General features: G+C 45.5%; 1 protein-coding gene across 1 annotated transcript; it reads right to left on the bottom strand.

Annotated features, from left to right (window-relative positions):
• Positions 1–43,287: 43,287 nt before the first annotated feature.
• On the bottom strand, positions 43,288–65,372 carry LBHD2 (LBH domain containing 2). Its single transcript, XM_074908706.1, has 5 exons — positions 65,200–65,372; positions 56,049–56,151; positions 51,727–51,817; positions 47,687–47,900; positions 43,288–46,549 (listed from the first exon to the last, which is right to left on the bottom strand). The coding sequence occupies exons 3-5, from the start codon at positions 51,814–51,816 to the stop codon at positions 46,473–46,475; spliced, it is 381 nt and encodes a 126-aa protein (XP_074764807.1). The 5' UTR covers position 51,817; positions 56,049–56,151; positions 65,200–65,372; the 3' UTR covers positions 43,288–46,472.
• Between the last annotated feature and the right edge of the window lie 6,326 nt (positions 65,373–71,698).

Here is a 71,698-nt window from a genome sequence, read left to right as displayed (position 1 = left end):
CTTCCATTTGTTTAAATGATGTGGAAAATATGGTCAATGCAAGAATAGGACAAAACCCAAGTTGCATTGGAAGCCTGTTCTTGACAGTGTTGTGGGCTCTGCTTAGTGCTGTTATGCAAAAAGAATTGCCTTGGAACAGGCAGCAGCATGTTTCCATCCTGATTGTTACAGTAGTTTAAATCTGTTGAGGAAATTTTGAACATCTTTTTTTCCCATCCTTAGGGGTAGATTCCTTTCCCAGGCTCCGCTGAGTAGATGTAGCTTTGTTTTGAAGCTTTCTTCACAGAATTTCTGGAAGAAAACGGCAGGAATTTTATCCTGGTGTGTTGCTCTGTGAGTTTTTACTTTGTTGGCAATTGGTTTGAAATCCTTTAAGGTGATATTTGCTTGTGATTAATATAAAATTCTACCTTTATGCTGATAAAGGTGAATTTTGCTTCAAGTAATATCTGTTCAACATACTGAATAAAAATGTCTACTTAATGTTTTCTTTGTCCTTCATAGCTAGAGAGAATATTTCCATGTCGGTCACTCTAGTTGCAACTGGTTTACTTGTAGGTCTCTGAGGTTTGGAAGGGATCTCACATACCCTTTTGTGCTTGCCACCTCATGCTCCTGGGCAAACCTGTCAATAAGGTTTAGCTCTTTCCTCTAGCTGGTCTTTTGCAGGATTAGCCTGGAACATATATTTTTTCTGCTATCTATTAATAGTGAGGACATTCAGTGCAGCCTGTTTATTTTCATGAGGACTTCTCCTATGGTATTTTGATATGATTTTTACCTTTTACCTCCTATTCTCAAGAAATCACAAAACTGCAATATTCACATGTGTGCGACTGGCATACATTATTGAGAACTGGTTCCCATGTGGATAAGTTGTTTGAGGGCTGAAGTTCAAGTTCTCTTGTATGTCTTAGAAAATTTATTTGTTTGCTTTTTATAAAATTAGTTGGGGGCGGGAGAAGCATTTGGGTTCCTGGCAATATTGTCTAGAGCTGCCTTGTATGCTTATACAAGCTCTTAACAATTATGAGAAAATTTACCTGGTAACACATGTTTCACTTTTAATTTTTTGGGGAGAGAAAAGTTAGTGGTTTGCCAGTGGTTTGTTGGCAAAGTTCCTGTCTTTATTTCTACTGTATGAAACAGTTCCCTGTGGCCCACTGATGTTGCTTGTTTCATCTTTATCTATCCTTACAGCCACCTTTTCTCTGAAAGGTTTGGTACTATAACCTTGCTGTAACAAAGTCTTTAATGACATGTTAGCACTTGTCTCTATCTTCTTCACTGCACCCTTCTTGTTTAGGGGCAGTGTTGGGTGATTTTCAACAGCATAACCCATGTCAGGAGTCTTGCACCTACTCCTGGTCTTTTTTTGCAGTGTCACTCAGAGGCAGGGCAGTGTCCTCTCTTCCTCCAGTCAGGGTGTCTCAGAGGTTCATCACTTTCTTATTCTTCAGTTTGATGCTACCTACCCCTGTCTGCACTCACTCAAGCTGAGCAGATCACTGCTCGCTCCATCTTGCCTATGATTTGAGCTGATTTTCCATTTGGTGTCTCTAGGTACAGATAGGTAGGAAACCTATCTGTAATAAGTCTATTGCTCCAGGCTTGCTCTTCAAGGTCCTGACTTCTGGCCAAGACAGTTTGGTTAGGACCAATCAGTAGAGGACCACTAACTGGTCCAAAGCTCATAAACAGCCACCGGCATTCTCTTTCCTCCACCTGAGAAATACTTTCTGACAGGCTAAGTTGTCAGCTTTGTCCTCCATTTAAAGGCTCCAAACCTCATCTCCATTTCTAGACCTGAGAAACCAGTCTTGCCTGGCCTGTATGCTTGTATCTCCCAGACCCCTGTCAGTGTCAAGGTCAGAAATCCCCATGTTCCTGTGCACTGGGAGCACATGGAGGGTGAGGCATCTTGCACTGCAGTTAAGTAAACCGTAAGTCCCATGTATTCCTTTCTCTTACAGTAAGAGGAAGAAGTAGCAAACAATGTGCAAAGGCAAGGAGAAATGGGCACTCAGTCAACTACTTTGTTGTGTGAGGATGGTACAAAAATTGTTTTGTTTCTTTTCTGTTTTCACATTAGTAATTCAAGTCTTGTCTATCCTGTTTGTTTTTTCTTCACTGGAGAACTAATAGTATTATGACAGTGCAAGTAAAAGCTGACGAATTTCAAGTAGAATTGCTTTTCCTACAAAATGTTTTAAGCAGTCTGTATTTAGCTAACATTTATCTAACTCCACTCCTAACCAACAGTTGGAAGAGAAAATCTTGCAGTTCAACACCTCCTCCTCTCCCCCTTTCACTAGAAGCTGCAAAACCTCCCACTCCACTTCTCTAGATCTTCCGAGGAGACCTCTGCCAAAACACAACTTGATGTTTGATATTTTTTTAAGAAAAAGCAGAAAACAAAACACTTCCAGCCTCTCATACACAAAGAATCAGAACAGGGCATGAGTCCAATTTGCTTCCCCTCCCATCTTTCCTGAACATGTACTCTTGCAGAGACAACCAAGGAACTCTGCTACATGCTCTACCCACCAGCCTTGCTATGGCTCTCTGGCAGGAGCAGTATCAGGGCTATCTCCGATGTGACCCTGTTCTTCAGGGTGGGCACCAAAGTAGGGAGTTTCCCAGGCTCCTGAATGTTTGGCAGCAAACCAGATCCTGTCTTTGACAGCTCAGGACGAACTCTTCAGTGATGCCACCAGCTCACATTGAAGACTCTGGGTCTCCTGTGTATTCACTGTTTCTGTAGCCGTTAACTGTTTCTCTTGCAATTTGTGGCTGTGGAGGTTTATTCCAAAGCAGAGTGTGGCTGGGCCTCCCAAGGGCTTGCTGAGGAGACGGCAGGCAGGGAGCATCTGCCCCACAGTCACCTGCCAGCACGGGGGAGAGGCCGTACTGTGGCTATGCCTCGGCCTTGGGAACCGGCCTCCTGCTCCACTGTGGGCAAAGTCCACGTGAAGGAAATGGAAGATGCTCCCAACACAGGCTCCCAGCCAGTCCATGGGTGAGGTCTCAGCTGGGACAATTGAATGAGCCCTGTGCAATTAGATCCGGGTTGGTGTAGGGTGATGCTTGTGCCAGGGCCACCAAGCAGTCTGCAGGGCAGCAGCCTGCACACACCAGGCCAGAGCCGGTGACAGGAAACTGGAATACTGCTTTTTTTTTTTTAAGCCTATTTTCCTTCTCTTTCCTGTCTAGAAACTCTTTTCCTTAAAACCGACTATCAGTTGGGAAACTTCACTGCAGGATCCTAACCACTAACAGCAGCCAGGCTTACTTTCTTCCTACTGTGCATGAGAAGTTAAATCCTGTTCCCATTGGCATGTAGGCAATGTCAATTCCAAGATGGCAGAAAAGACTACCAAAAGGTCTTTTTTTTTCCACAAGTTTGTTTACCTACCAGACCACAGATTCTAGGAGGGCTGTTACCTCTTTCCAACCTTTACCAGACACAGGTGAGCAGCAGCTCTGGCATCTCACTCATGCTGCACAAGTGGTCCCTGCTGCAGGGTCAGTCTTGGACAACCCAAAGCTGATTTGCTTGTGAAGTGGGACCACTTCTTCCTCATTTTCAGTCTCCAGACATCCTGAAGGACATCATAAAAAGCTTTCTTGCGTGAGAAAATTCTGATGCACACCTATGGATTGGCTTTCCAGTCTCCTTGTCTTGCTCCTGTTCCTTCATAGGGCCATTGCAACCGTAGTTTGACTGATGGTCAAGAAATACCAATGCTTCCAGTTAACCCTTAATGAAGAGGCATGAATCTATCAAACTCCCATGAAAAACCCTCATTACGTTCTGCAAAGTGAAATAAAAGCTTCAATATGTGGTAAGCTAGGGAATGTAGAGTCCTGGTGGATCTCTGAATTGAGCATGTGTCCAACTTGCAGTGCTTCTACTGCTAGAAAATGAAATGTCAGCATCTCCTGCTCTTCCCCTTTCTCCTCAGATACCCCTTGCTATCCCATGGTCCCACTATGTGAAACCTGCTTTAAGCCTCACTTCTATAACCTTTCCACAAGCAATAGTATAGCCTGACAAACATCCCACATCCCCCAGACCTGTTCCAGCACAGCTCAGATGCCATTCTAGGGCTTGCAGGCTAAACATACAAATCCTTATAGAAGTTTCATTATTTTGGGAAGCACAGGCAAAAAAATCCCCCTGTCACTGACAGCCTACACCAGTGGATGGAGCCTTCTTACCCACCACAAAAGCTGTCCAAAGAGCCCCTCTCCAGAAATGCTTTCTGTGAAGCTCTAGTTTGCAGGCTGGAGGCAGTGACTGGTACCTTCCTGAGTTGGCTAGTCTCTGGAAATCATGCCGGTGACCACATTAGGAGGGCAGTTCTGGAGCTTTGTCCTATCCTATTTAACTTTCTGGGCGGCTTGGAAAAAAAACCCTTGACAGCTTGCAGGTGTCGGTGCTGGGAGAATGGTAACTCATGAAGAGGACTTCGATGCTGAGTGGACCCTCTTGGTAAAGTAGGTTAGTTTGTTTATATCAGCATGGCCAAATATAGGGACCTTCATCCAGAGGTAAAGAGTTGTGGGAGGGGGTTTCAGAGAGGCCAGCACTTCTGAAAGCTGCTGGAGATACAGCAGGGGAGGTCATGGTGGACAATAAGAGGGGGTGTGGGTGCATGCTGTCTTGATGAGAGCTCACACAATTCTCTGGTGCATAAAGCAGACAGCAAGTGGGAGTGGTGAGCTTGTGTTTCCTCTGTGTTTGGCACTGGTACAGATGCAGTTTGGATGCTGCATCCAGCCTGTGTGTGCCTGGGTTTCCTGATCTATCCTACCTGCCAGGGGAGGGCAGAGTGGGGAACAGTGGATAAATAAGAGACAGAGCCTTGTGTACAGCCTGGGATCATCCCGCCTAATATTAGGCACCAAACTACTGTCTCAAAGGTAGGAGCAGCAGGTGCAAGCCAGGCATAGCAGTTAAGGGAAGATGGCCTCACACTGCGCATGCACCTTCACCGAGAGTGCGCTGCTTGGTGGAGGAGGTGAGACCACATCCATCCACTCACCATTGCGCTGCCCCTGGTGCACTGTGAACTGAATTGCCATTAACCTCTGCACGCTTAATTGCCACTCATCTATCTTAATTATGAGCGGAAGAGATGATGGTGTCTTACAGAGGGGGAAGCAATACACGTAACAATTATGGAGCATGGAGATGATGTGCACTGGATCTAGCTGGAAACCAGAATGAAAACATGGTTCCCTTCTGAAAGAAAATCAAGCCCTTTAAAGATAGAGCAGTCTGGAAAGCTCTGAGAGGAGCCAGCCAGCTCAGGGCAGGGAATACCCTGGTTACAGTGGGGATTTTCCATGCCCACAGCACGACAATGGCTTGAATGCGGGTTTGTCATGGAGATGTCTGGCTTTGATGAGAGGTTCTGTCCTGAGCTGAAGGAGACACTTCATCAAGAACTTTAATAGCCACAACTGGAAGTGGAGTATTTGCTGGAAAAATGGTGTTTCATGAGCACATTAAGTTCCTTGTCATTTTTTGATTTTTTTTTTTTTTTTTTATGGGTAACTCAGATTGTCCCCTCTCCCTCCTGTAGGGTGATGTACTGTGGAGCCTGCATGATATGGAGACAGATGGAGGGAGAGAAACTTCTGTCTGACCATGTGGTTCTTCACCTTTTGATTTTCTCTTTTCAAGGAAAAAAATCCGTTTCAAACTAAAAATGCCATTTAGATGCTTTTTGTGAGAAATGCTGATATAAAGCTTTGTTATTTTTTTAAAAAGTACCTTTTTTTCAGCTGGAACTGTTGACTTGATCTCAGCATATTTTCATTTGGAGCAGCACATGTCAAACTTACGATTTACTGAATAATGTTTTTCTGAGCTGCTCTGACTAAAGAGCCTCTGTCTCAGAGGCTAACAAGGCAGGCGAGCAGCCTTGCCCCTGGGATGGCCGTGATGAGAGTGCAGCAAGGCACAGCACACCGCCAGGACAAACGTCTGGTGATGGGGGGTGAGAGAGGGTATTGAACGGGCTCATGTTCATCACCTTGATGAGTGACCTCCAAGGGAGGGCAAGGATGGAGCTCACATAGCTCTGCATCTAGGTTAGCAAGGGACCAAACAAGGCTCAGATGAAATTCAGTGTTGACAGAGGCTAACTAATGGCTCTTCAGAAGATTAATTTGAAGTGCTTGTACTTTATTGGGTTTTCCAATTAACTGTGACAGCCCAAGGATAAAACAAACCAGCGTGTTGTTGTGGATAGCCAGCTCCAGCTCCCTGAGCAATAGTGAGGTGGGCGCAGTGAGAAGGGTGTTAGGCTGCTGAGGAGCTGTGGAAAACGAGGCTGAAAAAACAACGCACTGCAGGACTTAATGACTGTCATCAAGCAGATCTTTGATCTTTATCCACAGACTGGTAGGGGTGACAGATGTGCTGAGCACCTCTTTCCCCTCTGAGATCCTGGCATGGCCAGGTGCTGTCACTTGATGGCCAACATGACCAGCAAGCGGGCCTTGAAAGTCAAGCCTAGGCCAGCAGGACTCTTGTCCAGGGGAACAGTGAGCGGCAGGTCTTTTCTTTGGGATTGTAATCGCAAGGTCAGAGGGATTAATTAGTCATAGCCTCATGTGGTTGAGAAAGAAAACAGAAGAAACACTTCTGCTGCCCATCAGGGATAGAGCTCATTGGAAACCCAAACCTGATAATGGAATGAAGCTTCAGACAGCTGAAGCTGATACTCCTATGGCATCCTGGCATCCATCCTGACATCCTTTCTACCTCCTTCATGACCTTCTTGGCAAGCTGATCAGACCCTACATATCCTAGACAAGGGGGAAGCCCCACACAACCAGGGACCAAGGATGGGGGGAGGCAAGGTAGCAGCAGCCTCCATTTAGATAGCTATAAGCTCCCATGGAAAATGGCACCTTTGGCAAATGGGAGCAAGAAAACTGCTCTTTTTGTTGTTATTGTCTTTTTGTTTCTTCCACACTTGACAAAACTAGGCTTTGTACACAGTCACCATAAACAGAATTGCACCTGGGACACATCTTAATTGGATTCCAAATTTTTCCAGTGGAGAAACAACCCTATGAAGACCTGACTATTAGCTAATAGTTGACTCCAGGAGAGTAACGCTATAAAAATCCTGTTAAATAACTTGTTTTCAGCATTTACCTACAACTGGACATGCAGCTCTGTGACTGCACTTCATTCAGGAGGACCTCAACCAGGCTCCTGGAGGCAAATGGGGCAGTCCCAGGCTTTGCTTCAGGCCAGATTTCCCTTTGGGTTTTGGCATCTGTGAGCATCAGTGGAAGCAGATAGTGTCTCCAGAGGTGATGAAGGTCTATGCTGGGAGACTATCTAATGTCCCAGTCTCAGAAGGCAAGTGTGAAAAGTGGTCAGGACTGCAAAGCATCAGGGCAGGCAATAGGCACGTAATGCCAACATGTACAGAGGAAGCCAGTCAGAAATAATTAACCTTATGTAACAAAGCTGAAAGGCAAGACACATAAAACTGCTGAAGGGAAACAGTCTTTCCCTGGTGTGTTGGCTGTGGAAGTCTTTAGCTCAGTGCTGTGGTGGCAAGTCTGAGAGCAGAGCAAGTAGGTGCTGCCCCTCACCCCTGCTGCAAGGGTCAGATTCAGGCTGGATGATGTTAGAACCCATTTGAAAGCATTGCTTTATTCTTTTCTATATGCTGGAGAATGATATGTAACCAACATGGAATGCTAAAGGTTTCCACACAAGTCATTCTCACTGATGCACAACCTTTGAGATTCAATTGCAGTTGTCGGAAAGTGATTTCTAGAGATTTCTGGGTAAGGTTAGTGATCATTAGGGTTATTTGAATACTAGACTAAGAAGTGGTGATGTGTGGCTGATCTAGGATAGGCTGGATACCCTCACCTCCTGGCACATTGTTACACCACCAGGTGCTTGACTCCATCCCCGTGGTGTCAGCTGCTGCCCTGAGGGGGCTTCAGAGTGATGTTCCCTTCCATGCTGACATTTCAACTGGGTGCAAATAGCACAAAGTTATCTTCTGTTTAATAGGAAAGGTCATGTCTGGACACTGTTTCCAGTTCTCTGCCGTTCCCAGTCGCTTTAGCAAACATAACAGCTAAGGAGTGGTGTTTTCATTGCAGAGTGGGCTGTTAAAAAAGCTGTCTCATGATGCCCAGTGGAGGCAGGACGGTGGATTGGGGATTAATCCATAGTGTTTGAAGGATTCGTATTTTATTTTATTTTATTTTATTTTATTTTATTTTATTTTATTTTTATTTTATTTTGTTTTATTTTTTAATTTATTTTACTTTTTTAGTTAATTTTTTTTTTTTTTTTTTTTTTTTTCTACAATCACCTAATGTCATGCACCCACTTCTACAGGAATGTGACAGGGCTTTTAAAATATGTGTGGCAGACATGGAATGGAGCTGTATGACTGGTATGGCTTGTGCGCAGTCAAAGCTGGTTCAAAAAACTCCGGAGGTAAATCAAGCATGTGAAATTTGAGATTTTGTGAAAAATTTGGCTGAGTTTGCAAACAGTATAGCTAGCTTTAAAAAGACTTGAGGGGTTTTTGGTCTTGAAAATAGCACAACCAGATGGCAATAGGCTATTTTTGAACTTTGGTTACATAATTTTGCTAAATATTTTTCTTCCCTCTGCAATTTGAAATTATCTGTAATTCAGACTGTACTGGTGCTGTGTATGGTAGTCTCCTGATACAAAGGCATTCATCTTGTGCTCCTGTGTCAGGGAGCAGTCAGAGCCAGGCTGCCTGTGTGGGAGTGGAGCAGGAGCTGAGACAGCCCCAGGTGGAATGTTCTCTCCCCAACACCATGGTCCCCGGGGGACCAAAGGCAGAGGCAGAGCAGGGCTGGCTGTGGTGTCCATCAACAGTCCCAAACACAGCAAGCAACAAGCCAGGTCCAGACAGGGTGTGGTGTGGGTTCCAGGTGAGGCAAACTGTGGCCAGGAAGGAGTTTTGGTGTCCAGGCAGAAGGTACATGGATCGTTCAAGCTGTCTGAGGGAAACAGCAATGCCTGAGAGAAGAGAAGGTGATGGGTGTGCAATTAAAAAGGGCCCCAAGGGGTCCATAAATGGGGCCAATGCAAAAAGGACCATAAATGCTGCTTTAGGGGAAGGCATGAAGCTGTTTGTGCTCCCCACACCATTCTCCCACACAAGTACATGATGGTTTTTGGAAGAAAAAGACATTTTGTTCCCCTAGTCTTAAGCATCCATTGCCATTACTTGAATGGTGAGAAGGGAAAAAAAAGTCTCTTTTCAACTCAAGTGACAGGGCTGCAAAGCTCCAAGTGAAGCAAGCCTTGCCTGAGAATATAAGAGCCTGCTGACAAGGTAGAAATCACACTTCTCTGAAAACAATGTAAATAGTTTTTATAGAGCTTTTATCCTCTTTGAGAGACCTCAAAGATCTTTCTGAAAGAAGTCAATGTCTATTTTTTTGTTTCAGTGTTCAGCACGATGAGAACTGAGAAGTCATTTCAGAAAAGGGGGGTTTTTCTATTTTTCAGTCTGTTTTTTGCATGTAGTTGCAGTGGGTGCAGTTTGCTTCATTGCTTCCGCGGTGCAGTTGGTCACCAGCTTGGTTTCTCCTATGCTTAAGATACTTGCAGACCTCCAGAGGAAGTGAAAACTCAATTATGTTTTAAAAGTAACCTAAAAGAAATTTTAGTAATTACCAGTTAAAGGGTGTTTTCTGAGAGACTGGGGTTTTTTTTAATAATGTAAAAAAAAATCAGGTTGCCCAAATCCTATTACTCCATAAAATTAACCACAATTCATGATAATACAATTAAAATTTTTAATTGCTTTTCCCTCTTCCTAGTAGTACTTTCCTGTTGACTAGGTCATATGCATACATTTGTCATGGGTTCCCACTTCTGCTGCACATTCATCATACAGAACAGCAAATAACTCCTAGTACTAGACCAAGCTGAAAAAATACCAAAAGATTATTTTCTACCAGAAAAATGAAATTTTTTTCAGAAATACTTTTTTTTTTTTTTTAGTCACAGCATTTTGATAATCTAACTGATATTACTGGAATGGAATTGCTGAGGATGGAGAATGGTTCAGAAAATCTTTGTTCTCAGATTTGTTTTTTATATCAAAATCAATGCTCTATAATTCTTTCTTAAACATTTGACTTAAATTTTTGATTGAAATCAGATCTATTCTTGAGATTTTTAAATAGGGCATTTGCTACAAAGCAGAATTTTGGTTTCCTGCCCAGTACTGACAAGCTGTCTTCCTCAGCTAGCCCAATTCTGACCTCTTCACACCAGTACTCCTCTACAATCAGCCTGCAACACCTCCTGGGTCAAGTCAGTACAAATTCCATCAGTCTTTGAATTAGTGAGACTAGGACCTCCTTTTAAGCATGGGCTCAGTCTTGATTTCTACATTTCTCTGGACTCTCTACAAGGTTACCCTTCTATGTCTGTGTGAGTTTATTCCTGACTCTAGCATTCTGACCGTGATCTGCATGGTGGTAAAATCTTGAGAGGGCCAAGAGCCCCAAGACACCAGCCACTTCTTGTGAAGGGCTCAGGGAGGGAAGGTGTCTGCAGTTATTTGCAGCAGAGGGGAAGATAGCCTTCTTGTTTCTTTCTTTTTTTCTCTTTTTCTTTGAGTGTTCCAAAATAAATGCATCCATACACAAATATTTCTGCAGTATCACAGGAGAGAGGAGAAGGATGGGTGACTCTAACCAGTCTACTTAGCCCAAAAGAATAACTTTTTTTTTTTTTTTTTTCCAGGTTGCTCTGATTCTGATTTCTTAAAATATTTTGATTCAGGATTAAAGCCAAAAAACCTCAGCTATTGCACGGGTCTAATGTGAGCTCTCTGGATAGGGGTGTTGCCTCCTTCTACTGGAAAGAGACAATTAATCAAGCCACAGAAGTGTCATTGCTCAATGCTGTCACCCACAGTGTAACTACCCCACGTCACACATTGTATCTGGATCTGCCACGTCTCTCAAGGTCTTCTGTCTTCTCCATGTTTGTGAGACTACTGACTCTGCACAGGTTGGGCTGTGTTTATGTTTGCATCTTGAGCAACTCACGAGAGCTGAAGGCATGGTAAAGTGACTGTGCAACTGTGAAAATCTTGTCTGGATTTCTAAGTCTGTCCTCTCTCTTCACCTCTTCACATCTTCTGTATTTTCGTGGCCCAGCTCAGACCACACTGCTGGTGGCTGTGCAAACTGCTGGCGCTTATCTCCTGGCTCAAGAAGGGTCACCCAGAAATGGTGGCAGCCACATGTGCAGGTGGTTCTCCCTAGAAAGGAGAAGGTTACTGCTTGGTCCCACTGCTGGCACACCACTGTTTCAGGACCAGCTGAAGCAGTGTGCTTTGCTGCTTTTTTAGCTGTCCTTACTCATTTGAATCAGTTGGAAGGTGATAAGCAGGCATGCTCATTTCTCTTCCTTACAGTTACTACAAGCTCTTTACCCCTGCATCACACTCAGGCTAGACCTTCCTCCTGCTTCATTTTATACAGCCAGCAGCCCACAGCCACAAACCAGAATTACAGGGCTTGTGACTGGACCAGAAAATTTAGATGAAAAGAAGAAAAGTTGGTAGTGCTGTGTGAGAAAGCGATGACAAGGACATGGGGATCTGCAATGCCTTGGGAGGGCCACAGCATCACACACAGGCCATTAGGTTTCACAGGCCTGGGATGCTGCTGTGAACAAGCTAGTAGCCAAAGCAGTGGGGATTTGCAATGGAGAAAGGGAAGTATGGCCCACCACCTTGGGGCACAGGAGGAGCTGTGAGAGGATGAGCACTTTTCCCTGTGGCTGCTTGTCCCACCACCCACTGAGAATCAGTTGTGGCATGTGAAAAATTTCAGTAAGAGCACACTGCAAGAGTAGGACTGGGGCTTGGAGCCACAGCTGCTACTGCAGGGAGCAGGAAGGAGAGGCTGCCAGGCCCTGGGGCAACATGTGGGGCTCGCCATGGAGGGCGAGTCACCCATGGCAAAAGGTGTACATGAGCCTTCATTAGCATGTTGAATTAATGTCTTACTGTGATCGGTGATGAGGAAGCACCCCACTGTCAACCAGCTGTAGGACTTGTCTGTAGACGATGGCCCTATGTTATTCTTCAGAAGGCCAGACTGTTAAAAAAAAAATGGATAACGCATTTGTATGGACCTTGGCAAGGTGGGAGTCGCTGACTACCTTCAGGAGAATGCCCTCAGAAGTGCACTGACTGCTTGCTAACAGGGTGCAGAGCCTTTCTCCTCTAGGTCTACAAAGTTTCTTTGGTCCAGTGAATATGGGCTGGATCTCCTTTCTGACCAACGCCTTACAAATGTGCCATTTTCCAAGCTCACCGGCATGCTCAGAGCTTCTCTGTATGAAGTAACTCAGGGCTAGTTTTCTCCATAGCAGCTATCTGTTTTTATGCTTGATCCATTTTATTCTAGGTTGAATGTCCTTTTCTGTTTTAGCTTAACACATTTTGGATGAGTTGAGATATTTAAGAATGGGGATTGCACTTAACAATTAACACCCTACTTGAATCTGATTTGCCTTTCAAGTATAGGCATGGCCCAAGAGTCAGGCCAGGATCTATGGAACCAGTGGAGACAGTTGCCCAAGTGAAGTCTTTGCTGGAATGGGATTGAGCTGTGTTGATGGGGTTGGATCAGTGGTGTTTGGTGTCAGAAAGATAAACAGAGGGTTTAATTCATAGTGATAGTGAAGGAGAAGTCTTTTACCAGCTTCAGGTCTGCCATTTTTTTCAGAAGCCAAATAATTTTTAGACACGGCAGGGCTTACTGATGAGCAGATGACCTCAATGCAATGCTTTGCTGAAGCAGTTATGGGTGGAGCATGACTGTTTGCTCCTGGTCTCAAAGCACATCATCCAGGTGTCTCTGGGCAGTGACAAACCTGTAGCAGACCTGGCCTGAAGTGAGACAGCTGTAGCTGGAGATCTTTGCTGGCCACATGCCTATGAATTGGGAATGCAACTCCTCCAGCACAGACACAGTCACAGTTTTAGGCTCCTCTTGGTAGATGACTTTTCTATTTTTATCAAGGGGAGGCTCATATTTTTTTTTTTTCCCTGGTGGTGTTTAAACTTCTAAGTGAGAAGACTGCTTATTTTCAAGCTGTGAGAGGTGGCTACCTCTGGTCGGGTCTGGTCTGGTTAGGATGAGGGTGTGGCAGCAGCAGACAGCATCTGTCTCTGTCAGGTTAGCAGTAGAACAACAAGAAACTGAGCTGTGTCATGAAGGTGATGGCTGGGAAGGGGCTTAAACTGAACCTGGTCCATTTGCTTTCCCAACCATAGGTGCCGGTATGGCAGTCAGTCAGCCCTGACAGAGAAAGGAGAAAGATGGCCAGAAAGCATCAGAGATTTGCAACCTGGGAAATGACAGGGCAGAGGCAAGGCCCATGATCAATATTAATGGTGGCCCCAGGGGGTTGCTGGGTCCTCATTAGAGAAAACGATGAGTGCTGATAATATTTTCACCCTTAATGCTGTCTGATCTTTCATTCCTCCATCAGCAACACCTCCCACCCTGTCTGAGCTCAATGTCCTGGAGGAGAGTGTGCTTAAAGGTGAGGTCAAGGTAATTTCAAGAGGTGCTAAAAGAAAAAGCGAGGGCAGGCTGGTAGCCAGGAAAGGGAAAATTGGCCCCATTGTTAAAGGAATAAAAGAACATCAGAGGGCTTTTTAAAATGTCAAGAGTGGAGTATTGCTGTGTGCTCTTTGCTTATTGAGTAGAGTTTGAGGGAGGTTTGCCTTAAATATACCTTCCATACAAATATACAGAAACATGTTTTTTAGTGAACTTTAAACATTAGCTATAATAGTCTTTGGATAAAAAGGCAGTCATTATTTCTTCGAGCTCGCTCTCTACTGCCGAGCAAATGTTCCAATGTGGCAGGATGGTGGCTTTAAAAATAGCTGTTCACTCCAGAGCCTCCGAGTGTGGCTGGGAGGTAAATTAAATGTTTGACTGTGAGCAGTCATTGATGTGGTCCAAGAGCTGCAGCCAGCAAGCCCTCGTTTCACTGAAGCCAGTGGAAATACGAGGCAGTGGGAAAAGCTTGCAGAAGAGAGAAGGTTTGGGCGTCTTCAGGAAGATCCAAGCCTCTTGGGAGCTATTTTAAAAAATCATCACTTGCTGAACTGTTATAACACCTGTCATAAAAATCACAGGAAACTGGGTGGAAGGGCACTGACAAGGTGTTATCTTGTGTGACGTACCTGTGCCGTTCTTCAAGGTACTTGTCCAATTTCATCTTAAATGTCCAGAGATGGAGACCCACACACCTCGGCTCAGCAGTTGCAGTGTTTTGCTGCTCCCACCAGCACAAAGCTCTGCTGGGTTTTGTCTGAATCTCCCTCACTAACACTTAAGCACGTTATTTTTGTCCAGCCCACTGTAGAAATGGGAAAAAATGTATTTCTTCCTTTCTTTAAGTCCTTTGAATTCATACTCTCATCTCCAGGCAGAACAGACCCACTTCTGACCTTCCCACACAAGTTGTGGTTTTGGGTCCTTGCTCACCCAGCTCCTCTGAACTCCTCCAGCAAGCTTACAACCTTCTTAAATTGCCTACAAACTGAATGCATTAACTCAAGCTAAAATCTTACCAGTGTTGGACACACAAGAATTACTTCACGTGCCTTTTCAGCAGCAATCCTGTTTGTATGTCACAGTACGGTATTTAACTTTTTTTTGCAACAGCAATGTTGATTTGCAGTCAAGTTGTGACTCACTAAAACCTTCATATCCTTTCCTACCCAGCTGATATCAAACTAGCATCTCCCATAAACATGAGTGCCTGTTCCTTCCTACAGCTGGGACTTTGAAATTGTCCTCACTGAATTTCATCCTACCTATTTTCAGAATATTTCTCTGATGTTTTGCTGTTATGTTACTTCCACTTGGGATCCAGCATGGAGCAGCCTGCCCCACATCGAAGCTATTTGTGAATGTAATAGGTATATTTTCTATCACATTATTGACATTAGTGATGGAGATACTAAAGGATGTAGGACCCTGCAAAGATGTCTTTTGGCCTGTGAATACCTTCAGTCTTACCAAGAGTGACTGATCACTGAGTACAGTTGAGTGCAGTCATTGGGTATTGTTGTACCCCTTAATTGTAGCTGTCTGATTACTGCAGACTGATCTCCAATGTGGGGGTCTCCTGCACCACTGACCTGTCTAGGGAAGCTGCAAGCCCACCAGTGCTGGCAAGCAGCCCGCCTGCTGTGCTAGCCAGCTCTCCTATGGGCATGGCAGCAGCCCAGCTCACCGCTGCACCCACCCTCTTCCCTGGGCACAGCGCTACAACATTATTTTGTTCTTTATCCTGGCCTCGATACATATATATAATTTCCAATGGGAATATACTATACTGTTACAAGAGAGAGGGAAGTCATGGGAAAGTTTCATTTTTGGCAAAACAACAATTTCATGAGAAATTGCAGGAAATGTGAAAATATTGATTTTGTCTCCACTTGTCAATTTTCAAAATAAAAAATTCTTTTCTTTTTCCTTTCAGTCAGGTTTTTATTTTCCACTCCATACTCTCACCACCACCTCCCCTCAACTTTTCCTCCATCTGCTTGCCAGGGAAAGTACAATGTTCAGATATGCTTTCCAAATCTTCCTTTTTCCACTGTCTAACCTTTCAAAACTTCAATTTGGAGAAGTTAGAGAATGGAAAAAAAAAAAAAAAAAGAACTGTGAAAACAAAAATGCTGATTTTTCTAGGACGTGTGTGGAGCCATTCTTGCGCAGGGACACAAGTAGGAGAGTCCCAGTTAAGAAACAGTAACATTAATGTCACTCAGCGGCCAAGAGGAAGCAACAGGGAAGAAGGGAAATCAATGCAAAAGGAAAGTGCATTAAAAGGTGGGGACGGGGTGGTATTCTGCTCTGGCATGGCAAGGCATAAACACATTCACAATTTGAAAAGGGTTGATATTCTCCCCTCTCTCCCCCTTTCTTTGTCCTGACCAGTTTCCTCTGATGGGCTGATCTCCTCAGTCTGGTTCCATTTCCCATGGGGGTGCCTGTGGTAGAAAAACAGGTCTCTGACATAATCTCCCTTTCATGTGAATCTCTGTAGAACTAAATACATCATTTTCATACCATAGCAGCACTAAGGGTTGTCAGTGAGCACACCACAGTATAAAATCCAGTCTTAAACCTTTTTTTTTTAATGTTTCATGCAAAAATCCAAGAAAGATCTGATTACAAAAGTACAAGGGATAAATTCTTCTATAAATTTAAGAAAGAGCACTATTACTTTTGGAGAGGGCACAAAACGTGACTCAGAGCAGGACTGTTGACTGGGGTTCAGCTGGCCAACATGTCATCCCTGAGAGTAGCAAGGCTGCTAATCTCATCTGCTAGATAATCCCACTCCCTACTGAAGGCGGTAATTAAGGGCCATGTTTTCAGCAGCCTTACAAAAATAGGCCTTTCTGACTGCAAGAACTGGACAAATTGCAGCATACGTAGATAGCACCATGGCACAAATGCTGATTTTCCATGTGCAGACACATGCACCCAGACACATGGAGAGTTTTTCTGGGACATCTGCTGGAAATGTGTCCAGAGCTGCCTGCAGACCCTGCACTAAAGGTTGCAACTGTACACACAGCCCACACTCCCACAGGGAGCACTCACTACACTGCCCAAGCTGGAAGGATGACTGTAGGGGTGGCAGGGTTTCAGGGCCTCCCTTCCCACCTTGAAACAGAAGATATACTTTGCAAAGTCCCAGTTTGCACCAGTGCAGCATGGTGGGATGGGCTGCACTGCAGTAAGTCCCAGTTTCTGAGGACAGTGTCTCTGAGAAACATTTCTCCATGTCCCCATGTTCTCTACCCTTCCACAGGCTCAGGTAGAGGCTATTTATGGGTTATTTTTCTTCCTTTTCCTTCCTTGCTTGCTTTTTAGAGGATATCTTAACTAGAAACATTTTCTGGTTAAAAATATAAGATGGATGTGAACTGAGAACTTACACCCCAAGCTTCCCTGAAATCTGCTCTGTTTTGGATCAAGGCCTGTCTATGCTCTTAAAAAAGCAAACCAAGGAGCCCTATCCTCCTGATGGATGGAAATACCTCCCTTGTTTTGCAAAATGGGAAGCAAGGATGCAGTTTTTTGTGTGCGGGGGTGGGGATGGGAGAGAGAAGGGAACATCTCGTGGATTTTATCCTGACTCACTGTCAGCTTCTCTGAAGGCCCTGTTTTGCTCAGATGGGAGTGCATAAATATGGCAGATTTTCTCTTTGTGCCTACAAGTGCCAAGGTGCAGAGCTGCGTGTTTGGGCATGTGAGTGGTGTTTTGCATAGACACCTCCTGACCCAGCCCACAGCCCCAGATGTTGGTCCCCAGGCGAGCTCTCTTGGTAGCACCTGCAGTCCATCATCCTTCACTTTGACCCCGTATTACTGTGGTAGGTGCTCCCTAAGAAGTTTTCAGTCTTACTTCTCAACCACTGTTTATCCTAATGTTGTCTCTTTACATATTAATACCTCACTGTAGGTGGTAGGTCCTGCTGAACTCTTCAGTGCTCTTACACAGAGCTCTTCTGTGCAGTGGTAGCACAAGAGTAAATGGCTCCAGAATGCCCTGGCACTGCTCCAGTGGCTCTGTGCAGCAGGGGGAAGCACACCAGCTTTTTGCGCAAGGTGTTTGTTGTAGACTGGCTACTGTGCTTTATGAGCCTATTTGTACTTTCACCTTCAGCCTCTTCCCCCATACCCAGTAAAGAAATCAGGGAGAGCTTACTGCACTGAAGCTTTCACAATTCATAGCAAAAATGTTCTATACAGACGCAGATAAAAGACTACAATAACTAGTCCTACTTGGCCAAATCCTGCTGTTATTACAGTGGTATAAATCACAGTCCGGTCGTTGGTTCTTGAGAGGCCTCTTCAGTTTCTCACCACTTGAAATGACTGCCTACTTGAAATGTATGTCTACCTTGGTTGGATTTGTTTGTTCTCCAGTTCTTAACCAAGTATTTGGTTAAGTTGCTTTAGCAATCTCTCTAACATCCTGCCTCCACTGAGACCATGGCCAAGAGGGCGTTGTCTTTGTTATTGATCTTTCATGGCCCCAGCATCCAGGTCATGACTATACCTTCTGGATATCTTCTCATGTTACATCTCTACAGAAGGGTGCATCTAGCCGTGCTAGGACCAAAGCTCCTGCCCAGACACATGTTATTCTGTGTTTTGCTCCTTGCAAACCCTCTTCTTCTTGATCCAGACAAATGGTCTGTGGCCCTGCCCTGATCCATTCATGCTGCTGCTGCAGAGATCACTGTCCTCACTATATTGCTTTGAGTATGCCACTGCCTTGGCATCCTTCCCATGCCTTCTTCCTCTTCTCTGTGTTGCTGTATCTGACCTGCCTGGCTTCCCTTGCAAGGTCCTTCAAAGCCTTCAAGGGAGGAAAGGGCTAGTACCCTTTCTGTTTCAAGGGATACGTCACTGATGCTGACCTCTGCAACCTTCTCAAAAAACTGTGACTGAGCATATCCATGTGTTATCTCTTCTCACCCTCTCACTTAGGAGGTGCTCAGATAAATGCCTATAAAGAAATATCTTCCCTTTTCAGGTTCTCCTGCAAGCATGGGCAGTGGGATGCAGGATAATACACAATAGCGTTGTTGCACTGCAATAGGACAGGAAATATAAATAAAGACATGTCTGTTTTCAGACTGCTTTAGAAGTGGGGATTGTTTCTGTGGTGGATTGCCACAGTTTGGATGGAACTGTCTTTCAAGAAAAAATGGGCTTTCTTTTCTTCTGCTGATGTCTGTCCACCATAAACATTTTCTGTATTTTCTGTGTGATTCTGTAAGTACGTTTTGCTGCTCTCCAGACTCAAATGTATAGCTGGAAAATCTTACACTAATGGAAGAGGTCAGGCTGGTCTGTCCTAATACTAAGTAAAATAATTTTATTCCATTTTCATCCCATTTTATCCATGTATTCAAAAGTTTTTTTCTTCAGAATGTGTTCTAGAACCTTTCATACCTTTTTTACTACCATTCTGGCATCCTGGCATGTATGTGCTACATTTGCTCTTGCCTAGTCAGGTGTGCCTGCTCTGACTTCCCTGAGGAACCTTGCTACTAGGACCATGATTTCACATGCCAGAAGGCTCCAGCAGAGGTTGTTTGCTCTTATTCTCTGTCTATTCCTCCCACTACATTTGCTGACTCTAACATAAATCTTGGATTTATGCTTTTACTTTAGGTGTGATTTCCATTTTGTTGTCTTTATTCCCATTACCTAGTCCACCTTCTCTGTTATTCTCAGCATCAATGTTCTCACTCAAGCAAAGCGTTCTCTTGGTTTTGGGGAGATACCTCATTTACCTACCACACTCTCACCACATAACAGAATAGCTCTGTCCTTTTTCTCCTTCTATTTATGTACCTGAATGACCTCTGTATTATTCTTTCCTGTGCAAGGTTTAACTGAGCCTGATTCTTGGCAATCCTCATTGGTTTCTGAGCCATGACAGTCAAAAATATCATCAACAGTTGCACTGACTTTCCAGAATGCTGTGGGGGCAGTAGAGCCCCCCGTAGTGTATGACTCTTTCAGCATGTCTCTGCCTGGTATCATTACAGCAATATTTGTCCATGACCAGATGAATTTGCAATAGGGGCCCAAAACAATCCCAGTAGACAATCATTCCCTAAAATAATACAGCTCTGTTGCATATTCTGCTTCCTTATTTCTCTGCAGTCTTTCACAGCATGACCAAAAGATATACCTTCACCTCCCACAGTTTCACTATTGCATCTCCCGGATAGAGTGTTTCCTTCAGTGCCCGTGTTGCAGTCAGAACCTCCATTTCTCCACACCCCACAAGCAGGAAATTTTAACTCTGTATCCATACATTTCTATCAAAAGACGTCTTGCACACAAGGCATCTGTTTCCTCCCACTCTCTCCTAAACTCAGCCTTGACTGTGACTGAACACCAGAAGAGGTTGCTCAGGGAGGTTACGGTGTCTCCATCCTTGGAGAGGAAAACCTGACTGGGCATGGTCCTGAGTAACCCACTTTTGGTGACCCTGCCTTGAGGAGAGGGTTGGACAGACGGTTTTCAGCAGTCTCTGTCAGCCTCACCCATTCTGTGAGTGCCTCCAGAAACCCCTATGCACTGTCTCCAGCCAGCTCTGAGTGTAAACACTCCCCTTTGCTGCACCTATCACCCCACTGAAAGCCTGCTGCCAGCTCTGGCTTGTCAGACAGTGAAGATCACAAGCTCTGGGATTTTCTGATGCTAAAAAACTTGAGTTTCCACTCCCTTTCTTCAGAAAGACCAATGGGTTTTTTGATAGTTATCAATAAACTGCACTTCATTGGAAATGCCCCGGTGATTCTTTTTCATGTCCCTGTTAGAAGTGTTTAATTTTTCATATCTAGGTAAGCATGAAAAAACATGACTCCCCCAACTCTGTTTTCAGATTTGGTGTAATCAAATTACTGCCATTCTTTATGATACTCGGTAATTTCAGCCTAAAGACATGTTGAACTCAACAGCTCTAAATACACAGATATAATGGAAAGGCTGATCGATTCTCAGCTAGTCCGAGGTGAAGGCATGGTGACAAAATAAAACTTTAAATATCCTGCTTCATTTAACTATCTTCACACCCATCTGTTTATCATGTAGGAAGTAATTTGTAAAGTTTCTTAAAGGTTTGTCCATTGTTTTGGGCATGATTCTCTCTCATTTCTTGCTGAATTTGCTCACCTCTCAATCTGATGGAGATGGATACTCAGGATAGGTACTTGTATAGTAATTATGCAAGACAACAGTTGCTGAATAACCTGAAGCACAGCGAGGTAAGTCACTGCAGACATCTCTATCGCCTGCTATTAATTGGCACACCTGTTGCACAGACCTGTTGGTACCATGGAATATAACAGTGAAAGATGAAATCATGGTAACTGCAATCTTCCCGCAAGCTATCATTTAATTTACATTTTAATTAATTTTTATAAGTTTTGTAATTATGAAACACTGAAGCAATCAAAGGCCTGAAGGAAGGAACATGCCAGTGTCAATTAAGGACAATGAGTCAAAGAGGAGAGTTTGGTTCAAGACAAAGTTCATATGAAAAATAATGCTTTGTAATTTATGGTTCTGATTGTGTGACATTTTCTAAGATCTTTGGAAACCTGAATGAAAGAAGACATAGTTTCAGAGTCTTAGCCTTTTTGAGAGATCTAGTTTCCTTAGTTTTCAAATAGAGAAACTGAATCAGAGAGGGTTTGGGTATCAGTTTCCTGAGCTCAAGAAGAAAATCTGCAGCAGAGCTAGGAAACAAATCCTGAGCTGTTGAGCAATCCAGGTAAATATCTTCCTTACAAGAACATCTTTCCAGCTGGCACACAGAAAGGAATTATGGAAGCTGTGTGGTTTTGTGAGTAAGATGATGCCTTTGTTACACAAATCCTATAACCTGGTCTTTGGCTACCCAACCATTTGGTGTTCTCAGAAAATGGCTGTGATTGTCATTCATTGTTTTCTTAAAGCCTCAGTTTCTAGATGCAGAAGCTTCACTTCTGTCTAAATGAAAAAGAAGTTCCCAGCTGTCAGAGTTGTATAAAATATCAAGCACTGCTCCTAACTGCACAGAAACCAAACCATCAAATTAAAAGGAACTTAAATGTATTTTGAATCACACCCAGTGTACCATACCTTGACTTTTTAAAGCCACCTCCACAATTCTGAAGAACAGATTTGGGACTTTCGGTGTTGCTGATACTGTACATCAGCGCTGGAGGTGTCAAACTGCTCCAAGCAGTTGTGGTCATACCGACAGTGCATCATCTGGAAGATGCCAAGAAGGGGCTGCCTAAGAGTAGGGTGAACAGCAGTGCTGATTTCACCTCTTTGTGCTATGTATTGGTGCTGGTTTGAGTGCCAAACATGGGAAAGAAGGGAGCTGGGTTTGCTATCATAAGAAACACAAATACCTGAGAATTAGGTGGTTTCAAAGCAGCAGCTAACACAGGTAACTGCTGGTGAGGGGGCTCAGTGACCGGCAGGTATCAGGCTAAATCTGTGCTGAAGTGTAGCAGAGATATGACAGCTGATTTATGGTCTTTTCACAGGGAGTTTTCTGTTCCTATGTTATATTTCTATGAAGCCTATGAAGGATGACAGAGCAGAAAGCTTTCTGTTTGCTTGGTATGGGCAGGAGTGGCACACAGCCCAGCCTCAGAGGTGATGGAGAGAGCAAGCCCTGGTCCCCAGGAAAGGCTAATCTCTGTGCAAGGAGACACAGCTGCTGGGCTGGGGAAACCCAGGGAATAAAACCATCTTTGCAACAGCAGTCTGAATTGCAAACACCATTTGCTTCTGATCTGACTCATTCTGATTCTTCTCTATGCCAAAGGGTTCTTTGTTCTCTTCTGCTCACAAAACCTGGCTCTTGAATTTTGGTTTATTTGGAGAACTCACGGTGGTGAAAAGGGCCAGAAGGGTCCCTTGAAGATTTGTTTGACTTGAGGCTGGGCCACCATGAGAGGTACCAGCACCAGTGGGGACTGGTCTGCTCCAGGTGGCTGGGAGCTCTGTGAGCATCCAGACTGCAAGGGCATTTCTGCCATTAGCATGGACATGTTCAGAGCTTGCTTGGACACCCTGTACATGCTTGCTTGGGCACAGCATCAGTCCCTCAGGGAGGCAGGATGTTCATGCTCTCACAGGGGGGCTTGCAGAGCCATCCGTGTAGGAGCTAACCCACTTTTTCTGGTTTTACTCATTGCAGCATGCCTGCAGAGAGTGCATCTCCATCCTTCCCCACTGCTCCTTGTCTTGGGCAGGCTGCAGGTTGCTTTACCACCATTTGCTCTCTGCCTGCTCCCTGAGCCCTAGGGATGCTCTCCCCCTGCCTGGCCACGGCCTGGATCGGGCTGCTCCTGCTGCTGTGGACTTGCAGTTAATCAGTATTTTCACACTATTATAACTGGAGAGATGTGGATCCTGGACCAGTCCTGGGCTGGGGAGAGGCTGTTCTTTACTTTCACAGCACTGTGGTGCAAAAAGCTGCTAAAAACAGGCGACTCCCAACTAGCAAAGGATGGGAACGGGCGTGAGCTTCCTGCGGGGTTTCAGGTTGCGTCCCACCGCTGGCTGCCACACTGGAAAACAGGGGCCGTGGTGGCTCCAGGGGTTCTGCTAGCACCCGGGGACTCTTGCGTAGCACCAGCTGCTGGGGGGGACAGCGAGGGCAACCTCAAGGAGCAGCCAGAGAGACATTTATCTTTGCCCTGGAGGGAAGAGGACGGGTGGAAAAAAAACATGAGAGATGGGATGAAACCCAACCAGGAGAGCAAGGTTCATGGGCCAAATCTGACGCAGCTGCCAATGTCATCAACGTCAGGCCTGGCGGTGGGGCGGGAGCCACCCTTTCTAAACACGGCGGACGTTGGATGCTCTCCCAGAAGCAGTGCTGCAAACCCACCCAGAATACTCCCAGCACAGGCAAAGAGAAATATTATTCTCCTGTTTTAAAAATATAAAGTTTGATAAGATATCCCCAAAACGGTGCCGGCTCAGCCCTGCTCCTGCTCGTGGGACATCCAGGGTGTCACCCTGCTTTGGGGCCAGGGACACTGGTGCTGTGCTGGGTATGGCAGTGCCCAGGGAATGAAGGGATACTCTCTGCCAGGGAGCTGCTGGGAGAGTGAAGGCAGAGTGGGGTGCACAGGGCTCTTGGATCCTCCATCTGCAGAAACAGATCTGTGGCTCAGCCTCGCAAAAGTAACCATCAGCTGTGAGATGCCTGGCTCACTGCTTCGGCATAGGTCTGCATGCAACTCCTCTTGCTAACGAAGCACCCTTTTTCAATATTGCTCAAGTCATTATACTGTTTCCACGTAGATGCCCCTGGACCACTTCTGCAAGGGAGGAAGCTGATGTCCCAGGTCAAGCTGGACACAGGGACTGTGAGTCTCTGCTTGCATGACTCCCCAGTTCCCCTCTCTGGATTTTAAGCCACGCAAAGCTATATACAGTCAGGCCCTGAGCTGCAGGAGGTGTTCCCAGCCTTTCCTCCTCTGCCCCTGCTCCCATGCCATTCTGCCTGTCACCTTTCTTGCTGTCTGTGGAGGGATGTCTGCATCTTCCAAGCTCCAGATTTTGCGAGCGCTGCCACTGCAGAACATTAACATGAAAGAGTAGTTTAGTGAGGAGCAGAGAAATTTTTAATAATTTTATTTTCATGTTGGAATTATACTTCTGCTACATAGGCCAAGCGATGAAAGAGAACAGCTGTGTCAATAGTCCATAATAGGAGGACTAAGAGATTTAGTTGTTTACAACTATATTGGCTCTCAGAAAAGGTTTAAAGGTTTTGTTTGAAGCTGTGTATGACTCCAGCGTTAAAGTATTGGGGGTGGGGGTGGGTGTGTGTGGATTGCAGGTGTGCTCAGAGCATCCCACAGCCACTGTATGACACATGTAAATCTAAGCAGCAGGAGAGTCCTAAAAGGTGAGACCAAAGTGCCAGTGAAGATCAGAGCTCAGATGCCAACAAGGATTCTGTATTTGGGACTTGTTGCGGAATGCAAAATGTGCTCATCTATGCTGCTGATAGAGTGCTGCTTATGGGGGAAGAGGAACAGATTAGAGGAGATGTCACTGAAGGAGGAAAGACAAGCGTATGGGGAAATTTCATGCAAGAGTTCTATCCTTGTGCTGGCCACTGTCCTGGACCATGTGTACCAGAGCAGAGGTGAAGAGCAGTGGCTGCGCAGCCTGCAAAATGGACCTGAATCCCCCATCCCCTTCAACTGATTTGTGTAAGCTGAGAGGATTTTGAAAAGAATCAAATGTTTGGTTTTTTTTCTTTCGGATTTTTCAGCTTCTTGTTTACCCTACCCATTTTTTCCCCTGAATGCTTACCCTTGCAGTAGATTTTCCTTGTTTATTTACTCCTCCTACAATCCCAGGGTAATAAGAATTGCTTACATTAGAGTTCAGACAGTTTATTCACTGCTTTCTTTAGCAGACTAAGGCTTAGAAACACTTTTGTAAGTAAAATACCGAAGCTGCACATTTTAGGTAAGTTAGCAGGTGATGTAGAAAGTTTTATTCTTAAATTTAAAGATATCAAATTAAAAATTGCATCTCTCTGTCATCTAAATGAATGTTTTTCCATGTAATGCTAGAGAGTAATGCAGAGAGAAAATAGTTCTGTATTCTTTTCAGTGTTCTTGGAAATCCCTTAAGACCCCTGATGTCACAATTTTTGCATGTTGTTTTCTTTGTCTCTTACACAGTGAGTCTCTTTGTTTCCCTTCATTTTAAACATCTACTTGAAGATGACATGGAACTTCCTTTAGGAACATCTGCTTTTCTCCACTAACTAAAAAGGGACTAATTTGGTGTGTGCAAGCAATTGAAGTTAATACAGGGGACCTGCCTGCCTGCCTGGATGCCTGTCCTCTCTGGGCTCCTCTTTACCTGATTTCCAAGAGCTTGCTCCATAATTCAATCATTAATTTTACCAAAAGCACTAAAGGGAGGCTGACTTTGCTTTTCTGTGTATGTGTTTTGGGGCCATCTCTCTTAGGAAATCATTGTGTTTCAATGTGCTTGGAGATAATAAGGCCTGAGTCCTTCAGTAGCCTATTTCTGTCCCTCCCTGAGCAGTTGCTGAAGGCAAAGCTCTCCCTGGTTTGTTATTTCCAGCCCATCGATGCCTGAGCAGTGGGTTTGATGACAGCAGCCTCTCTTCCCAGCTGCTGGTGCACTGCGCAGCCACCTCTGAAAGCTGCTGGTTCCAGCTCAGCTGGTGGCCAGGTACCAGTGTGCTGCCAAGGCATGTCACCACGGGTCAGGGAATGAATAAACAAGGTATGCAGATAGAAAGCCCTTCCTGACCACAGTTATGCCTGAAAACTTCAGTTTGTGTGTCCTTTATATTTTTGTCCTGCCATCGACACGATTTCATACAGTTCCTTGGAGGTCCTGAGTTATTTATTCTGGTAGTTATAAGCTGCTCGCTGCTCCTCCAGGCAAATCCGCACCATCTCTCCATGGGCTGGGAGAAAGGCAGGAACCCTTGAGAGTAGAATGACAGAAATAAAGAAGATCGTCAAAGATGGCACTTGATTAGCGACCTCCTTCATGCCCTATCCTCTGCATTTGATGTGGGCAATCAAGAGAAGGTGTTGCCAAGGTTACAAGATCTTGTCAGTCTGCCTTTGAGGTCCTCTGTGGCTTTCCTCTTCCCCCGCTAATTATGCCCAGACTTTCTGTTTAAATACCATCTGCTTCAGCTGCAATTTACACAAGTGTCCCAGAGGGCTTTGCTCTTGATTCTCCGGTAATCTGTCCTTTGTATGCTAACCCTCTACAAGATGGTCTTGTTACAGAGAAAATATGCTTGTCTTTGAAGAATGATAAAATAAGGATGTGAAGCAGCAAAAGACAAGCAGGTCAAATCTGAGATCGATGTTGCCTGAGCCATATTCTGATGTGCATAATTCCTGAAGACAACTTGTGATCAAAGCAGTACAGCAAGAATTTGTCATAACCACTGAAAGGGTTAATGAAAGATCCAGTCTGTAATGAAGTATCTATCTGCTGCACATTCCTGCTCATATTCTGCAAGCAAAATACCTGCTGGTGTCAGCAGGGGTGTCAGGCAGGGAGTAAGAACTTTGCCATGGTGATCCACGGCACCGATGTGAATCAAACCAGGTTTAAAACTAGCTGTTTTGAAGGTTAGATGTTGATCGCTTTCTGCTTTCACATTTTCTTTCCCCAAGTTTTGTCTCTTACATAAAAACAATTTTAAGGCAAGCTAGTGGGGTTGTTTCTGTCAAGGAATAGCCCTTAAACAATCAATTTGATCCAAACACCATTAGTAATTAATTAAAAAGTAGGACTAGTTCCTTCCCAGCAGGTTCAAGGTAAGGTATTTTTCACAGTGTCTGACCAGTAGCTGTGCACTTCTTGCAGTATTGCAGGAGGAGTAAGTATTATCCAAAACAGTAGAATTAATTTTTTCAGGTTTCTTCTTTTTGCTGTATCTCTTGTACTCGTACAGCACGTTTAGGAATACTTCTGCTGACAGCATCGTTTTTGGAAAGGCCCATCAGCATTCTGCTACGGGCTGTCCTGCTAATGCTACCTGTTATGCAAGCTGCTTGCTTGATGCTTCTGATTATAAGACCCTTTTCCCCCTTTTGTTTAGCTTGCAGCCTTTTCCTGTTTGGGCTGAAATGTAACATTAAGAGTTCTGAGACAGGTAATTTGATATTTACTGCATATGTAAATATGTTAGCCTAAAGTAGCAGTTTCTGAGAAAGCATAAAAATACTTATTGTTTTACCCATTTTATGAAACAATTGCGGGAGTGATTTGAAATTTGATGAGTGTGTTTTATCAAGGCTGTCTTTCTTTGTGAAAATTCCCCTAAATGAAGCTAAATGTGTAAACCTTCAAAATAATCACAGTTTGCTTAGGAAAGGCTTGCAGAAATTTCACAGCTGAATTCCTCAAGAGTTTCTCCTCTCCATGAGCTCTGTGCACTGCAGGGAAGGTTGCCTTGAAACTGTCAAAGCAGCATTGCACTCTCAGCTCCCTGCAGCCACTTCTGCACATCACCAGAGCTCTGGGTCCAGTCTATGTCAGCTGGAGCTTCCCTCAAGATCCAGCATGAGCAGATGTTTTCTTCAAACGTGATCAGCAAAGAGATTTTCGCTTGATGTCCCGTCTTACACCGCTTTATATCCTGCAAACCAAGCAGTGTGCCTGTCAAGGCAAGTCAAGAAAGGGTGGTTAGGGAAAAGTTGGAGCTGCTTCTCACAATGCTTCTCCTCTGAATCTCTGAATGTGACTCAGTCAGCCCGACAGGGTCTTCCCTGCCTCGTGGACTTGCCCACTGCTGGTCCCATGGGTCGAGGCAGGAACAGATCCGTGGACAAAGAGCACATCTTCCCTTTTCTCTGGCTATTGCCTGAACTTGCTCCTGATGTCTCTGTATGTTCAGCTGGCTCCCTGATTTATGAGGTACCTTCATTCCTGTGTGCCCTGGGTTTTTCCTCTTAGCTAAGGAGGTATGAGAAGGGTGAGAAGGAGTAAGGATGGACAAGAGACACTGTCAGAAGGAGTAAAGATGAGCAGGAGGCACCTCTCACATTCATCTGCATGGCTGAGGAGAAGAGGGCATGAGACCTATGCAGGAATGTCTTAAGTCCTTGCCCTTTGGTATGGGACTGTAGGTTCAGCGTGAGACAGGATAAAATGGTCCCCGAACAAGGGAGATTCTTAAACCACAGGGGAAACAGAGAGTTTTAGGGTTGATTATATAAGAAATTAGTTGCAGGGATTGGGGCTTCATGGGTCTAAACTTTAATAAACATCTAACACACTTTGCCTCTTCAGGGGCATTAGGTGTTTATCAATACATTGGCCAGCAAAGCCCTGAGGAGGATGGAGGAGTGTAAACCAGGGAGGAAAAGGGAGCACACACGTCAGAAAGCTAGACACCCTATCTGAGTAGAACCAGGAATGGTCTCCTGGCTCCCATATGGCATCCAGGTCCAGGTCTACCTCCATGTGTGGACGAGGAAGCAGTTCAAAAGACATTTACAGTTGTAACACCCTCTGGGTCACCTAAAACAGTCACAGAAATGGGGCTGGTGATGGCGTGCTCTTACAGACCTCTCTTCTACTGGAAAAACGGAAAGTCTTCCCAAGGTGGGGCTGACATCTCTCTGCCCTTCTGCACACAACCCAAGGGGACTGAAAGCAAACAGGCCTGGACCCAAGTTTAGTAGGAGTCAAATGGAAGAGATGAGTGAAGGGTGATTTGCTCTGCACACCCAGAGCAAAGGGATTTGTACTCTGGCAGATTCTGCTGGGTGTGCTGAAAGGTCAGCAATATTTCAAGTCAACCAGCCAATAGCTATTTTTGGCTCCCATTCTGCAAACACCACATCAGAAACAAAGAGTTATTTTGGTCCGTTAGGATTGCTCTGATAACTTTGCTCGGTACAATTTTAAATAATCAAATCCCACAGGAATAACAACACTTTTATAATCCCATATTATCTGATATATAGAGGCATGCAGAGGTTGCTGTGTGGAGGGGAGAGCTTAAATCTCTTACGAGTACAAAGGAATATTTATATTATTCATATCATCTGAGTCTACATATTGCAATGATTTGGAGTATTGTGTAGGCATGCACAGAGGTGTGGATTTTTAAACAAGGGGGTACTTGTCCCAACAGGAGAAAATAGCAAGAGCTATTGTCCTCCACCACTTTTTAGCAACACCAGTGCACAATGTAGTTGGTGTGACGAGGAGCAGCTGAGGTGCCTGCAGAGCTCCACTCCTACACATACTGTCACCATGGCTTCCTCCACATCTGTGTTGTGGAAACACCTCCTTTGCCCATGAAAAACCCGGTGGAAGTGGAACGTATTGATTTGTGAGTCACTGGTAACATTGCAACAGCAACAACCATGGAGAGAAAGTCCCAACTTCTGACTTTCTATAGTTGGTGTCATACAGGACCTGAACAGGACCAGAGTTTCCTTTTGCTAAACACTGTATGGACTCAGGAAAGACAGCACTTGCCCAAAGACCCTGAAAATGTCCCTGGAGAAGACAGATAAAGGTAAGAGAAAGGGAGTTTTATAATGTCCAGTTTATGGCTGGAGAGGTTAAGCACAGAGATTTTGCAGACCATCTGCTCCGCACCTATCACACCCAGTGAATTTTTAAAAAATCGCTATTTAGATGTCAAAGAAACACCTGTATTTTCAAGCATGATCTACAGGGCAGGTGATCACCACACAGGAAAAATCTGCTCCAAAGTGTCCAGATGGTGCTGTAAGAAACTGACCTCCTCTAGGAACACAGAGAAACTGTTCCTGTGAGAGCCTTGAGCTCCTGACACTTTGGAGCCACATTCCTCTGACTACTTGCCAAAGGTGTCAGGGAGGATGGTGTTGGAGTGAGTCACTAAGCCAAGAAGTCCTGTGCACCAGGCCTGGGTCAATGGTTCATCTTTTTTATTAAGCCCACTTTTCCAATCCTCAGAAGACTAAAGGGGCATCTCCTTTCTGTCTTGTCTAATCACCAGTGGGTGATTAGATGGAGAAGAGGCAAACACTTCCCAGGTGAAAGGGCAGAACGTGACAGTCGTATATTGTAGAAAGGGATAGGACATAAGCAAAAAGAAACTCTGCAAGGGTGGACAAACAGAAGAACAGGAACCCAGAGAAGATGTGGAGATTGCATCCTTGAAGGTCTACCACATTCAATGGGACTTAGAGCAGCCTGCTCTACCACCAAAGCTAGCCATGCTTTCATCAGGGGTTGGGCCAAATAAAGTCTATAGATCCCTCCCAGTCTAAATTATTCTGCAGTTTTTCTGAGTTGATGAAGGTCACTGGCATGCTCCCCATCCTGTCTGAGCAGCTCAGTGTTTTCTGCAAGGAGGCAGCATCAGGATGAAACCATCACTTTCAGACATGGGCTCAGCTGTCTGGTGCACACTGAAGCCTCAGGAGTTTTCACATCTGCCTGGGGGATTTGACCATGTTTCCTGCCTCAGAGGTGATTGCTCTGTAATGCACTAGGAAGTTGTGAGGCTGCAGTTTATTTTCAACACCTTAAAAACCAAAAAACCTACTGCACTTTGCATGCAACATCAAATAGCTGCTTGTCTGAGAAGGGAAGAGAAAGACCCTGTAGGCTGCTGCTTAGGGCACCCAGCTGGAAGATAAGTGTGAATTAAAAAATATTTTGGAGTGAGGATTCACTAGAGCAAGGTTTGAAATCCTGGAGTATCACTTTTCCTTGTTCCCAAATCTCCCCATATACCAGCCCCTGAGCTGTCTTCTTCCCAGCTGACCTGGTGGAGGGGAGGCCCTGAAATGCCTTTCCCTGCTAGTGGGGGCTGCCCTTCCGTCATGCTGGGATGAGGGGAAGGCTCGGGTGGCCCCAAGAAGGCTCTTGGCTGCAAGCACTAAGCAGAGGCAAACACCCCTCGACACTGGTGTGTCAGTCATTGGGGGAGGTGAAACCTGAACCACCTCCTTCCTCAAGGTTTCCTGCATCATAACTTGGACTTCCCTATGCGTATCAGGCTGGCTGTAATGAGTCCTGCCTCCCAGGCACTACGTCTTCCCGTGTGCCCCCCAGGGACCCTTCACGTCTCCTTTGGTGAGTCTATTGGTTTGCAGGATGCACAGGAGTCTGGCCCTGGGGCTGATGTCCTTGTGTGGGTCTAGCACAGAGAGACCCAGTGACTGGCCCAGCATCACAGACTAGGTTTGAAATGGTGGGGGAACATTGGCTTCCAAGTCAGAACAACTGATTTAGGGTTTATTGCTCACTAGATCACATTGTCTCATTCTCTCTCTGAAAATTCAGCACCTAGAGTCATGAGACTATCAGAGAATCTCATGTTGGGGATTTTCTAAAGGATGTTTTCAGTCCTTTGTGCTGCAGAAAAATGTCTGAAAATGCTACAAAAAGCAATTAGGGAGCCCAGATCCAGTCGTTTAAAATCTTATAATTTTAAGCCAGTTGTAGAACTTTTGAACACTTGGAGTTGACAGTCCTACAGCCCAGAGGTCCTTGTGCCTAGACCACCCAGCCTTTGCAAATATCTGCACAGATACATGTGTCTTCAATTTATAATATATTTTGCAAAAGCTGTTTCAATTTCTTGAAACAGGCACTTGATACCTTGAATGTTCACATTCCTAAACACTGGCCTCTTTCGGAGTATTCATGCGCTTTTTGTCTGTGTGATGGAGAGGCTGCTGTCACTCAGTCAGAGGGAAGATAATATATGCAGTTGCATATTTGGGTTGCTCATCTTGTGGATTGTTGAACAGACGTACTAAATGATGCCTCAGTCCTTTGTTCAACTTTCAAAATGAATATCCCAGAGAGGTCTGCATTTTCTGGCTCAGAAAAACTTTCAAGCACAGTGAATCAAAAAGGGGATGATTTCTGAAGCACATGTATGGGAAATTTATGGCTTTGCTTCTTCCAAGATGAAAAACCTGATGTAGGCTATAAATTTACTTAGAGGCTTGCCTTTAAAACCCAACTTGTGATTTCTCATGGGAAACAGAGGATGGGTAGGTATAAATCAACATGTGCTAAATGAAATGGCTAAGACTCCAGAAAGAGAAATCTGATCTGAAGGACATGTTCTTTGTTGTGGAGCTAAGCTGAGCTGGAACCCAGTATTATCATTTCACTCATCTGTGCACACAAGACCCTCTGGCATGAGTTTGGTGGCACTTCCAGTCGGGTAAGCTGGTGTCAGTAGGAATAGAGTCAGCTTGCAGAGAGGATGCAGGCTAAAAAACCCTGCTTGGAGCAATCCTGTAATTTTTCACCTGTGCCAAGAAAGACAGGGAAATTTTCACAGTACAGACCAGGGAAAGAGTTTGGGGCAGCACAAGAGGCTGGTTACTCCATGACTCACACCCAGCCTTGGCTACCCCATAGCCAGTGATGGTCATCCAGCATAACTGATGTGAAAGCAAATCTTGAACAGCTCTGCTGGGATGGAGAGGAAGAAAAAGTTAAGCTGATATGGAGAAACAATCCTATGTTTATTCCTGATTAATTTACATTGAAACGTGGTTGATGATAGGTTATTTTGGTAAAAAAGGTTCATTGTATCCCTCGTTCTGCTGCCTACTCTGCATGGGTGGAGTTCCACTGAAATCGGCTGGAGCCCTTCCACATATAGCAAATGGCAGGATTAGCAGCAATGTTTTGCAAATATCCCTCTTACTCAAATAACCTATTAACTAAAATGCTCCATTGATCTGCAATCACTAGTAGGGTTGTTTTAGTTTATAGTTTCTATGGTGAGTAGTGTTTCTAGAAGCTGGGCTAGGTATTTTTTTGCCTCTGTTTGGAATCATTGTGTTGAAAAAAGTGGAGATTGTTAGATGTTTTGAAACATGTTCTTCTGAAAAAAAGTTCCCTTTTGAACGTTTGATAATAAGAATTAATGTGCATGATACTATGGGCTGTGGGCTAAATTGTGCAGCTGGGTGATTACTTAGCAAGATACAGTACTGCCACAAAACTAGATGCAATTTCAGAAAACAACCAGGCATTGCCCGAGTTTGCAGCTCCAGTGAATTGTCACAGAGCAGAGGGATGGAGAGCTTGTGGCATCATGCAGGGTGCTGGGCAGCGCTGGGGCTGGAAGCCACACTAAGCAAATCTCAGCATTAAAGCACGGGACACAGAGCTGAGAGGCAGCTCCCATTGATAGCTCTGGCAAAACTGTGCTCTCTGTCCCTCTGTAACCTGCAGAAATGGCTCAAGACAGCCCCAGAGGGGTCCCAGGGGTGTCACAAGCATCTGCCAATGACTCTGGTGGTGGGCGACTGCCGTTGTGTCAGCCCCTTCGGCAGATGGGGATGAAGAGAAGGTGGAGCAGAAAGGTGTGAGGCGCACGTGGGTTGTGAAACAGCAACAATTCAGTTTGTAGGTCTTGGTTTGGTGGCACTTGAAGAAGGCTGAGCACCAGCACCTGCTGGAAGCAGGCAGCAAGGTTACTGCCAGCAGCAGCATTTGGCTGACCATTGCTACAGCTGTAGGTTTGGTTCCTCAGCTCTTTCTTGGCTGTTCACATCCAACAGAGGCAGCTGCGTCCTGGAGAGGAGAGATGGGTGTGTAGCAACATGAGGCGACTGCTGATAAGAATGTAGAATATTTGAGCTATTTCACTTTTTGTGTATAAAGCTCAGCATCAGCATCAGAAATGCAACATGAAAGCAAATGTCAAAAAGGAGAAGAGTAAAGAACAGAAGAGTAACAGCTTTTGGTAACTACATGTATGTTTAAACCCATTAGTCTGAAGATGTAATCCCTAAACCATGCCAGCCTCACCAGTATGTTTTATGCAAACCGTTTCCAGGAGCTGCAAGTAAAAACACTGTTGTTATACTCATGCTCTTATATCATGTATAATGATTCTTGTCCAATTTGCTAAGCAGCAGTCTTCAGTGTCACATTGTGTGGGCATTGGAAGTATTATTTGGTAGTCTTTTTAAATTCTAAACATTTCTGAAATGCTAGGCATATAAATTGCTGCTTTTAAGTTTGGGGTGAAAAGGCAAAAAAATTAGAAGAGTGTCACTGCTTTTAACTGGTGTATCATTTCGATGCCATGCTCTTAGAGGGAAACACTTAACAACTGCTCAACAACCTTCACCCTGCCCTGAGAAGAAGCAGCCAAAATCTGTCCTGTGGAGACACTGTCTCCTGGACCAGACCCCACTGATAAGAAGGTTTGTGAATCCCACAGGTGTACAATGACTGTGGATGTCTGAAATGCTGGGGTTTCAACCCCAAGCCCCAAATTAAGGCTGACATATGGGTGATTCCCACAGCCCTTCACAAAGGGGGGGTGAGTTTGCCTTTAGGCTTCCCTCCAGGGTGGGTCGGGCCTTGCAGACAGAGCCATTGGGTAAATGACCCCAGGGGTCTGCATTAAGTAACCCAAGGTCAGGTGTCCCACTGAGGGATAAAAGCTGGGACCACTTGCAGGCAGGGGCAGTGTCTGTCTGTGGGGTGGATGCCCTGTGCAGAGTTCCCTGTTGGGGAAGAACCTTCCACTTCCCTGGAACTGGGCTCCAGTCAGGTCTGACTTTTGTAAATGTGGGCTGTGTAGAGATTCAGTGTGTGGCTTCCTTGGTCTTATGTGTTTGGCTTGTTGACTCATTTGTCTCCCATCCCTTCTATGGGAGACTGCATTTCACCATTTATTTCCCCCTATTGTTGGTCATGTGGTGTTGTTGTTGGGGTCAGTGGGATTGATGTCAATTATGTATCATCTGACTGACTTGTTTGTACCCCCAGTGCTCACTCATGTACTGACCCTTTTGTATCAAATACAATTTGGTTATTGGTTCATCTTTATGCTGGCTGTGTCCTTTATGCTAGGCCTAATAATTGGCAAAACAATGTCAGGTGTAAAAATGCAGAGTGCTTTGCTGAGGAAAGGTAGATACTTCCAGAGGACTAAAGGTGAAGGAGATGGAAATTTGGGAACTGAACATATAAACCTCCTTGTGTGACTTCAGCTTAGAGAGACAAAGTGGCCACATCTAGGTTTGTGGTGAAACAAGAGCCAGAACAGAGGTCTAGGGACTTCTACAACCCAGCAAGTGACACTTCTCTCCACTGGCTAATGCATCTCTTCTGAATTATTTAGGGATGTTTTTAGGCTGCTTATGAAGTTCAGAAGCATTAGGCTTGAGAAGAAAGTGCAGCGAGGCATTGCATGTGTTGTCAGCCCCCCGGCAGTGTGTCCATCTGCTCTCGTGTGCTAACGAAGACCTGCTGTGTGATGCCTTTCAGGAAGCTCCAATCTTCAGGGCCTTTTGCATTAATCTTTAATATGCTCTTTGTGTGCTTGTCATGTAGGAATTCAAAGACAGAAAATAAGCTGCTTAGCAAAGACAGGGCATATTAGCTAACTTCTACTCTAGGCTGTGGGCCAGTTCTACCAGTCTCTGGTGCACAAAGGACAAGCTTGGGCAAAACTTTTCCAAAAAGGAGAGGAAAACACATCATCACCATAAGGGATCCCCACCTGTGTTTTTTCAGTCCTTCCTTTGTTTGAACTACCTGATCTCTCCAAGAAGACACATGAGGAAAGCTCTCAGTGGAGGCCCAACAAAGCTGCCAAGAAATGCACACCAGATGAACAGGGCCACAACTACTTCAAAAGTAAGCTCCAATAACAGTTCAAATGCCCAAATTCAAACCCATCTAGAAGCAGGTCCACAAAGTCAAAAGAATTACTTCTATACATACCTGATCTCAGAGTGTCATGAATGAAAATATTTGACATCGTTATGATTTAGCAGCAATTCAAGATTTATTAATGGTGTGAGGTGGATCAAAAGGTTGAATTTTAGCAGCACTTAATGACTGATCAATTTAAAGATTAACAAGGTGATTTGGTAAAATGTTATGTTTAAAATAGCAACTTAATTACAGATTTGAGAATGACGAGAATCACACTAACTTACTATAAGGTATTCTGCATCAAATTGTATGTATAAACACAAAACATACAACACGCACAAACAGCATGGAAATATTTGGCTATCCAGTGAAATATGTAGACATCCACACTTGTGAAGGCAAATGTGCATATTTAAGTACATAGACAGGTGGATGGAAGCGGCTAATCTATAGTTAAAATTTCCCTCTTCTTGCGTTTGGAGCAAATACTTGCCGTGCATTGGTATTTCTCAACAGGCAATAATGGAGATTCAGGAAGAAATATGACTTAACCTTGGCCTTTCATCAGCTTTGTGGGCAGACAATCTTCAAACCTTGAGCAGTCTGCCTGAGAGGCGTCCCAAGTCTGGGGAGATGCTGGTCATAGCCTGCTGAGATCTAGGAGAGCTCAAAGGGTCCTGTTTAGAATTGCTGTTTATCGGGTCCAAGATAGCTGACACTCGTCAGGTACTTTTCCATTCCAGCCCAACTCAGATAACAAAATATTCTGGTACTTTCCACCAGTTGCTCAGGCCCTTGCTAGATGCTGAAGTTGTGGTATCACCTCCTTTGAGCCATGACCTAGGTACAGATGTACTAGGCTGTCAGGAGGTAATTGATTCTCATTGCTGTTCCCAAGCAGGAGGGGAGGCAGAAGCCTGTTGCCTTAAGGTGTGCCTCAACACTCTGGTCCACTGCCTTTGTTATTATTGTTCTCAAGTGGAAGGGGAGGGGTCAGGAACTAGGCATGCTTAAGGGAGTGCCTTAACGGTCTGGTTCCCAACCTTTCCCAATTCATCTTGGGTCAGCATGTGGTCCAGGGTAGGGAAATTGCACCAAGCACTGAGCAGCCCAAGAGAGGCAGGGAATTACACCACCACACAGAGCACAACTTCACCAAACCTAGCCTAGCAGCATGGGCACAGCTGGGGTTGGTTTATAACTTTGTGATAAAAGTTGAGTATCTGAGCTAGCAATTTTCACACTAGACACTGGAGATTCCTGCTCTTTCATGTATATTATGCCCAAAGTATTTTGCTTTGAGTTGGTAGCAAACTGTTACTTAGGGGGTAATGGTATCATTCTAGGTAAAACAATAAATGTACAAATAGAACATCTAGCTTAACTATGGGATAATTCAGTGTACAGGATGTTATGTGTTCCCGGTAGCCTGTAGGAAGACTGGCATATCCAGGTTTTCTAAGTTAGTGCGAGCGTATACAGTCCTGATAAAATTCAACTTGTGAATTCTAGTAATGATCTTAAGGTTTATTAAAATGCACTGAAAAGGAAGGTGATATTGTAGAACGAATAGATACTGTTGCCTTGTAAAGTCTGAAATTTCAACATGAGTGCCTTGAGTGCAGTGCTAATCACAGTAAATTTGGAGTGGAAATGAGCTCTTCCAGTTTCTTCTGAAATCTTTCTCTGGAGCAGAGCTGATGGTCACTCTAGGAATGTTTAATATTTGATGTTTGGCATCATATGCTCTGTACCAGCATGTGTCATTCAGTTTGTGTGTGTTTAACTTGTGTAAATTAACTACTCTGCAGTGGTACAGTACTTACAAACCTACCTACTGCGATGCATCGCCTATAGCATATGTTGCTACAGAAGCTCTGTTGTTTATGAACACTTCAGGCATGATTGCATTATAGTGATAGCTGTATTCTGCTCTGGTGTAAAGCATGGGCCTTATCCTGCCATCTACAGTCATGCTTCTGCTAAGAGCTCACATCCTCTTGTGTTCAAGGCACGAAAAAGCGTTGCCTGTGGAATTTTCCCTCTAAGTAAGAAGAGTTCTGTGAGCAAGAAGATTTTGCTAAAATGTAGCAGCAGCTGGTTCTCATTTTGGGAATCAGTCATTTATCCAGTTTCTAAGACTGGGACACAAGAAGTCAAATGACTTCAGTTCAGGCACCAAATTGGTGGATCGGGTTGATTTACATCTTGAAATGCTCTCAGTTCTCTCCTTTGGCCAGCAGATGTTACAAACTGATAGAAAAGATAGTTTCCAGCATTAATGCAGTACTGCCTGTCTCTTCTGTAACCTATGCACATCCATGACTCTGTAAGATCACATTGCAGTGTTTTCCCAAGCCTGTATATTCTGATTAGATATGTGTGCTGGATTTTGCCAAATCCCCACTTAAGTGCTGTACTTTACGTATCTAGGTCATTTGCACAACGATTTTTATTGTAAAACTGCAATAACAAGCACAACTCTTGGCAGAGTTCTGCATGGCAGAAACACTTCATGTCTTCATATAAATGCATGTGAGCTTTTCTGGAGGGAAAAAAAAAGCTCAACACAACAAATCGGTTAATTTGTCTGTGGTTTTCCTGGCAACTCAAGAGTAACCAGGAGAGACTCAAGAGTAGCTGGAGAGAGTCAGAGCTGTTGCTTTTACTCTACATTTAGGCAAACATGTTGGGCAGCCCTTGGACTATTTCCCCTGCCTCCTTTGGTCTCGGCTCACTCTCAGTTTGGCCCCAGGCACTGCAGTGGGGAACACAGCAAGAACTTGCTGGTTTTGCTCTTACCAGAGCCAGTTTGCTCACCTGGCTGGTCTCTGTTGGCAGCCCCCTCCCTGGGTGGGCTGCAGGGAGCAACAGGGCTGGTGGCAGCGGGGAGGGGGGCAATATGCCAAAAGCTGCTCCAAAGCAGGGCAGACACAGCTTGAGCCTCGGGCAGAGTATGGACCAGGCACCTCCGCATGGGTATGGGCATGGCAGGCATCTCCTGCCAGCTTCTTCCGCCACAAGGGATCCTCCTGATTGCAGACCAGAGCCTGCTGCCGCAGGCACTGTGCAGGTATTTCCAACACAAAGCAACCAAAAAGCAGTTACTACCCTAGAGAGTTTAAAATCGAAGCACTTGGAAGGAAAGCTTTAGCTCAGTTACATTAGTGGTTATCACAACTGGAGCCAGATGCTAGGTTGTGACAAAATCACCTATTGCAAAAACAAGGTAATTACACGTCTGGGTTATTTGTGAGTTGAATCAGTTCTTTCCTATTTGCTGAAATGAAATGCAAGCACCTAGGCACTGTAGTTTGCTGTGTTGTTCAGACAATGAAGCACCTCCAGCAGCATGCAGTGGCTCTGCACAGTGAGAACAGAGCACATCACTGTTAGAAACCAGAAAACCTCCGAGGAGTGTAATAAAATCTGTACTGGCTGAGAGCGCTGGCCTTGCTTGGGACAGCGGCTTAGTGTGATAAGCACCATCTCTTGCTCTGCTTATTTCAATATATTATTGAGCATTTCTGTAAAGCAGGATTTTAAAATATCCTCATTTGATTCCTATTTTCTTCCCCCCGGTACCCAAACTCATCCCTCAGCTGCAGTGGACTCAAAGCAATGCCAGCAAATTTAGAGGATTTGTGTCAGTGGATCTGCAAGCAGGGTTTGTACCCACACCTCAAAACTTTGTATTATTTCAATAGCTTCTTTTTTCAGAAAGTATATGAAAATAATACAGATGATTTCTAGTAGGACAGTGAGTTGTTCATGCTGAGACAGCAAATAATTTTCTAGTCTTATTTTGAATCACTCTTGGAACAAGTCTTAGCTCTGCATGTACAAACTGGGCCAAAAAAAAAAAAAAGGGTGTGGAAAAAGACACAAGGCCCTTTGTCCTCTCTGGAATTTGTTTAAAACCTCAGGGATGAATAAAGCACTTTATTTAACCCAGCTCAGCTATAAATAGGAAGCAGCACCTTAGCCTCTATGTGAACTAGGGAATTCAGATGTGTCTCCTCAGTTACAACCACACTTGAGAGGCACAGCTTCAATCTCAGATGTGTCCCCACACTAAAGGGTCGTTAAAAGTAACAGAGGGTGTCGAGTTTGGTCCAAAGAGAGGCTTTGAGCTAGAAGGAGGTGCTGGGGCCAGCAGGAGTCAAATGGCTGCTTTGCCTTTGCTCATGTTTTCTGGTTGTGCTTTAAGCACCAAGTCCTCCCAGTGTTTAGCATCCCAAACCCCATCTTAATTTTTTTTTCTTGTTCTTGCTGTAGAAAAATTGGTTTCAGCATGGTGACTGTTCATTTCTGTGGTAGCTTAAGGGCTTCATGGTGGAAAAGGCACCAGGAGTTACTCTTCCCTCTCTGCAGAGACTCTTCACAGGAGCAGTGTTAGCTCCTATCCTGCCATGGGATGCCATCGCAGCACCTCCGGGCGGCACTGGGCCAAATTAACCTAAACCAGGGTGGACAGGAACACCTGAGATTTAGAGAAACCTCTTCTGTAGCAGGTCCCAGCCCTCAGGCTCATGAGGAGGGGGAGAATGAGCCACCCCAGCCGCATGTGTGTCCTGCTGGGACAGCCCTGTTCAGAGGCAATTAAGAATTAAAAAATCAGCCATGCTGCTTCCAGAGCCAGTGCACTCCACAGCTACATGGAGACCATTTCTGTGTCCAATTCACTTTGTTCTGCCTCAGTTGTGAAGTTGGGAAAAAAAAGCTACTTACTTCCCCCTGCACACCTAAGATAGAAGTTAAAGACTAGTATCAGTGAAATAGCACCTGAGTTGCTGGTTTTCATTCCATGTTTAGTTTATTTTGTTCTACTCCTGTGTTTTTGGTTGCAGTTCTGTACTTGCAAGACCTCATCAGCCTGAAGAGCTAATCCAAGAGGATGTACAGAGCTGCCAAGGAAAGGCTGGGCTGATGAGATAGGTGCTTGTGCTATTTCTTTCTGCTCAAATCATCATCAGTGAATAGTTAACAGCAACAATAAATTATTCTCAGGTTTCCAGTGCTGTGGTATCTGGAGCTTTCCCCAGCTCCTGGGTCTGGTTGTACATCCCAGCAGCATCCCAGTCTCAGGAGTTTTCATGGCTTCATCGCCTACTTAATAGTAATGCGTGGGAGTACAGTTGTCAGGGGTATGGAGGACACGTGGGTATATGACAATATCCAACCTATGTTTCATAAATTAAATGACTAATTCATAAAGAGAATTTGTCGCACTCCAGGAGCCATGCTGAAGCTGAATGCTGGCTTGATTGCAAACATCCATTTAATGGCTGGACTCACTGCAATCACAGGCATTTTAAACAGATTTCATTTGGTGTGTGGGCATGAATTGTTAGGCAGGATGAAAAGATCCTTGTCCTTTGTACTGTAAGGTCTGGGGTGTGAAAGCTGAGCATGAGGAGAATAGCTCCTGGTTCATGTCCCCACTTCCCTGGAGGCCTCTGCTCCTCTGGTCCAGCCCACCCTCCTCAGGGTCTCCAGAAGGGAAGAATGCTAAGGTTAGATGGTAAAGTTTTGGGACTCTTCATGGCAGAAATCTTGGAGAAAATGGAAGAAAATGTTTTATTGGTGTTCTCAAAGGAAAATTGCAACTTTTTAATGTTTCAATTTTTTTTTTCGATGATTTTTTTTTAAAGAGAGAAGAACACAATTTTTGTTAAAATCCTAGTTTTCCAGAACATAGTGAATTTAAACTTTGGAGAGTTACTGTCTCTGAAATGAAAGCTGCAGTGTGTTTTCAAAAACAAAGGGAAGAAGGGTGCCCTGCTCTAATTTGTGGTGGAAGCAGTGCATATGAGTAACAGATTTTGTAAGGTGAATGTGAGGCATGTGCTGTTGTTACAGGAGTCATGGCTCCCTGTAGCTGCCAGGGACCACCTCTCTCCACAAAAGAATTCACATAAATATTGGATTTGGAGGGGGAAAAAAAAAAAAAAAAAAGAAAAAAAGATGGTAAAAACATGCATTAGGATTGATTTGATTTAGACATGACGTTTTTCAGTTTAACGTCATAAAAGCCAATTACCATCCCTTACTAACGGTTTAAATAAAGGCTAATTCCACTGAAAATGTTACTTGTTCCTTTAGACAGAACACATCTAAATACATCTAATACATCAAGCAGAATATATTTAAAAGAAAGAACTAAGAAGATGTCTGATTAAAGATAAATGAAAATGTCTTATGTCAATGGGATAACATTAAATGAACCTGAGGATCCAGTGGATTTAAGTTTAAAATATAAATGTTAGGAACAAGACAACAATGTTCCCATGCTTACCCTATATAATTAATTATAGATAAACTCCCCCTGCTTTCAGACTCAAGGAAAGAGCCAGGACTCAGCACAGATCTCACAGAGACATTAAAATCAGCACCTGTTGAAATTGCATGCCCTGGAGCCATCAGGTAGCACCTGTTGCATCCTTACGTGGCTGAACACCATACACCACGCAGGAAAACACCCGAAAGGAAGAGACGGCTCCTACGGAGGTGAGAAGGAGGCAGTGTCAGTCCCTCTATCACCCCACCCCCAGGGTAATATATGCCTGACTATGAGATTTTCCATGTGCAGTGCATGGAAAGTCCAGTACTGAGTGACATTAAGCATTGGGTTTGCAAACACTGGAGTGCCAAAGCTGGGCTCATTGCCTCCAGCCTGGGATACAGATTTCCTTCACCATGCCACCACTGCCCACCAGGCACGACCTTGCAGCAGCAGGTCCCCAGCCCAGCTGCGGAGAAACTGGCTTTGACCCCAAGCAATGTTTTTTGCCATGCTGATATACCCATCCTCGTGAGCAGCAGCTGCTCTTGAACTGGGAAAGTAAGAGGGAGTCTCACCCTCCAGTTATCCAATCCTTTGCTTTTTGGTAACTTCACATTTTGGGGAAAAAATTGGTTGTTCATTGGCAGATTATCTCTGCCTCTCATCTTCTCTGCCACATGACCCCGCTCTCCTTGCACAGGGTATAGGTTTCTAGTAATGTGAGTTCCTGCTAGGCTCCACAATAGCCTTTCAAGAAAACGTTTAAAATGTGCATTGCATTAAAAGGTGAATGAAGATGAGCCAACTGGCTCGTTGCAAGCACAGCATGCAAGGCAGGGTACCACCCAGGGCGAAGGGGCTGCGCCAAGCAGGGCAGCAAGAAAATCCCAAGAATGAAGCAGTAAGCATTGAGCTGCCTGGTCTAAGGAGGCCTCAAAGGAAAGAGATGGAGATGGCAACTGCCACTGATGTAAATCTGAATGTATCTGTGTAGGAGCATGTGGGATGGATGGTCACTGTGAGTGTTTCCATGCCACAGGGCAAAGGCAGGCTTAGGGTGGGCTTCGTTCCCCTGTATTAGTGGTAGGACAGGATCTGCACATCCCCACAAATAATCCTTTGCATTTTTAAACCAAGACACTGTGGGCACACCACTTCTTCTAATCGGTCCAGTATAGGCATTTAATAGGCTAAATGGTGTAACACATCTACAGGACATACATACATTAGTTGAGTATTATGTACAGGTGGCATTTTACAAAATTAGAAAGAACTGAAATAGAGCAAAATCCAACAATGTCTTACTCCATAAAACTTCCTTTCTGCACTACATGAAATATTCTACAAGCTAGACTAGAAAAATATGACTGAATGTCTTTTTTTTTTCCTTTTTAGTTTCTACAAAGCTTTTAATCCAGAAAAAATACAAAACAACTATTGAGTTTATTAGAGAGACAACACTTGCACACAGACAAAGTAAGTGGACATTCATAGACCTGCAAGTTGAATAAATAGAGCTTGTTTGTATAAAACAATTTTCTCTCTATCTTGCTCTCCTATTTTAGGGCCTCTGGCCCATGTTCAGAAAAATAAAAATGGGAGGAGGAGTTTGGCTTTGCATGCTTGTTACACTGAGGCCAAACAGCTTTAGGAGAAAGCTTTAGTTTGAAGCATCCATTTGCTTCAGGTAAAATACTTCAAGGGAGCAATGCAAAAGAGGGAACAGGAAAGACAGGAGTAATTAGCCTGAAAGGAGGAAATCTGGCATTTCTATATGGGCTGCAGCTTTATGTAATAGGACGAAAAAAAGCAGTGCTGCATGGCGTTTTTTCAGGATGAATGTAGAATTTTGTTGTTTCTTTGGGAAACTTATTTAGGGAAGTGCCATTGACCTCAGGTGGAAATAGGATAAGGGCTATCCAGAGCAGGAAGGGAGGGAGCGTCTGAAAGCAGATAGAGAGCACATAAAATTGGGGGAAGTGTTTCAAACAACTGTTTTTCCTTTTATAAAGCAAAAAGCAAATTAAGTGATATGTCTAACGTCATTCCTCACAGAGCTGGGCAGATGCAGATTGAAAGGAAATCACACAGCTAAAAATATGTCGTCACCGTCGTTGTTTTCCCCCCAGAGCTTTGTAAAACTTCTTGACCATCGATGCAAAAGCAGCGTTTAAAGAGCACCTCGCATCCACCCGGCTGCCTCGCCAGCACGGCTCTCCTTCTGCCATGACCAGCTGCAGACAGGTCCGAGTCAGGGACCTCCTCTTGCTGCTCGTGTGCTACCCAAACACGTAGCTTGAGCTTGTTCTTGATTTGTTGGCTTCACCACTGTCACCAGTGAAGGGGGTGACAAGGAGAGCAGCCAGATTTAGGAGGTGCTCTTGAAACCTTCAGTTACTCTGGTGAAATTCAGTGCTCTGACCAGAATCCCACTCATCCAACAAAATAATTCTGTGACAGTGTTAAGTAATAAAGTCTACATCAAGAAGGCAAAATAGATTGTTACATAGGTTGAGAGAGCAAAGTTTAACTTAAGTATCACATTATACTATACTACACTGCTTATAAAAAGGGTCCTAAATCCCAAACACCTCAAATAATGAGCTATAGTTTTGTACATAAATTAATGTTGCTTTGAAGTAAAATAGTCTCTTTCTTTTGTATTAAACATTCATTGCACAGAATTCTTTGTAAGTAAATATATTAAATTTGGTTGCTAAGAAGGTATAAACTTATTAATACATCTGGCCAGTAAATTTTATCCACTATCACACAATTAAAAGTTGCCTTTAGAGAAAATTATTACTGGAGAAAAGAAAGCACTTGGAAGTCAACTTAAGAGTTAATGCTGGAAGAAATCCTGTTATTTCGTTCCACCTACAGCAAGCGGCTTCTTCCGGCTGCAACATTAATTGGAAGTACAGACCCCATCCAGCCCTGCAAAGACGGAGAAAGCCAACTTCATAGCTTACGGGACACTCATCACTGACACAGTCAAACCCTTTTGAATACATGCATTATCTATCTCCACCAACACTATCCAAAGGGTAGCATTTTGGGCCGAGATGGCTGCTTCTCCTGGGACAGTGGGAGGGAGTCTCTGGGAGGTCCCTGGGCAGAAAGGGGTTCACCCCTGTCAAAATGGCCCCCAAATCCCCAAGGAAAATCCACTGGAGGCCCAAGGTGTCCAGAGACAGCTTGTCCCACTGTGAGCTCTGGTCTCCAGGAGGTGGCTGTGCAAGCAAAGCCAAGGGGGCTGCGCTGCAGGTGAGGGCACCCCTCAGCACATGAGCTCCTGCCAGCAGTGGTGTGTCCCACCACCTGGCCCTCCTCCACCCCCTCCTACTGCGGGTGACTCAGAGAGGACCTGGCATCAGGCAAAATGGAGGGCGGGTTTGGGCTGTGCTATGGAGCTCCCATCACCCACCCCCAACCACTGCCTGGCTCAGGTCAAGGGAAGAAGAGCTGGGCCTCTGCACCTACGTTACACACAAAACATACCAAAAGAAGAATTGTTACAACAATTTCTATTAACAAGATGGGACAAATCCAGCCCTGGCAGAAGCGGGAGCCATCTCGTTGGCTTCAAGAGAGAAAAGCACACGCCACGCCACGGTTGGACCTGGGCCTGAAGAGTGCACAAACAGCACGATCCACCCGACCAAGCCTACAACAGACAGCCTCACTCCACAAACACCAGCGACTAGCTAATCCGCTTTGTCAATGTACAGCAAAGTGAGAGGCTTGAGCATTATTGAAAAGGCAGCTAAGAAAAGGCTGGTTCATCCAAATTTGCACACGTTAGCCAAAGGGAGAGAACTGCTCTGGGCCGATCTGGGGCCACAGCCTGGAGGCAAATCTTACACTTGCGTCTCTATACAAAAGTTACAAAATCAAATGGTGACATTATATTACATCTATTGTCCATAATATCACAGTGCTAGTTTTAAATGGCTAAAAACAAGAAAGGTTTTAGATTTAAGACATCCCTCCTGTAGAAATGTAACCCCTTTGTCCTGCTGTTGATACCTGAAAGCAGCCTTGCTCAAAAAAGGTAAAACCAATGAAATGTGCTAATTGAAATTAGGAGCATTTTTTCCTTGATAATCTCATTTTTCCTAACACGTCCCATTGTTTCCCAAGGAAAAACTAAACAAATAATATGAATCCCAGCCTGAAAATCAAAATGTTGAAAAGAACAGTTCTAAAGCCCAGATGCTTCTTACCAGGTACTAACTAAATAAAACCCTTGCAGATTTAAATACAGATTACTTTGACATGTCTTCAGAGTGTGTTAGCTTTCCAACAACGTTCAAAATGAAGTTTCACTTCTGAGGCCATGGAGTCCTTACTCATCCTCTTCAGTTCTACTTTCCAGAGTATCTGTACTGTCTTCCACTTCTTGAGCTGGGTGCGCTAAAGTGTCTGCAAAGAAATGGCTCATCAGTATTTATTTCCCCATACAGGTACCACAGCCTTCATTTGATTCCCTGCTCCAACAGGCAGTTGATCCATCAGGGTGACCAGACTTGACATGAGCAATTTGCTCTACTTGCAAACAGTAGTTAAGCCTGGAGCAGGGAACTCTGAGTGTATCACAGTCTGATTTTACAGGGGACTTGAGACCTCAGAATAGATATTAGTGAGATGAGGTGATGATCCCTATGGATAGCCACTGTAGTGGGTGGGCTACCTGCTGTCTTAGTGAAATCTGCTCAATTCCTCAGTCCTGAAGACATAACAATTCCTAACATCAATGCACAAAACCGACACAGAGGCCACAATGTGCAACCTGCAGGTCAGCCCATAGATTTGGCTGATATTTCTTCTTGCAAGATCAAACCCTGTGGTTGCCACCACTCAGAAACACCAACTGGAAGAGCAGGTGATTTGACACTTTATGATCAGACTATTTGTCATTGCCCCTTTAAAGGGAAGGGAAGGTGCCTCTTGCACCCCATCCTGGCTGCTGTCTCTGGGAGTTTAGGTGTCAAATGCTGGTGCACTGAAATCACTCTTTAAGAGAAAAGGAGAGCACTGAGATTAAAAAACCTGAAATAAATAAAATAGTTCCACACTGGAGCATTCCCTGTGCAAGCTGCACTGCAACAAGCTCTTATCTTTAGCCATATTTACCCTACAGTGACACTACTAGTCATATCTATATATTTGTGAGCTCCTGCTACACTAACGTCTTGCCAGCACACCATGATGCTATGAAAATGTGCAGCTGTTAAACACTTTGCTTCTAGGCCAGGAGATGGAGAGGTAGATACGTGCTATAGAACAGGATTACTGTTACTTAGAGGGAACTGCTAATGTGCAGTAAACTGCCCGTTGGCCATGTGAGTGGCCAGCACTGAACCTGATGCAGGTGAAAATACCATGTGCCCAAAAGCTACAAGGACAATTTCAGTCCACAGGACTCCCTCTCCAGTGCAGGTGTTTCTGGGACCTTCAAGCACCCACTGCTCTTTGGTTCACAATTAACTTCAGTGCACAGCATGGCCTGAAACTGCTATTTTCCTGTGGGGAACAAGGATGAAAATTACTCATTCAGACCTTCCAGATCCATCTGTTGCTGCTGCTGCTGCTGCTGCTGCTGGACACAGACTCTTTGGTCACCATGAAGACCCTTGTCCTCTGCTGATTTCAGGTCATCAGGAGGCCAGCGCAGCTCCCCGCTCTCCACCTCCCCAGACTCGGTCGGTTCCACCACAATTGACGGCAGTCTTTTGGACAGCTTGGGGTACTTCTCACGTGAGTCTGGGAAGGCCTGGTAAGACATTTGGGGAAGTGTTGTGAGAGATGAAATCCCATCAAAGCCTTGCCCAGGGATGCATATTCAGAGCAAGTAGAGTACATGCTCCATTTTAGCATCCTTTCTACATTTGAAATGCACTCCCACATCCATCAAAAACCCCCTTCAAACTGGTGCAGGGCAAGAATCCTGCACAGGGAGGATTTCAAAAGCAGGTGAATCCAGCTCCTTGCTGACCAGATGCTGTGCAGAGGGTCCAAGGTCTCAGCACACTCTCCTCTGCACATGCTGTCCCTTCCTGGGCAAAGAGCCGACTTTGCTCGCCAGTGTGTCAGGCAGATGATTGCCTTGACTTGTGTGATCTGACACGTGTAGTAAAAATGGAGACGTAGGAGACAAAATTTATTTTCTTGCCAAACACTCATGTTTCAGTTCTGGTGGGTTTTTAAGACACAAAGGTCATGGCTGTAACAGTAAGCTAAATAGCTGCTGCAGCTCTGCTGGCTGATGTCCTTTTACTCTGTTAGGATATTCATGGTTTCTCACAGTGACAGTTTATTCAGAAGCCACCATTGTGCAGAGCTATTTTCTATAACGTGAAGCACTGTATTTTATGATGCATTCATGCAAAACAGGTAGCTCCAGAGATCATCTTTACACAGATGATGGTGTTAGCTATTATTGTGATTTGTCACATTGAAACTGCAGGTCAAACACTATTCAGCAATTAGAGATTGAAGCTGAACTAGGTCTTTTTAGTGAAGGATACTGTAACACATAAAAGTGCTTTCTTGTTTTCAACATTGCTGGTTCATTTAAATCTCTCAGGGTACTTTGTTTTGGATTGGTTTTTTTTCCTGTTGTTGGGTATTTGGGTTTTTTTTTTTTGAGCTAAAAACCATTCCAGCTCCTCCAGGATGTTAACATAAGACAAACTCTGTTGTTGCTTCACTGAAACCTTATCTCCTGGCTTCTCAAACTTCTGTATATCTGCACTAATGGGCTGAAAATTTCTCCATGCTAGCTGAGTTTTACTTTATTTTATTTGTAACAATAAAATCAAGTGCAGACTAGAGGACTGAATTAGGAGTTCAGAGCAAGAACCATCCCAGTTTAACTCCAGGCACCTCCACAGGTTTGCTGTGTGCTGGTGGGAACCTCCCCACACATCTGCAACACATTGACCACTGAATCTGGGTCTCTGGTTAGACTGAGCACTGCTGGTTATGTGAGCCAGTCTCAGCACAGCTCCTGCTACAAGCACAGGCAGAAACATGCAGATAGTCCCTAATCACCATAGAAGTGGACACATCCCCCAGGACATTGCCAGGGATCTGAGGGTGTCATAACCCGCTGGAGATGTTTGTTCCATGGCTTTTGCAGCCTTCATCCCAGTAGCTGCTCTCTCTAAGAGCTTAGGGTTTAGTCATCCCACTTGGCATCAGAGTTGGCATGGGGAGGCAAGCCCTTGGGAAGGGCAATTCTCTTCCTTTATGTCTGGGAAGCAGCAAGCATATTTTTATCATTGCTGTGATGCCTGTATCTGACTTTTGGAGAAGGACAATAATTCTCATTCTCATGTTCTCACTCCTGTGGTAGTGTTGTGGGGATTCATTACTGTTTGCAGATCTACATGAAGGTGAAAAATGTTGTATATTATTGTTAGTGTTGCAAAGTGAAACATAATTAAGAAGACATTTCTTTTGTGAGAAAGCCCCTTCAGCTCAACTAGACCAAGTGAATCACTGAAGATAAAGCTTTCTAATGCCTCCCTGAGCGTTGGGTGTAACTCATCCTGGTCAAGTGATGCTACTCATGGCGCCTATCAGAAAAGATCCCCAACTTCCCCATTACACAGCATCCTCCTGAGCTGTTTATAATTTGTAAAGACATTTTCATGGCAGCTCTCTTGACTGGGAGGAATTTTTAAGAAGCTGCTAATACAATCCAGCTATTTCCAAATATGAGACAAGGTAAAATCTCCTTGGCCAGGACAGGTCCAGAGACACCCCTAAGTAGCAATGCACTCTTCTTCAGACCCATGGTGGAGCCCAGCTCCGAGTCTCACAACTCAGCTGGCAGAAAACAGTCATAAAATTGTAAGCAAATTGCCTTATTTCCTCCCAGGGCTGCATATGCCGGCGACAGTGACCTCTTTTCCCAGCTGCTGCTCAGACTGCCTGGGTGGCAGAGGTCTGTGTGACAGCCACCCCGTCCCCAAGCCTGCTGGCAACCTCTGGATAGGGGGATCCAATGCAACAAAATTTCTGCTTTTTAATCTGCTTTCTGAAGCTCTAGGAAATGACACACACTGATCTAAAAATGTGCTAAAAGCCAATTATTATGGCTGCAACAAAATTTAGGTAAGGCACCTGTGCAGCCTCAACTTGGCTATTTTTGTTTGTGTCATTCTCATATGGTCTTTTCTCACACCAATCTCATGTGTTTTTCCACCAGAGCCCAGTATTTACCACGTCCCTCCAGAAATGAGTCAGGACTGGCAGGAAGCAGAGCTGCCTGTCGGGCCTCACTGTGTTTTTCTGCGGAAGCTGGAGTGTGTGACGAGTGGGCAGGAGACTGCAGGAAGAGAAGGACCAGTCTCCTGGCCAGAGTGCTTGGAAGTTGCTGGAAGAAACCTAGTTTTCCTACTGAGTCACTGACTTTGCACTACCTCTCATTTCTTTTTGTTTTTTTGCCTTGGGTGGTCATCACTAAAATGGGGATGGTACCACCTTCTCCCAGAGGGGAAGGGTAAAGGAGCTGGGGGAAAACCTCTGGATCATATGCTCAAGGGCACCATAGAACAGTCCTAAACGCATAGGTGGAGTCAGAGCTGGCACAGGGTTTGGGCAGTGTACACTAACACAGTATTGAAAACCTGAGACTCAGTGAAAGAGGAAAGAGAATTTTGAAAATGTGCTCTGAGTAAGCAGCACCTATCCTGTGTGGTCAGTGTGGCATGAGAAAGCCTATGGTACACTCTTTAATTGCATATAATCTTTCACTGCATGCACAGTGATTTCAAATTTGCAAAATTTCAGTTCTGAATTCCCTGGCTTCCAAATATTTTACTTCAATCTGCAATAGGCTTCTCCTAGAGTAGCTTTTTGAGCCTGCTTACAATCATACACCTTGTGTTGAGGAGCAGCTCAGGTCCACCAGGACACATTTAGGTAGTTTGTCCCTGGCAGCGTCACTGAGAGTCATGAGCACAACCACAGAGCACAAACAGGGGTGTGGGGGTTGTCACAAAGGGGGGTTCAGGACATCGTGATCCCTCCTGCTGGAATCAGCACTGCAGGTGGGTATGTGAGTGGGTGTGCGGGACCGCCAGGGACGGAAAGTGCTCTTGCACCTGCCAGCTAATGGTCCCGACCAGTGCTGCTGCTATGGTGCCACAGCCATTTATGTGAATTACGCAGTCATTTCAAATGGTCTCTTTCCTAAAAAAGGAGCGCCCTCTGAGCCTAAGGAAACTTAGCTCATTACAAGGGTGGCTGTATAAAAGCTGTGGTACAGTATTGGCTGGATGTCTTCACCACACATGGTTGCTCAGCTCTGAACTCTTGGCGACAGCCTCTTTTCCTGCATCCTCACAGGGGCTGGGTATCATTGTTACTGTACCCTGGAGACCTGGAATCTGACAGAACCCTCCTGCCAGAACCTTTTAAAAATAAGAACCTTTTAAAAATACCTACGTAGGATCAAACATGTATTTCAGTGCTAGTTCTTCTGGAAGCTATGCTCTGCGATTCAACATCAACACATATGACAGTTATTGGTTGTATTAAATTGCTTTTGAAAAGCAACTCAGGATACTTTCCAGTTTTTCTAAAGTTACCTGGCTTGAAGGGCCTCCTTCTTCCTCAGGAGTCTGGCTGAGTGCGAATTCCTCCATCACCGGTTCCCGTGTGTTCATCACCTCTGTCATGCTGTGAATATTAAAGCAGAATGGGAAAACTCAGCTCTGAGCTTTAGCCCCACAGTTAATTTAACAAAAGATATTGGCTTTTCATATTTGTTAAAATAACTGAGTTACAGACTGTCCTTTCTAAACAGCCACTAAGAAGCGTTTCCCTGGCCCTCTAAGCCAACTGCTACTGCTACATGCCATGACACAGAGCAGGGCATCAACCCCAGCTGCTCCCCAGGACAGCAGAGAGGACCCTCATAGAGTCCCAGACCAGCAGGAAAATGGGAGTCCTCCGATGTTATCAGCAAATGGTTTATTACTGATATATGAGCTCAGAAATTGCATCTGTTGATCAAAAAATGTTACTCATGGAAATATCAGCCTTGAATTAAATTCTCATTCTGATTCTTCATAACATTTTCAATATTTGCTCTTCCCAGATGTCTCTTCCATTTAGTCATGAGCCAGCACTTCTTTTTAAACTGTTAATTCCAGGCATATCAACTGTATCAGCGTCTATGGGCCAGATTTTCAGTAGTCTTTACTTCTCTGAGTGTTCAGAGAGGTGTTGAGTGGGATTTCCAAATGCATCAGGGAAGGTTTGGGACCTAAATCCCATTTAAAACAGGGACTTAGGAACCTTAGCTGCTTATGTGCCCATTAAACATCCCCCTGCAGGCACTACAGCGCTGGCCCTTGCACTCTGCTTGTTCCATTGGGCACTTCAGCACCCGGGAGCAGAGGGATTGAGAGCCGGCTGCAGTCCTCACTGCAGGGAGCTCAGCCCAGCCCATGGCTGGGTCGCTGCATGTCTCTATGGCATTAGGAATTTCCTCACATTTGAGATTTATAGAATAGCATTCTATTGAAAAAATTTGAGGATGCCTGAAAACTTCATAACATGTATTAAGCACGTAGGAGTGAACAGAGCCTGAACCACTCTGTTTGACCTACAGACTGAAGGGACCGTGTTCATTTTGGACGGGAATACATCGGCCCTGGACGGCTTTGGCCCCAGGCGTTTCACTCTCTCTAGCTGGCATTTGTCAGGTACAGCAGCTACTGGCTGCCAGAGCCTCCTGCGGCAGGCAGAATGTAGGCATCCTCAATTACATCGCCCTGCCACAGCAAGCACTCTTTAGGCACGACTAAATGCTGCCATTAATTCTGGTCCTGCTTCACACACAAAAGCCTTCTTTGTAAACGCTGCTCCTACTGAGAAATGCAAACTAAAACATCTGAAGGATAACTTGTTTCAGGCTTACATTACCAATTACCCCACAAAACTAAATTTTACAATATCTGCAATTACTACAAAACCCTTCACAATGACTTTAATTAGCTGTAGCAAGAGCAGCGTGATATCGCAGAGACTTTCACTCCCACTGCATCACATTTAAAAAAGAGCACAGCAGACCCAGGAGACGCTTGAGCTCAACGGGCCAGGACCCGACTCCATAGATATCCATCAGCTTCCGGAAAAGCCCCGAAGCGCCAGCCTTGGACCCAACCAATGCTGAATTAAACAGCACGTTTCCTGGTAAACACACACACAACAGGAGGCTCTGAAACCAGGCTCTGAAACTCAGCAAGAGGCCGAACCAAACCCCTGACCTGGGCATCCCCCTGCTTACACAGCCTGAATCCTCCCAGAGACATGGCACAGTAGAAAAGGGACAAATTCTGTCCTCTCGGAAGAGAGATTTGAGCACTCTGCCCTTGCTCAGACCTGTACCCCTCCCCAGGGACACCACATCAGGGCACCACAATCACTTAATCAGTAAAATACATTTATTTTCTCAACACGTGCTTTTATTCATGCAGCATCCAGCAGGCCATACCACTTGGCACCCATGGATGACAGCACAGGAAAGGAGACCCTTTCCTGGAGTGGTGATCATGGGCCCAGCTGTGCTACCTGTTCATGCCACCTGAGACGGTGTTTAAAGGACAGAGCTGTGCCCTTGGGTCCTGCCTTGCCCAAAAGGAAAGCAGCACTCCCTCCATTGCCTCCTCTCACTGATCACCACTGGTGCTCATGCAGTTCTTGCTTTTTTTCCCTGTCCTCATCCTCGTCTCTCCCTTTGTCCCAGAGGGACCCTTCTGCATCCCTCCTGCTGCCCCGCCAGCACTGCCTCTGAGGATGACCATGCTGAGCCATAGCAGGAGCCTGCTCTCACACTCCAACAGGAAGAGTTGGTCTGGGGGGCTTTCACACTGCCTGTTAGCCAGACCCAGCCGGGAAGAGCACGGGGCCCACTGCTCTGACCATGTCCAAGATGAGTATCTTTCTTTTTGGATCCTTTTTGGGGTTCGGTGCCCCATTCCCAGCTGTCCTAGATTGCAGGGAGGAAGTGTGTGTCTGGATGGAAATAATATTGGAGGCTTTGTGGGGGGCCGGGATTCATGAAGTCTTGGGCTTGGCTACCATGGAGAAGTCATATCCCACTGATATATGTCCTGGGGGTTGGTCTCCACTAGCCAGCAGCAGACTCCTGCAGTTGCCCACATCTGGCTAGCTTATTTTAGCAGCCTTTCAATACATACTAAGTGTTTAAAACACTTCTTTGTCCTTGTTCCTTGGGACATTAGAGATATACATCCACACACACACTGTCAAATGTGTCATATGAGCTCAAAGATGTTGTTAAGACCTCATGAAATTCTATTATTGAGCAATAAGGGGCTCCGTGCTTCCCTAAGACCACATTACACCCCGCAGATTATTTCTAAATGACAAAGACAAATGATTCTGGCTAGGAAAATGGTGACAGTCCTGCCAGTGTTACAGCAGATGCCTCAGTGAATCAGCTCCCAAGCTGCTGAAGCCCAGGCCATTTCATAAAATCCATGCAACTTAAGACTTTGATTGAATAGGATGGCAGAAGTGATTGTACTTGATGTGTTTCAGAAAAGAACATGGAGCCATGCATTTGGCAAAAGAATTAGGCTTTAACGGGAATAAATTAATTGTTCTCAGTCTCCACTTAGAAACAGTAAAGGAAAGCAGAAAAATCTATATGGGCTGTGAAAGCAGTGATGCTTCTAACAAGCTTAACTAGGTATTTAATGCTAAAAATAACTAGAAGTAAAATAAATGAGAATGCCACTGCAAATCATTTAATCTGAAACTTCAAAATCACCTGTAGGACATCACTGAATTGTTTATAAAGCCACAGAATCTGAAAAAAGGGTTTGGTAGCTACTTAGGGCTTTTTTAACTATGATATGATTTACGTGCAGGAGGAATTTTTTAATTTTCAGCCAGTTTTGATGGAAAAATATTGAGCCACTTTTAGTGCTGCTTTTATGTGAGGTATACTAACACACAACAAAAAAGTGGCTGATACAAGCCAATTGTTATAAGAACTACATCTCTTAAATTTGGTCTTGCATCCATTTTATGTACGGTAGATGCTAATATCACCAATGACATACACTAGCCATAGTGATGCAAAACAAGGCAACAAATAGCATTTACAAACAAATAAATTCTGTTCTGGTGGATGAGTCACCTACTCTGAACCTTAAAATTCCTGTGGCAGTGAATTAAGAAATGCATTTACTTCCCCTAGGTTTAATTAAGCACAAATACACCAATTAGGAGCAAAAGAGCAAAATCTGTTCCTGCTTTTCTGTGAGAAAACTACATTTAGAGAAGATTATCTTAAATGCAACTGCTGCAGTTTCAGGACCACAGTATGCTGATCTTTTTCCAGGGGCATGGAGCAAAAGCACAGCTTGCTTTCTGCTGTTTGTGATGGCACTAACAAGGTTAGTAACATACAGAGCAATATATAAGTTGACAAGTGCTAAACCACCTACCATGAGAAAGTACTCAGAAACAATACAGATATTTTTATTTTAGGTTTTGAACAGAGGGCAAAACTGACCTGTGAAATTCCTGGTGGCAAAACAGTGTTTGAATGAAAACCAGCTTCAGGATTCAAAAACGTGAAGTGCTTACGTGGCTACGGAAAACAGGCAGGTTGCATGACACAAGCAAAGATTTCCTTAAGAAGAGGGGCAAAACCACATTTTATGGGACAGGCTGAACCACTGTTAGGAAGAGTTGTTATCTGAAGCAAGGATCAACCTGGAAGATGCTCAGACACGCACCAAACTGAGGCCTGATCCTGCTCTCACCTCATGAACCAGGATGACAGCAAAAGGGGATGCCCGACCAGAGCATGAGGCTCTGTGGGGGATAACCAGCAACTCCAGGGCAATGGCAGAAGAGAGCATGTTACCTTCAATCACATCAACAGATGTCACTTCCAAAAACTGTCCTTGCTGCAGGCGTTCACGTCGTTGATGAAGTGTAGTGCAAACTCTGTCAAATCCTAAAAACACCTGAAAGAGACAATACAACAGTCAGAGCATGCTGACAAAGTGACAACGCTCACAGTGACCAGTGAGAGAATACTACTGAAAATTTGCTGCAGAAACTCCTACTTTGAAGGCCTGTATAATTTTTCTATGCCAGATGTGACTTGATCTCACTAAGGATGCAGCTCGTAGTATACCTTGTGAATTACCAAGGCAATTAATGTTCTGAAAACACCCAAAGCTTAGCTGAAATACCTTACAATCTGACTCTTTTTGTGATGCTACATCTTATTCCTTAGTGTAAGCTTTATAAAAACTGCTGAAACTGGGACACTCTGAAATTCTCCCATACAGGAATTTTGATGATAGTTGGAAAAGCAGAATAAAAATGTATACCCTTATTTGGCAGGATCAGTGTGCTTAGTGAGACACAGTTCAAAACATCAAAGAATGAGATTCCTGCTCAAGAAGCTACTGGTCAAGACACAAAGAAGGCAAAAGATGCTGAAAGAAGGATATCTTAGCGTTACACTACTGCACATTTCTTTCAGATACCACAGGAGATGGGATTTTTGCAAAGGTCTATTCCAAACCGAAGGTAATACTCTGACTGGTATCAAGACAGGGAGCTTGGTGAGCAGAGGTGAGGATCCCACCATTTCAAAGTGTGAATCACTGATTTCTGATGACTACTCTGTCAGAAAGTCTTAGCTGAAGAGCTTGAGGAGTTACAGTGCTGAAATATAGTCAGTATCTTGGCCAAAGATGATTTTCTGAGAAATTTGTTTAGCTCTACAGCTTGCCAAATATATATTCATGCCAGCCACAGCTATTTCCTTGGACGGGAAAAAGGTGTTTTCAGTGAAGTGAATGGCACTAGTGTATATATTTTATATCCTCCAGTGGTTTGGATTCCAGCCCAAGTGATTAAACAAATCTACCTGCTCTGGAAGCCTTCCTACCAAGATTTATAACACTGGATTAACTGCACACTGATTTTATTCAAAAACAGTGACAGAGGAAAAAACGTGCATTGCATTCTGGAGTTTCTTCTCATGCCACAGGCCATGCTTACTGCAAATTAGGGAAGCAGGAAATCACATCTCCATCCCCAGAATTCAATTCAGAAGGTTTAATTCTTCTCTAGCAATTTTCCTTCCTAACCAATAATCAAACCAACTTCAGAGATGCTAATTTTTTGTCCCTTAAAAATTCCTGACTACACTCAGTGCTTGTCTCTTGTATGGAAACCAGATATACCACGTTAACCAATACTCTGGGAAGAAGATTTTTATCCCACTGCCCATTACAAAACCACTACTATTAAGCCTATGAAAATTCATCACGAACTTGTCTACCTCCAATCCCTCCTTTAGAAAAGACTGGATGTAGTAACGAGAGACAAAATGGTATAAGAGATAACGGACCAGGCACCACATGGCCACTGGTTGGAATCCAAGCCAGGCCAGTTTCTGTTTAGAGGCATCTTCGGAGGTATGTAAGGATCCATGCAGTACTGAATGAATTAAACCCACATCCATTGCTTTTCCAGTCTCAGCAAAGGACTTCTGGATTGAAATGATCCAAAACCAATCTCCTCTCCAATGTTTTGGGCAAGTCTGTCCTATGGTGCATGCAGTGTTTGAGAGCAGATGTCAGCCCCTAGAACTCAGCTGTAATAAAAAGAAAATCACTTAAGGACTGCAGCATGGAAGAAGTCCCTTTGCCCAGCTCCACAGCCATATTTAAAACCAGAAAAACTTCTTCCCAGTTCAAGACTGTTGAAGAGTTCAGTGTTTCCAGTGTATAAAACTACCAGAACGCATTTATTCTCTGAAGAGGAAATACTCACTTTATCTACCTAATAGATGTGATTGTCTTCTTTGGCTGACACTAGAGGAAACATAAACTAATACCCTTCCTTTTGTGATACTGCTTAATCTTCTAAAAACAAGGCATGGCTACCGAGACCATGCAACAAGCCTTTACTGCAGTAGAAACAGTCTGGAAATCACTTGAGTAAAGCCTTTCTCTTCTCATCCCTTCTTACTTTTACCCACCTTTGCTGTTTTGCTGATTAGCCCAGTCTGGACCCCATTACCCAATGCAGCCTCTCCCAACCTAACCCTCTTCTACCCCCAAAATAACTTGCCCTCCTTTGCCTCAGCTTGATAATCAGTTTCTTCTCTGGCTCCAGGAGTACCAACACAGTTGTGCTGCTACTAACAGAAACAAGAAGTCTCCAGTCTCAGAAACCAGTGATGCTGCCTGTCCATCCCTCCTCTGGGCTTGGAGAGCCCTGCTACACCTCCCAGTAAAGAACAGTTGATTTAGGGACTACTCCAAGTCCTACTTCTTTAGGAGCTGTAGCACCAAGCGACGTGTGAGGAGATACAACCAAGGGAATGATAAGAGAGCTTGTTCCAACAGTGAGACCAAGCAATCCTACACTGGTGGCCCCTTTGCTAGATCAAGGGCCTTCAGCCTCCCACCCCACACAAACGGATGGATTTCCACCTGTGCTGCTTGGCCAAAAGCCCAGGTACCGAAAGGTGCTCTCTGGGCTTCTCTCCCACTTTGGAAAGCATCCTGGACACATTGTGTATTTGGAGTTTCTACACCACAAGGACATGGTCTGTCACGGTGGGGTGGTCTTACCACCCACAGGAGGACAACAGGCGCCAGGGAGCAGAAGCGCGATGTTGTGCAGCAATTCTGGCCAGCTGGGGTGTGTGGGAGGCCTGGCCTGGCTGTCTCTCCTGTGTCGTGCTTGGCCTTGCCATGCAGGGAGAGGACTCTACCATGCACAGCAGCAGAGGTCTTTCCTTGGAATAAATCCACTGTGAATTGCAAAGTAGATGTTTTTAAGATGAGTGCACTTCATCAGGCAAAACAGAAATAGGAACTGGCCACAGGTTGCAGTCCTAGCAGCCTGCAGATGGAAAAAGGAGCCCCATGTTTCAGAGGTGCTGAGCCTTGAATGCTTCCTCGGGAGGCAGAGCACCTCCAACACCAGGTCACTTTTATTTAGAGATGCCTTCTACTCTGAAAGCATCACCCCTCCTCTCCCAGCAGCCACAGTGTTGGAGACAACTGGGTGGCAGAGGGAGACCTGACCTCAGGGTGCCAGGGCTGATGGGACAGCCCCTGATTAGCAGGGGCTGCGGGACAGCCTCCTCCCCGCCCCAGGCTTCCCGAGTTCATCGGTCCCTCACTGAGCACTCATGGATATATTATGATAACAGCCTAACAATACTACATTGAAGGTACACCTTCTAACAAATAAGTGTAGATAGGTGGTAGAAATTGGCCTGGAACCACTGCTCCAGGTGCCAATTTATCATTTTTCTGGCACCACAGAAACAGGAGCCTTCCCCTTCTTACTTCAATGGGATATTCCCAGGGACGTTACCAGCCCTGTATTTAAATTATGGTGGAGAGACATCCCCCACACAGCTCTGCAGGCTCAGCCTTGTGTGCAGGAAGACTGTAAAGACCGAGCTCTGGGAGCTTGCCCATGCAACTGCAGCACATGCGGTTCCCACTGATTTCAGATAGTGCCTCAAACAAACCAGGAGTTCAGCCTTGGGCGTCCGGTCCCCCCCGTTTCACCCTACTAAAGCCTCTGGATAAATGCAAACTTTTCTTCATTCAAGAAGTCTAGTCTTTGTGTGTGCTACAAAAAGAACCCCCTGCTATTGATTACAAGGAAAATTGGGACAGGGCATGCATAAGAATGGTGTTAGGCAGGAGGAGCAATGGTCTACTGCTTGATTTTTGTGAAGTGGAAAATTTCGACATGACACAGTAAACCCTGCTCAGCGATTCCCAATAAACAAACAGGCCCAAGGAGATTTTTCCACCTAGAAGAAAGGGTGCCTTATTTGGGCCACTTTGCTGCAGCAGATCGGGCTGTCAGTTCAGCCAGGGTGGATGAGTGGGAGATCTAGGACAGAGCTATGGTTGTGGCAGATGAAGCCATGAAGGGGCTGCTCACACGGTACCAGAAGGTGCACGTCCCTGCCATGAAATCTCAGTTGGCATCCTCTAGGGCCAGGTGCTTCTGTGGATCCAACTTTTCTACGCCTTAGTGTCCTAGGAGGATGGAGCTATGGCTTAGGCCCTGCAGTGCTGCAGGCCACAGAGGTGTCCTGGGCCATCCATATGCAGAACCATGCCCACTACCTCTGCTGAGGGTGGGACACCAGCTTCAGCATCTTGGCACAACCCAAAATAAGCACTTACCTCAGTGACACCCTGCAGCCTCCAATTTCCATGACTGCCTACTGAGCTCAGCTTTTGGACACTGTGGATAGGAACTTGGACAGCTTCTTTGTTTCCCCTGGTTGCACACTTGTAATGGATGCACTTTATGAAGTGTTGTGGATTCCATGGGACTAGCGAAATGTAAATTACCGCATGGACCACAGAAGATAAATGCGCGTGTGTATGAACTCCTATTTAAACCTCCCACTTCTTTTTGGATGCAAATCTCTTTCCTAAGCAACTGAGAAAAGTGTGATATGTGTCAGAGTCTGGAGATTAGAGATCTGTTCTGTTCCCTCATTTCAGAAGCTCTTGTCTTTGGCCACCCACGCAGTACTTGAGTTCTGCTCTCCGCAGGCCAAAGCTGCCTTCCTCTCCTTGGCAGCGTGTGCTCTGTAGAAGATGTTGATCTCTCTCAGGAAGCAGCAAGATGAAATGACTCCCGATGTGGAGGAGCAGGCATTTTAGCATGAGACACAGCACGTAGTTGGGGAAAGCGAAAAGGGGTAGGAGGCTGCTATTTCCAGACCATGCTGCCTCTCACCGCTAACTTCACAGCGAGCTGCAGTTTTTACTGTTCCTGCTCCAAAGAAGCTACTGGGGTAAATATCACCCTGGGGAATTTCTCAAACACTCATCTGTGGACTACCAACACTAGAAAACACGGGCTCACAAAGGGCATAGTACTGGCAGGTCACTCTAACTCAGCTTCCTTGACTCCTGGTGTTGCACAGTGAGGCATTAGGGAACCGTTGTTCTTCTGACATCCCCAGCTTCTCAGTTTCCAGTTTGTTGTACTTGTCCAAGTTCCTATTGGCCCTGTTTGCAAAAAGGAGCTAGAAAATTGACTAAGATGAAGGAAAAAGAACTAAAATGTGCCTAGCTATCACAATTTTTAAAGCAATCTCATGATTTGGGGTGATTTAACTGAAACTATTTGCAAATGATGTTTGCAATGCTACTTGCTACTTGACGGGTTTTTCTTTTTTCTTTTTCCTTTTCCTTTTCCTGGCTGCTTTTAGAAGCTCATTTATTTCAGCTCTTTGATCTCAGCACTAAACTACCTGAGCTTTCTCGCAGAAGATGCCACAAGGGATAGGTACGGCAAGGGAGGAGAGCGGGGCAGTCAGCCAGGATGCTCGGAGATAGGGATGAGGAGCAGACAGTCAGGAAGCATGTGCAGAGCAATGGAGGGAGGAAGAAGCAGAGCAGATGGGAAGAATGACTAAGCCAGCTCCTCTGAATGCTGGTAGACCTTGGTATCATGGAAATCTCCACAGAGTCCTCATGGAACCATCCACCAAAAGAAAGTTGTGGGTTTGTTTTTTTTTTTTTTTACATTGTATTCAGCAGCTAATTGATGTGAGAGGACCTCATTCAAAAAACAGCCTCATCAAAATTAGAGATAAGCCTCAAGAAGCTGTTAAATGTTTTTAGCGGTGCAAATATTCTCATCTGAGAATGTGCTTTTGGGATCAGAAATGCCTGTGCTGAGCAGAGTGTTTCTGAGCTCTGCTCACAGAGTGAACCTTGCATTGGCTTCAGTTTCTCAAAACAACCTTATGAAGGCAGCACCTTACAAATAAGTATATAATTCCTTCTAACTCAGAGCAACCATTACTAAAGTGTCTCAGAAAGAAATGGTTTTGTTTCTAGGATCTTCTCTGGAAGATGACAATTCTCTCATCCCTCATATTTCACGCCACGATTGTCCCTCACCTTACAGCACCTGTGGAAATTAGTGACAGATGAAAACTGGCTTCCTGTGCTTCTTTCTACTATTCCCTGGGTATTTCTGGATGGTCCTGAATTCAGGCCATAGTCCCTCGAGCAGAAGGTGAAAGGGAAAAAACACATCTTAGAGCATCAACACAGAGTAGGTGATTCTTAGATGGAAGTGTCATGGGAAATGGATTGCAAAATGTCCGATGTCTCTGGTACTGTGAAAGAATACTCTGGACAGTCTATCACTGGGCTCATTTCTGGGTAACAGAATAGGATAGGAGATTATGTATGGTCAGGTAGAACAGTATTTACTTAAAAGATAAACTAGTTCTTTCCTTGTAACTTTGGGGAAATTAGAATACAGTGCTATCAGTGCTATAATACGATGCAATATTATTTAGTTAGTAGAGAATTTAGTAAAGCCAACACAGCAGAAGTGTTAGATTTCAAAAACAAGCAAACAAACACCCACCAGACACTCCTAAGAGAACAATGAAGAGACTTTTAATGTTCCCTCTTGGTAATTAACAGCACAACTGCAGGTGTCACAACATCACAACCTAACACCAGAGATGTGTTCTTTTCTCTAGGAATTAAAACTGTCACCTTAATTGAATTTCCAAGTATGGGAAGTTGCCTGGCCTGAGATGGAAGATATGAGAACACCACGTGCTATCGCAGCAGGAATGGGCACAATGGAGGGTGAGGACAACACATAGCTAAAATAAAGAAATTATTTAAAAAATAAAAATGCAGTATGGGTGTTTTTTTTTTTTTTTTGGAATGACTCAGTAACACTGAGAGCAACATGCATTAATAAGTCTATGAGTCTTCCTGACAACCAATTATAATTCACCTTCCAGATCTAGAGGTCTCCTAAATATCTGCCCAGTGGCAGTTTATGTGTGTACATCTCAGAGACAGGACTCAGCTGAAAATTCAGGTTACATCTTACAGAAGTTGCAGTGGTCTCATCAGAGGAGCTGGACTTGAACTATTTTCTCGTAGTCCTATGCGGACATGGGCACTATAGGGCAAAACACTGTGGGATCAGTCAATGCACCCTGATGAGAGCAGGTGGTTGTCCTGCTGGACCAGAGCTTCTTCCAGCACTGGTATCTGCTCAGCAGAGGATGGTACTGGTCACACTCTCCCCATACCGTGAAGGAGAGGTGATCCCAGCCCCTAAGGACTTGCGATCGAAGAGGGACAAGGGCTGAAACAGGGGACTTAAGGACCTTAAGGTAACAATCAGTCTTCTTCATTCTACCTCACTGTTACCGGTCAACAGTTTTCCTGGGGACTGCAATAAAGCCTTCCTTTGAAGACCAAAAATACAGGAAATAAATTCATTTACAGATTTTTCTAGAGAATGTACACATGCCTGAGGAGCAAAGGGAAGGGCTGTTGCTGAGGCAGATGCTAGTCTCCTTGAAGTCCTGGCAGGGCTCCTCCTGCCTTACATGCCATAGGATCTGCCCTGGATCAAAGCTTCTCTGACTGACACCTCCAAAATAGACAGATATGATTAAATAGGCTCAAGCACAGGGACATAATTTCAGAAATGAGTGAGAAGGATTAATTTCAGCCTGTGACACTGTGGGGTTGATACCTGATCTATGCAAAAGCCTGTTGCTTAATACAAAGAGATCATTGTGAGAAGGAAGGGAAAGTAGTGACTATATTTGCACACTCATTTCTTCTGCTAAAGTAATGTACCAGAGACGTTAGAGGAAATTCCACTTGATTGACAAATTGTCAGGCTAGATCGGTAAAGCAAGGAAACCAGGTCAAGTCATTCCCTCTTTGCTTGTTTTCTGTTATCATAATGTTGACTCTGAAAACATGTTTTAAAATGGAATATTAATTATCAAAATCCTGAGCTGTGAGCTGGATTCTTTTCTGGGCACAAAATTTGTTGCTCATTAAATCTAAGAGATGGAAAACACTGGCTTGAGCCTGGTTGTGTGTAGGCAGATTTCCCCGTTTCACCTTCATTTTCAGGCTACGCATAAGGAGGCATTGTGCTGAGAGCCAGGCTACGGGACAGACGTTGAACACCAACTTCTGGGTCCTTCAGCAGGATTTGAAACTATAGCCAAGAGGTCTCCCTTCACTGTACCACTGACTATACGACTGAAGTAAAGATCTCAGTCAGGAAAAAACTAATGGAAACAAATTTCTCTCTGTATATCGCTTATTGTGGCTTGAGGGATTAATGCTACATCCAGGCTAACCTAACTCCCCTCCTCGACTGTAGGCACATTCAGAGATCTACAAACACAGCTCTGTCCCAAATGACAAGAAAATTTTTGTGGTATGTTCATTTGGCAGCAGGAAAATATTCACACCCCTTGCTCAGAGTGAAACATAGTCCTCATTTACAGAGCAAAGTAGGCTCTTTCTTTCTCTACAAGTAACCATATGCACGGTATTTGCTACCTGATAGAAAAAGCAGGATTTCAGTGTTCTTTTACCGATAGACTGAAAGCAAAAGCATCATTGTCTTAAACTTGCGCTTTGTTACCCGCTTCCTCGCCTCAAAAAAAAAAAAAAAAAAACCAAAAAAACCCCCAAACGAACAGCTAAGGCGATCGCAGATCACAAACCAACAACTCCCTCGGTGCTACGCTCATTCACCAGGATTCCTTCACACAGCCCTTTCGGCTGCCGAAAGGCTCGGGTGGGGTTTTTTTAAAGGAGAGCCCGTTTTTCAGTGAATTCTCCTTAACATCCTTTCCTCAAAAATAAAATCATCTGGAGAACCAACCATCGCAGAGGCGCACGTTCTGCCCTGCCTCCCCTCGTAACTCCCCGCAACCGGGCGGGGAAGTGAAACACTTTTCCCGGACCGCGCTCGGCCGGCTCCGGCTCCGGCTCCGCTCCCCGCTCCCCGCCCGCCCCGGCCGCCGGCTCCGCTGCCCCGCGGCGGCCCGGCCCCGGGCAGCTGCGTCCCGCCGCCGCGGGGCAGCAAGCGGAGCACTTACAGGTGGCGGCCCTTCCGCGGGCTGCCGCCGGACCCCGCCACCCGCACCTCCCCCGAGCCCGGCGGAGACCCCCCCGTCCCCCGTCCCGGCTCACCGGCGGGGCAGGCGAGGCGAGGCGAGGCGGCAGCCGCCCGCCGCCCATGCACGGCGGCAGAGGGGAGCCGGCAGCTCCGTCAGCGCGTCCGCATCCTCCCGGGCCGGGCGCTGGCACCGCCGCCGCCGCGGCACCTCCCCGCCCGCAGACCGGCCCCGCCGTGCCAGCGCGGGGAAACCACTCCCCCGGCAGAGCCGGCGGGGCGGCGCGCAGCCCCGGCCCCCCCGGCACGGCTCGGCACGGCTCGGCCCCCCGCCGCGCCCCGGGCCGCCCCGCGGAGGGGGGGGCGGTGCGGCCGGCAGCGCTCGCTGTCCCCGCACTTTCTGCGGCCACGCGTGGAACCGCGGGGCCCCACCCAGCCCAGGCCCCCGCGCGGGACAGGGGACCCGGGAGGGGACGCTCTCCTGGAACGGATCCCCCCCCTCGCCCTGCTCGCGGGTGTGGGGTTGACACGGGGCTCCCGACCCCTCCCCGCAGCAGTCCCTGCTGAGAAAATGCTGAATTCGGGAGGACAAACTTTTTTTGTTGTTCTTTTTGGGGAGATTCTTAGGAAGGGGGGGGTGGGGGGGTGGGGGTGCGGGTGCTTCACCCCAGGGTGAGTTTCCGAGCTGCATCCCCTGCCCCCGGCAGGGACACACTCTCCTGTGGGCAGCGTCCGGTCACCACCTTGTCCGGAGCGGCTGCAGAGCCGGGCTGGCAGGCAGACGATGTGGGGCTGTGTCAGGGGCTCCCCCCTGCCGGGGGCTGGCAGGGAGCCCACCTCGAACCCCCTGGAGAGAGGCTGCCAGGGGAGCCTTCGCAGCTCTGCTTGTACTTGTGATGCTGGGGAAGGAGGCAGAGAACGCCGCGGTGGGGTGAGGCACTCTCGCCACAAGATCCTGGGAAGAAGCGTTGGGGTGACACGGCCCTGAGGGCTCTACGAAGGTGCATGGTCCTCCCTGCTGCTGGGCACCCCCCCGGGAAGCAGCTCAAGTGCAGGCGCTGGGGGGTGCGAGGGGGGCCGAGACCTGCTCCTCTCCCTCTGCGTGCCCAGCGATCGGAGCTGCGGGTTCAGCCGGCAGAGATGCAGCTGTGGGGGTCCCCTCTTCTCTTGGCCCCGGGGGAAGTGGGTCTCCGAGGGCTGCTGGACATGCACTACAGCTGCTGGAACTGGCCTCCCCTGGTGCCTTTCCCAAGAGCAGCACTTCCTGCACGATGGAGCAGCGTGGGCACTGAAGGGGAGGTGGGTGTCAGCCACGGGTGCCCCTTCCACCATTTGGACCGTGTGAGGTCCTGTGGAACCAGCGCCAGCAGGCGCGGCGGGCCCAGGGTCTGCAGAGCACCCGGGGTGGCTCGGCATGGCATGGCATGGCACGGCATGGCTGCAGGCGGGGGAAGAGCAGGTGATGGATGTATAACCTCCTCTTTGATCTCTTCTGCTCGGGCTAACATTGAGTTGTGAGGAGACAAGGAGCTCGGCCTCCATTTCAGGGTGATTCATGCTTGGCTGGTGGGGAGAAAAATGTCACCTGCTGCTGATTTAAGGGAAGACACCCGCCTGTTTCTGCGGGCAATGCTGAAAGGTAATTGAATTAGGGCAGTGGGACAACGCTGGCACAGCTGCGTTCAGCTCTTCATGCACCCAGGACAGTAGATGGGAGGGATCTGTGCCCATAATCAGTGAACCCATTTGGGAGTGAAGGCAGCTCCTTCCCAAAGGAGAGAGAGAGAGATACAGAGAGTGTATCTACCAGGATATTTTCCAGTGCTGAGGTTACGGGCATGGACCCCAACTCAACAGCCACCCAAAAAGTGGTTGTGTCAGCTCTCCTCTGGGAGCTGCTCCTGAACTGCAAGCTTTTACACACTGGGCGTTTTTTAAAAGCTCCTTTTGCAAGGGTGTATAAAATGTAGCTATCCATTTAAACCTATGTATGCAATATACAGCTTCAGTGTATAAAGACATGATGTTCTGAGAACAAACTCTGCCGTGGCAATGGGCTGTCCATTTGTTTCTGGTGGTTTTGTTCCCAGACTCGTAATAGTGAGTTATTCTTTTCTGAGGACAGAACAGCAGTAAGGGGAGATTTAAAGGGTAGATGTTAAAACTGACTTCCCAGTAACATTGGGAATCACAGGAAATGTTTAGGGAGAAGATGTACCTGTGACTAGAACCCCAGGGCGATATTAGGAGCCTGGGTACCCCATCAGGTACTTGGGCAGTGCAGGTGATGGTTGGGATGTGGCAGGATCTAGCCATGGGGCTGGGCAAGCTGCTTCACTGGGTGAAAATGAGAAACTGCTGCTGCTGCCCTCTGTACCTTATGCCACTAGAATCTTTCAGGGAGGTTGGTGGGGACAGTGCGCTGCCACCGAGGGACCTTTCCCTCTGCTTCCACTTCTACTCTCCACTCACCATGAGCAGGTTGCTGCCTGCACTTTTTCCTGAGTTGCTTCACCAGGAGCTGGAAAAGGCAAGGTGGAGAGCAGGGACAGGGGGTGACTGCTGACAGAATAAAAGATGTTCTAAAGCTATTTTGAGTTTTGCGGAAACAGCTATTTATTTTGGGTTTTATTTTGTTTTTTGTGGCCATGAGGAAGAAAAGCACAAGCTTCTGTCTCCACCACAGGATCTGTGCAGTCCCAGGTGGCAGATGTGCCTCAGTGGCACACAGGGGCTGCACCCAGCCCTGTGGGTATGGTGGGACACGCCGTCTGCCTTCAGCCCCCATGGTACCTTGCAGAGTGTGGTGGGGCTTTGCTCCTGCTCCTCACAGAGATAGTGGTGAGAGAGCGGGCAGTTGTGCCTCTTTCTGAGGGGATTTCAGGTAACAGATACAGTTCAAAGTTTCTCTGTCCTTCCTCCTCACCAGCATGTTGGGGCCTTCAAGGGCTGGGCACTGGTCGAGGGCTCTCTTCCCTTCTTTGGATGGCAATGAGCAATAAGCAACTCCTATCTGAGACTGATTTAAGAGAAGTTGGCTGGGACACTACCCAGATAGAGCATCAGGGATAACGAGGAATGATGTGGACAACCAGAGAGGATGGTTGAGGTCCCTTTGAATCATGAGAAATCCCCAGATGCTGTTTGATGGTCCTTTGTAGCAATACCTCCACTGGACATTTACCATGTATCTGCTGATGAAATGTGACCCTTCTTTTCTCACACAAACAGTTGTCATATGGTCCATGCCTCTGTTGCTCAAGATGTGTCTGTGGCAGCTAGTGAAAATGTTCGGTATCTGCCTGGTGATCTCCAGGACGCTTTAGAGTTGTGTTTTCAGCCTTTGACACCCCAAGTGGGGAATTCACTTCCCTCCAAGGGCCAGTTGATCAGACACCGGTTGGGAAAGCAGAGGATGTTGATGGGATATCCTCCGTGTGGGCTCCTGGGAGCCCCATACTGGTGGCTTCTGAAGCCCACTGCAGTTTCTAAAATAGGCTGGATGGCAAAGGCTCTCTAGATGACAAACAGGGTAAGTGCCAGTCAGCCAGTGTTATTCCTGAGGGATTGATTTGAACACTGCAAACACTTAATTTAATTTCACAATTAATTATGTCATGAGACCCCGAGTGTTGGATAGGTATCTTTATTATTAAATAAATATCATGGAAATAATTCTTGGCTCCAAGAGAAGGGATTTGCATTTTCAGATCTGGAGTAAGACTGGTGTGGGAAGGGCACTCATCCTGCACACTAAATCAAGATGAAAACCCATGGTTAGGAGGCTTGGTGAGATGTGCTCGTGCTGAGGCCCTGGGTGACACCAGCTGCATGTGCTGCCCCAGGTTTCTTGGGAGGGCACCATGTGCAAGCCCCCAGTGCCAGCACTGCTGCATCAGAGAGGCCCCTGCCTTGAGCCTGTGCCAAAATCTGATCTGTTATTATGGCCAAAGGCACCCAGGTTAGATGTGTGGTTTCCACAAAGTGGATGTCTACAGCAGTGCTTGCACATGTATGTGCCCATCTTCTGCATCTGCCCATAGAGCTGTGTGCTGGAGATGCAGCTCTCACCTTGCTTCTTCATGGTGTGTATGCTGCTTTTTTCATGTGCCTTAACAAGTCCGTGTCAGCTGAGCGGTGGCAACTGCCCATCCACACAGCACATATAATGCAATGGTGTGTCTTACCATAAACATTTTTGCTATACATTAAAAGAAACCAAATTCTTTTGCCTCTGTTGGAGGGTACCATCAGAAGCAGGGACAGCCATGCTGGCTCAGCCAAAGTGAAGGAATCTGATAAACATGCATGATGCTAAGGTGTTATTAACCTTGTGAATTTAGTGTTGTAAATTTGACCTTTCTTCTCCCACCTCTCTTCTCTCTGTGGATTGCTGCTGTCCCTCCTGGACACACCTCTCGTTGTGAATCGTGAGATGTCATAGCTTGTTGTTTGCTGTACAGGTGACCTTTTGAGTGCTCCAAGACAATTAATCACCTCAGTCCTGATTGAAAATTCTCAGTCCTTCAATTTTCTGGTTGCATGCAACTGAGTAATGTCCCTTCAGAGACAGGGAAGAGAAGAGTTTCCAATTCATTTGCAGATATTTGATTATTTTAAAAGGTGGTTTTGTAAAGCATCTCGCAATACATAAAGTCCCATGGCTACATACCCTGAAGAAAAACCCAGGGAGCATAGCTCCTCGGTCCAAGCAGGCATGGGCAAGCTGGCTGATGGCAGGCTCCACTCTCACACAAATCAGGCAGCAGCAAAAGGGATCAATTCCCGGCTGATACAAGGACTTTTGGGTCAGAAAATCTGGTCACGCCATGGTGCTGCTTGTACCAGAGAAGGTACAGTGTATTAACATGCACTGAGCATGAGAATCACAGAGGCTTCAGATGCCAGGGCTTCAGGTTTGCAAAATAAAGAATCACACAGAGCTTTCTGATATTAATATCAAAACCTTACTAGAAGGAGGAGAGTGACTTTTTATTAAAATACCTTTCTTGGCTGCAGAGCTCCTACTTACACCTTTTCCCCTTCCCTTCAGGCTTCACCCTCTGATATACTTTCGAGGCCACACATCTTCATCCCTTGCTGCTGTGCAGGGAACGTGGCCCTGCACTGCATACCCCACGCATGGGTGTGCAACACTGAACGGGTTGTTTGTGGGATAAGAGCTGCAGGGATTGCCATAATGGGGGCCTCCCTGTGTAATACCAAAGGTTCATTTAAATGATTATGCTTAATGTTGGCTGTGATAATGAGTTACTATGTATTATAGTACTGGCTTTGTTTCCTTCTCCAAATTTGGTCCCTTCTGGCGCTTATCCATCTGAATCACTGCATTGTCATCAGATGTGGTCTATAGGCACAGGACTGTCCTCCAACAGCCCGTCTCCCCTCCCGGAGGCTGTGGTTGGGAGTATGGTTGCCATGGTGGTAGTGAGACAATTAAAATGGCTTTATAACCAGCTGAAGGTACCGACTGTTTCCAGGATACCATATATCCTAATCAATCTCAGCTCTGACAGACCTTGGAGCGAAGCCAGGTCCAATGACAGCAGTTGGTGGTGTTTAATTTTTTGCTTCCTTCTTCAGCCCTCTAGGGTTAGCTTTCCTGCAAGGGTCTGAAACTGCAATTTGAGGTAAAAAAACACACCATCCTTTCTGGATGTGGTGTCTTTCATTCAGCATCCTTTAATCTGGGCCACACAGCACAAAAACTGTGTAAAGTTATCACCACTCTTCTGATCTCTTGACCTGCAAGAAGCTGAACTGGTTTCCATGCACTGACTGATGTGGGTGCTGCCCTTTAGCTGAGCGCAGGGAATAAGTGATCTCTTTGTTAGACTAAGGCTCCTCCTAACAGGCTGTGCTGCTCCCCCTGCCAGGCCATTCCCAGTGGGTGGTGGGGGCTGGAAGCAATATGTTGGAAGTCACACTATATCCCAACAGCTTGGGATTTAGAGCTGTCAAGCAGTGGCTCATTGTTAGTACAACTTCTTCCAGAACACCAGAAAAAAGAAAAGGCAACTTACAACTTTTTATGACCTGCTGACACATGAGTCTGGTAGGAATCTGACTGTCTGTGAATCTGGAGGAATAGTGGAAGGGTTTGGAGATCTGCTGCTGCTGCTGCTAGTTACAGGGTTATTTTTCCCTACAGGTAGCGATGTGAGCTGGGGGGCTTCTCCAGCTTGCACCTGGTTCTTCTGGCTGGCTTACATGGATCTTCTTTGAGGTGTAGGTGCTGCCCTGTGCTGGTTCAGCACGTCAAATGGATGTATAATATTTCTCTGAGGCCTTCTTGTATCTTTGCCGTGGTTCAAGAACAGTTGAATTCCCATTTTAGAGTTTCTGACTTACATGAGCCCTGAGGTGACTATGTAGTTCCAGGTGGGCAGCTGGGCCAGCTGTGTCCTGCAAGTCTGGATGAGTTAGCAGTGTGAGGCTCCCAGATGCCACAAAACAGCACTTCTGATTGCTACTACTTTTCACCACATTTGTAGAGAACTTAGCCCAGGGCTGCTCTGTGTGGCACTGGACACTTCACCAGCACAGGTGCTACAG

This window comes from Athene noctua, chromosome 6 (genome assembly GCF_965140245.1).
Source record: "Athene noctua chromosome 6, bAthNoc1.hap1.1, whole genome shotgun sequence".
Classification (NCBI taxonomy): Eukaryota; Metazoa; Chordata; class Aves; order Strigiformes; family Strigidae; genus Athene; species Athene noctua.
Note: the sequence above shows the minus strand (reverse complement) of the source record. Positions and strands in the feature narration are given on the sequence as shown.

Excerpts from the sequence above, each read along its gene's own strand:
- LBHD2 (XM_074908706.1), bottom strand. The coding sequence starts at position 51,816 with ATGACAGAGGTGATGAACACACGGGAACCGGTGATGGAGGAATTCGCA. Across the intron at positions 47,901-51,726 it reads AAGGAGGCCCTTCAAGCCAG|GCCTTCCCAGACTCACGTGA; the intron begins GTAACTTTAGAA and ends ATGTCTTACCAG. Across the intron at positions 46,550-47,686 it reads GCAACAGATGGATCTGGAAG|ACACTTTAGCGCACCCAGCT; the intron begins GTCTGAATGAGT and ends ATTTCTTTGCAG.